Source organism: Solea solea, chromosome 4, assembly GCF_958295425.1.
Source record: "Solea solea chromosome 4, fSolSol10.1, whole genome shotgun sequence".
In the NCBI taxonomy this organism is placed as follows: Eukaryota; Metazoa; Chordata; class Actinopteri; order Pleuronectiformes; family Soleidae; genus Solea; species Solea solea.
The window spans coordinates 23,728,232-23,800,320 of record NC_081137.1 but is presented as its reverse complement, the minus strand read 5'-3'; the positions used below and the strand labels follow the sequence as shown (position 1 = coordinate 23,800,320).

At 42.7% G+C, this 72,089-nt stretch overlaps 1 protein-coding gene across 1 annotated transcript; it reads left to right on the top strand.

Moving 5' to 3' along the window:
* Positions 1-36,718: 36,718 nt before the first annotated feature.
* Positions 36,719-51,495, top strand: fgfr4 (fibroblast growth factor receptor 4). The gene is made up of 21 exons (XM_058627193.1): positions 36,719-37,380; positions 39,269-39,476; positions 41,647-41,834; positions 41,916-42,066; positions 42,193-42,243; positions 42,800-43,069; positions 43,165-43,254; positions 43,341-43,507; positions 43,601-43,724; positions 44,209-44,399; positions 44,500-44,638; positions 44,728-44,921; positions 45,050-45,195; positions 45,625-45,743; positions 45,842-45,952; positions 46,168-46,358; positions 47,307-47,429; positions 48,091-48,161; positions 48,250-48,387; positions 48,532-48,637; positions 48,826-51,495. The coding sequence occupies exons 2-21, from the start codon at positions 39,389-39,391 to the stop codon at positions 49,000-49,002; spliced, it is 2,835 nt and encodes a 944-aa protein (XP_058483176.1). The 5' UTR covers positions 36,719-37,380; positions 39,269-39,388; the 3' UTR covers positions 49,003-51,495.
* The last annotated feature ends 20,594 nt before the right edge of the window (positions 51,496-72,089 follow it).

Below are 72,089 nucleotides of genomic sequence, written 5' to 3'. Positions count from 1 at the left end.
TCACCGTTCAACAACGTAAAAAACCACAAACATGAACTGAATAAAAACAACACAACACTTCATGGACGTGTAAACCAACCCTTGTTTTCTTGTCTTGTCAAATAATCCACACAGTTTCTCCTCTAATTCTAATCGACTCAGGTTTTAAAGTTAAAGTTGTGTCTAGATTGAGCCTCTCTTCCCTGATTGGTGCTAATTGGCCACAGCTCAACAATCAGCTGTGAACAGAAGTCTCTGTCAACACTGTTTTTGTTTGACTGCGCTTTTCCACATAGTAGCGTCTCGCCTCGCCTCGCCTCGCCTCGGCACGGCTCGACTCTTTTCCATTACAATATAGTACCTCCTGGATGTGGGCGGAGTCATGGCAGCACGGCTGCATGAAACTGCTGTGACTTTGTGAAGCAAGTGAATCATTAGAATCAGTGGATTAAAAAGACTTGTTCACAGGATGGTTCAGTACTTCCTGCATGACTGTCTGACACAGTCACTGAACATGGTCGTGATGTGGCTCATTAGACATTTCCTTTGCTAAATGTTGCAGATTAACGCAGATTAACACATGTTTTCAGGATTTTTAAGTCTTTGTAACTTTGACCTACAGTTGTGCATTGTTTGGTTTGATTTGATTTGAAAAGCAGAGGAGAGAATCAACTTCCTGTTCACACTAGTAGGTGTGTATGTTTTCAGGTGTGCTAGTATGGATGCAGGTTACTTCTAAAACAGCTGGAATGCTTTTCTTCATGTCGAGTATGGACATAATCCTAGCTGTTACAAGTAAGTGAGCCATGGAAATGCTTTAAAGTGACACCATCTGGCTCAATGCATGTTATTAGCTCCTATTCGTCAGTGTAAATGCACTCAAGCACTGAAAAGATCAAGAACACATACAGACAAGTTGTCGTTGCCACTCCCAGACACAAAGGATCTGCTGTGTGCGGTCGGTTCATCGACGGCGATCCTCGCAGCGCTTTGTTGTGTTCTATCCGCTCGCGCCGTAAACTTGGGCCATAAAACGCTCTCATGGAACGGCAGCGTTATAAAAAGTCTTTGAACATGTTTTGGATTCTCGGCACTAACACGGAAGATAACCCACAAACACGACCGCGCCCACAAATCACAACCCTCCCAGCTGGAGATGACATCAGCAGGCGACGCTGGAGTGTGTGTGATGAGTGGTGAATATTTCAAGATTGACTTTGTCCAAACGGACTGAACGCCATTTCAAACTGAGCTTAATTGTGTTGTTTTTCTTTGTGTGAAACAGGGTTTATTATCTGGATCGTCTGTGTTTGGAGACACTTTCATGGTCTACAGGAGTCTGTCATGGATATGAAGGTTTGTAAGGATGTTAAAGCAGAGCGGAACAAAATATGTCGCCACAATCTGCCAGAAAATCACTAAAGTGCACTCTGATTCTCACCGAGGCGTCTGGCGTGTGCGTATGTGAACACCTCGGGGCACGCAGATCTGGATCGGTGCTGGTTATTGTAGAAAATAACATTTCCACCAATTCCCAGCAGTTATCAAGATCAACACGAGCTAATGGCCGTTGACAGGGAAACCACATGCACGACTGTGTGGAGATTTGATTTCTAAAGGAATTCCACAAAAAGGAAAAACATTAGACCTTTAATATCAACACCAAACCAAAAAGAAGAAAAGAGAAATAAATAACACACACACAAGCTTATTAAAACATCGGGATATTCATTTTTCTGGGACTGAGAGAGTTTGTGTGTGTATCTGTATTTATACAGAGATCTGGAGAGGATAATCCATGCTTTTATCACCTCGCAGCTGGATTACGGCAGATTACTGCAACTCCCTCTACTTTGGCATCGACAAAGCGCTGATGTCTCTTCTGCAGCTTCTGACGACGTCAGCACATCTCACCGATATTGTCCTCACTCCACTGTCAACAGTTCACTTTAGGATTGATTTTATTTTAGTCCACTCCGGTCAGAGCGCTTCAGTCGACTGACCTGAGCGCTCTGGAACATCACATGAGCTTTTTAAATTGTCTCCACATTTGTGGGGACACAAGTTTAAATGACCTATTCAAGATTCAAGATTCAAGATTCAAAACTCAAGACTCAAGACTCAAGACTCAAGACTCAAGATTCAAGACTCAAGATTCAGTATCATCATTCCAACATGAAGTAGCAACAAAATCAGTCTCTGATCCCGGTTGGCCCAAAAAGTAATACACAATAAAATAAAATAAAATAAAATAAAATAAAATAAAATAAAATAAAATAAAATAAAATAAAATAAAATAAAATTAAATAAAATTAAATAAAATTAAATAAAATTAAATAAAATTAAATTAAATTAAATAAAATCAAACTCTGAAGGTAAGGTGCTGTATGGCTTTGTGTGAAGATAAAAAAACCAACAGAATAAAAATAAGAATTAACAAACTAAATTTAAATAACAACTACATTTAAATAAGAGAATATAAAAAAAGAAAGTCTAACAAAGCAAATAACGTAAGTGGTGACTTAAATAAATGAGTGCAAATGATATGATATAGAGTGCAAAACAGTCAAGGGTTAACCAGGGTTAAGACCTGGTTTTAGGTTAACCAGGGTTGTGATGGTTAAGGTTATGTTAAGGGTCTATGGAATGCATAATGTCTGTGATGTTTCCTCACTAAGATGTTTGTGTGTGTGTGTGTGTGTGTGTGTGTGTTACAGTAGGAAGCATTTAAAACTTCAGAGGTCTAAATTGCCACCTGAACCTCCTGAACCATTAGTCGCCCTCTGAGGAGAAAGTACAGGGCTGAGAGCGAGAGGAAGTTTCACGATAATACACTTTCTACGCGTCCACTGACGCACGTTTGACTTAATGACTCTGAAACAGTCACATCCTCGGGTTTTCATACACAAACCATTAGAGACTTGCCAGCGCCGCAGTGGACGATAATGGTTGACATCAGCTGAGTAAAGACTCTGTCAGAGAACCTGACGCTCTGCACTGTTTCTGTGGAGCAACAAACAGGATTTCTGCTGAAATGAGTGAAGAGAATATTGTTTTTGTCGAGTTTACAGTGGATTATATATATAATAATAACAACACCATTGTGCTGAGTCTCCACTTTGTTAACATTAGTTTTAATCTCACTCTCGTTTTTTATTAAACGCCTGATTTTGTGCTTCATTTTCTTATTCAGTTTGGATTTTAGTGTCACTTTTCTAATGTAATGTAACCAGACACACTCAAACCACATGACGTCATCTTGACTTTGACTATTTTCCCTGTTGTAATTAAAAAAAAGAATCTATTTATGTTATTAATAACAACCAAACCACTGGTATGTGTTTTCAGTACGACAGGAAAAGACAGTGACAGGAACTCAAACCTTCTTAGAAACTTTAACGTGTCATTTTCTTTATGCCGACGACGTTGTCATTGTTTTCTTGGACTGATTTAGGCCTGAAGATCTTTTATAAACACAGTAAGTTTAAGGGAATCAAACCTCTAACCCTGCCATTGTTGCCGTCCTGCTCAGCCTTTTGTGGACGTTGAGGCAGACGAGACAAACATCCGGCTCCTCTTTTAAAGAATCCTCCTCCTCCGCTTGTTACTCTGCTGCGTGCGGTTTCCTCGGTGGAAGTCGTTGTCGTTGTGGGTGCTGCATTTTGATTTATGAGACCTCTTGGTTCCTCTCTTGTCTTTACAGCTGCACTTTCCTCACGAATGTGTCTCAGACACAAACGCTCTTAAATGCCAGCATCCTTTGTGCTTTTGTCTTTGAATGTCAAGGACTTAAACCCAGTGAACCACGAGGAGAAGAAGAAGAAGAGGAAGAAGAAGAAGAGGAGGAAGCCTGAACACTGAGCTCAGCACCTGCTGCTCCTCATACACCAGGTAATAAAATAATAATAATAAGTGTTTTACAGCCTGCCTGGAGTTAAAACTGCAGTGTGTAAACTTTCTAACATAAACAAACAAAAAGCCTCCACATGACTCTTTGTGAGTGAAAAAAAAACAAAGATGCTCAAACAAAAGTTTCACAAAAAAAACAAAACCCATTCATTCAGCAGTCGGATAAATGTTTGTTGCCCCGTCCCTCGCCTGCGATGCTGTTGTATACATCAAATGCTCCCTCAGTCAGGTCTGATAGTATTGATTTACAGATAAAGGACACAACATGTTACATCATTTTATGTTTACAAAGAGGCAGGATAATAACAATCAACAACAACAGAAATGACCAAAGTCATTTTCCTGCTTCTTAAATGTGAATATTTTCAACTTTCTGTCGTTTTTCAGCTTCTTAAACGTGAATATTTCCTTCTTTCTGTAATTTCTCAGCTTCTTAAATGTGAATATTTCCTTCTTTCTGTAATTTCTCAGCTTCTTAAATGTGAATATTTCCTTCTTTCTGTCGTTTTTCAGCTTCTTAAATGTGAATATTTCCTTCTTTCTGTCATTTTTCAGCTTCTTAAACGTGAATATTTCCTTCTTTCTGTCATTTTTCAGCTTCTTAAACGTGAATATTTCCTTCTTTCTGTCATTTTTCAGCTTCTTAAACGTGAATATTTCCTTCTTTGTGTCATTTTTCAGTTTCTTAAACGTGAATATTTCCTTCTTTCTGTCATTTTTCAGCTTCTTAAACGTGAATATTTCCTTCTTTCTGTCATTTTTCAGCTTCTTAAACGTGAATATTTCCTTCTTTCTGTAATTTTTCAGCTTCTTAAACGTGAATATTTCCTTCTTTCTGTCATTTTTCAGCTTCTTAAACGTGAATATTTCCTTCTTTGTGTCATTTTTCAGTTTCTTAAACGTGAATATTTCCTTCTTTCTGTCATTTTTCAGCTTCTTAGATGTGAATATTTCCTTCTTTCTGTAAAAGAATTTACATAAAAGAATTTAGCTTTTATCCAAAGCCATTCCATTTCAGTGTATCGTCACATCTGGCACAACCTTTCTCCATGTGATGACCACAGGGGTAATGATTTTTATGTCATATGGACCAGAGAGGACCAATGTGGACCAATGTGGACCAATGTGGACCTACGCAGACGTGGAATGTATGAGTACATACTCGTGTGAGAACAGAGAAATGTGTTATTTCATTTATTTTATGAACCTCTTTTCCTGGCACTTTCTCCAGGTGAACAAAAACAAGAACAACGTTAGTTCTGGCCCTGTTACATTTCATACTGTCACAAGAAACACGTAAGTGCAGAACTCCTGGACTGGGACGTCCTCACAGTGACATGACGACATTTACGCATTAACCACGCCCACTTCACATTTCTGTGGGAGACCAAACACAAGACTCCCAAACGAGTCATTCCTCTCTCGCAGACCTCAGAGAGAGAGAGAGAGAGAGAAACTAAGTTCTCTGTTCTTGTGGAGTTTATCTTTAAATATTTGACATTAAAGATTTAAAGTTGTCTCCTAGTCTCATCATCTATCAGATAATCAACATAAACAGAGACATAAGTGAAAGATATTGTCAGATCTCTGTGTTACTGTGTAAAGAGCCTTGAGATAATAATGGTGCTAAACAAATAACATGTTTGATTTGATTACATAGACAGAGATAGATAGATAAATACTTTATTGTCCAGCAGCTCTTGAATAAATATTACACCGTTAATTGCAACCTGTCCATTGTTTGGTCACTGATGGCCTGAATCGTCTTTAATATAAATTAATATTCCAAAACCATTCACTTTTAACGCTTTTCACTCATCCAGGATCCAAACTGAGCATCAACACTCTGTCTCACATTTTACACAAACACAGAATACAGTGTTCCCTCACTGTCAAAGCAACAGTGGACACAATCCAGTGGACAAACTAAACATCTTGTGAGTTCGGCTGCAAACTGAAGGCTACTTAGTTTCTTCAACACATTTAAAAGGGGAGCGTGAGGTCAGAGATATTCTAAATGACTAAATATTCTGTTTTAGTAAACTGATTCCAGAGCGAGGACTGAACGCTACTTTTCTCTGTGACAATGTAACGTAAGGATGGAAACATGTCACGTGTCACGTGTCACGTGTCTCTGGCTGTGGATGAAAGTATCGCTGCCGTCCACAGAGGTTACACTAACTTCTCACAGTGAGTGGGGGTCTAATGACATGAGTTATCATCATAAATCTACTGTGACACGGTCACTCTGCCAGGAAACAAGTCGGTCAGTCAGTGAGTCCAGTAAGTCACAGCCGAGCTGACAGCAGAGCAGACACGCTGGCCCACCGCGTGGCCAGACGCCGCTGCTGTCACTCACAAATAAAAACAAGAGTGTGACAGAGCTGTGTGTGTGTGTGTGTGTGTGTGTTTTCCAGCACTTTATTTATAACTGGGAGTTTTTATTTGACTGAGTGTTCTGGCTTCAGTCGTCACTTTTCTCTTGTATCCATAAAGTTCTGCTATTTTGTTACTTATGTGTAGAAATCAAATATTGTGTTGAAGTCACCGAGTCGTGCTGGCAGACACACAACTCACAGAGAAAGTGTCTCACTGCGCAGTCAGGTGATTACAGCAGAATAATAATATGACCACTGTCCTCTCTGTCCTCTCTGTCCTGACCCGTGAGGATATGGAGGGACAGGGACAGGAACGGGGACGGGGACAGGGACAGGGACAGGGACAGGGACAGGGACAGGAACGGGGACGGGGACGGGGACAGGGACAGGGACAGGGCGTCAGGGGAGTGATTCAGATTACAGGGAAGAGGCTGGTTCAGGGGTTGGAGGCTAAAGAGTGGGGATTTATTAGCACCATAAATTAGACCGAGACATCGTCCCTCTCATCCCTCCCACCTCTGCTCTCACATTAGTTTAAATTGCTCCTTCTTGCCACACCCCTCCCCCCTCCTCCCCTCCTCCCCCACTCCAACATCCAGATAAATCAATGCTAGAGTCTTAATTCACTGTTTCCAGCATCAATTTGGGTAAACTTTACAATAAGGTGCACACAAAAAACTTAACTAATGATTACCTAATGATTATTTAATATTAGTTAACGTTATCTAATCCTTATCTCATGATTAATTTACTACCCATTAACCCTTTAACACCTAACCCTCAAACTGTCCTGTAACTAAGTTTTAACATTTAAAATGAAGAAAAACAGATTTTTCGTGTTAAATTTGAAATTGCAAATTTACAATGTCTTTATTTCTCAATGTGATAAAACAGGGAAGACAATGGAAACTTGTTGTCACACCAGCACAAGGACTCGGACCTGATTGCACAACTCGAGAGACGAAGTGAAAAATAAACTATTTCATTTTTCAAAGTGCAACAAAACACCACAGTGACACTTTATCATAAATACACACTAACAAGCAAACAAGGGATCGACAAAGTAGCAAACTGAAGAGACAAAGGCACGACAGTTACTCTGGTTCACAGACCATAATATACACACACGGTAATGGGGAACAGGTGGAAACAATCAGGGCGGGGCAGACAATCAGACTGGCGGGAAAACACAAGAGGAAGCAGCAAGTTACCTGAAACACGAGGAGAGAGGAATTTCAAAATAAAACAGGAACCCACGAGACACAGGTGTTCTCCCGACTCCCTCCTGTCTGCCGACAAAGGCTCTGATTCGCCGGCGGTGAAATTACCGTAATAACCACATCTGGTCTTTGAAGTGCGGAGGTTTGGACAGAATGAATCAATATTTAGTGAATGTTTAAAGTTAAGTCGACCTTTTATGTTCCTTATTTGACCAAATCCACTGTTTCATTGATTTCCAACCTCGTCTCCTTCTTTACCCTTTACTTTACTTTTCTTTTTTTAAACACTGACTTCTTGGAAATGGCTGAAACAAGATTGTCCTCAACAAGATAAAACAAACCAAAAAGAGAGGCCGGCCGCATGGTTCGCTTCTTAAAACTAAGATCAAACCCATACATTTGAAGCAAAGCAAACATTTTTGCTGGTCAGCAGATGGTTTGGCCGGAGAGGACGCTGCAGTCAAGCGTCTGCTTCAGAGCGCTCTGCTCTGCTCTCGTGTTCCGAGGCTATTTTCATCATTAAAGGCCTGAGCCCGGAGCGCTGTGGGTGTGTGTCGCTCCTCCGATTAAAGGGCAACCATTGAAGAGTGTGTGTTTTGTGGTCTGGACCAACAGTAGGCAGGAGACGCAGCAGCAGCAGCAGCAGCAGCGTGTGTGTGTGTGTGTGTGTGTGTGTGTGTGTGTGTGTGCGGTGGACAGAGGCCGAGGGACGAGCGCAGCCGCGTTAAAGCCTCTGACTTTTTCAAATTCAATCAAAAAGTGACTTTTTAAATAGTCATTAGTCTGATATAATAACACGACTGAGAGTTAAATTACTGTTGCATGTGAATGTTCAGCTGAAACCAGAGTTCAGGTCCCAAACTGAAGAAGAATCTGATGCACAGGAGAAGAAAATCCAGACTGACAAGGAGACCAAATGTTTACTCTGTCAGCTTCTACTATTCAACACTTCACCACCAGGTTATGAAGCCTTTATTGCGATGTCTTAAGGCGCTGGTCGAGGTGTGTGTCACATATCGCATATAGACCCTGGTGTACTCGTGAAAGGCGCTTTATAAATGATTATAAAGTTAGAATTATTGTTATTTCTGTGATAAACTGCTGGATCTCTGCAGATTTAAGTAAACTTTAATAAATGGAAACCTGAAACCTTTGCCAACATGGCGGCAGAATAGTCACATGGTCTAAGTACGTTATGTTCTAACAAACATATTTATGGGATGGCACGTTGGTTTTCTGCCTCATAATCAGGTTGTGTTTGTATAACCAGTTATTTGTAACGGATTAGAACATTAAGTTTGTTCCTCTCTGGGTCAGAGTGTTATTAAAAATGATCTGCTGACACTTTCCTCTGTGTTTACATTTGTAGTACAGTGTGTATTCTCTGTCCTCTCCTCCTCCTCCTCCTCCTCCTCCTCTCTCAGTGAGCGCTCCATTGATAAAACCAAGGGCTTCTTTCAGCGTGTCTTCAGGTCTCTGGCTCTCCGGCGAGCGAGCGAGCGCCTGACAGAGGACGTTTTCAAACCGGACCTGACATTGATGAAATGCCTCCGGTTGAGTCCAAGGAGCTGCAGTTAAACACACAGAGGTGAGAGTGTTGACTGAGACCATGAGTCGCTCTGTGTGTCTCTGTGTTCACCACTCAGTCCTTTTCTATAAGTCGCACAACCAACAGAGAGAAATCATTCAGGTTCATGTTTAATTCCTTTAAGGAGTAAAGGTTTTATAGCAACAAATAACAGTTATTTCTAGAGCACATTTAAAAAGGTTGTTCCTGTTTGAAGAGACATGAGCTTTGTTGTTCTCTCAGATCCTTGATCCAAAAATGCTTTTTAACTTAGTTTCTTTACACGGATTTAAAGCTTTACAGATTTAAAGGCACAGCAACATAAACAACAGAACATCAATAAAAAAATGGAAGTAAAAACAGTAAAATAGTGACATAATAAATGAGTGAAATGGTAAAAACTGGTTGATTATATTCTTATCCTGAAGTGAAGGCCAACGAAGAAGAAGTGAGTCTTTAAAAAAGATTAAAAATGTTTTAATGGTGGAGGCAGATTTCATTTCCGTGGGTAACTCGTTCCAAAGTTTAGGGGCAGCTTCAGAAAATACCCGGCAACATCTGAAAGCTGCCTGTTATTAGAGAGAAGAAGAAGCTCAGAGAGGTAAAGAACTTTAAAAACCAACAGAAAAAGGGAAGCAACACAAGTGTGATGTGTTATCAGTTATGTTTATTGTATGTTTAAGATAATCTGAATTATTTATTTACTTGTTAATAATAATAATGATAATAAATAATCTCAGTTTTCATTGACATGAGCTGTCACTCGATAACAGCTGCCTGCTGTGGCTCTAATAAGATCTGTGAGAGTGAATGAAAGCAGCCAAGTTATTATGAGATGTAAATACGGAGATGGGGGTTTGTGAGAGGATGGATGAAGAAAAGGAGGAGGAGGAGGAGGAGGAGGAGGAGGAGGAGGGTTATACTGTAACAGATCTCATTAAGAGCTCAGGAAGAACGCGAGTCACAGGAAGTTATAGGAGTCCTGCGTCCTGCTCTGCCTCGCTGCGTGCCTTTACTACTCTGTTATGATCTGCTCTGTCTCAGTGTGTGTGTGTGCGTGTGTGTGTGTGTGTGCGTGTGTGTGTGTGTGTGGGGGGGGGGGTTATAGGGCTGGGGGAGCAGCAGGAAAAACAGAGACTGGCAGTGATAAAGGTGTGTGTGTACAGAAAATGACAGCGTGTGTTTGCCCGTTAAGTGAGTGGAGAGAATTTGTGTATACACACACACACACACACGCACACACACACGCACACACGCACACACACACACACACACACGGACACACTCGTATACATAATGCTTTCCTGATCCTCGAACCCTAACACCAGGTCTTAAACTTAAAACCAGCAATTTTAAGGTGTGACAGAATGTGAGGACAAAATGTCCTTCACAGAATGTCCTAGCTTGTTCTTATGGTCCTCACAAAGATATATACATATATATGTATGTATGTAAATATGTGTATAAGGGTACACACACACACACACACACACACACACACTTGTACATAATAAGTGCAGAGCAGCAGTTTCCTGGTTGTGGAAGTGAATGTGACTATTACTGAGGTATTAATGTCTCCAGATTGCAGGCCTTTTCCTGCCCCTGCATCCGCCCGCACTCCTCCGTCCACAACTGTGAAATTGGGACCATGTGTTGCTGCTGCTGCTGCTGCTGCTGCTGCTCCACCTCCTCCTCCTCCTCCTCCTCCTCCTCCTCCTTCATTCCCTTCAGTTGACCAAAAGCAGGTTTTTCGCTGTCTCTCGACCTCTGGTATGAAAGTGTTTCTCCTCCTCTGTCTTGTTTCCCTCCTTCGTTAAGGCGTCTGTGTACCTCAGATGAACTAGGACATTCTGTTATAACCATAGACGCTACAGTATATAACAAGTACACCTACAGTCTTTGGACTGCTGACTGTTTTTTTGAGTTCATGGTCGTAAATGTTACTCGTGGGTCTTCTTCAATAACACATAATGTCAGTTTTGTTTCCATATAGAGGAAAATAGATGATAAATGAAGTGATAAATGAGGATGACAGCTGCTTTTGCTGAATAGGAGCTTGATTGCAGGTGATGTCTGTGTATTTTCATGCTGCAAAACCTCAACATGGCACAGTTTTCTGTCAGAAACTGAAGTCAATAATCTAAATCCAGGGATGTGACAGTGAGGGACACGTCTCTGACACTCCAATGACTAAATAAATGCAATAAATCACGTGTCAGTGTCAGCAGAGAGTTTCAGAGACGCAGCGACTGCCTCAGGTCGACAGTCGTGTATGAAAATGAATGATAGAAGCTTTTAATGACAGCAGATGAAACTCAAACTTCCTGAAGCTTTAACATAATTAAGTTTACTGCAACAAGAAGAAAGGTGTGCAGTTATTACACGAACAGAAACTGAGACCTTCATCTGCATGGATTTGCGTGTTCTCCCTGTGTGTGTGTGGGTGTTTCCTCCCACAGTCCAGAATCATGCAGAGGTTAACTGTAGGTGTGAATGTGAGTGAGAATGTTTCCTGATCCTGATCCTGGACGATCCGCTGTCCCCTGCGTGTTTTAGATGTTGCCCTGCCCCAACACAGCTGATGCTAATTCAGCTCGTTATCAAAGCTCTGCAGAAGCCTGATAACGAGCCGCTCATTTGAATCAGGTGTGCAGAGTCAGGTTTAAATCAGGTTTAAATCAGGACTGAAGTGACAGAGAAACAACATGAAGCGCAGGAGAAAGGAGAGTGGAGAGTGGAGAGTGGAAGGAATGAGGAGCATCTGTGTGAGTGTGTGTGTGTTCAGGGGTTGCAGAGGTGGGGAGGTCACATCTTGCCAGAACACGGGGGTCAAGTTTATTTTTCCTGCCAGGGGAGGTGCTGACAGAGCGGGACGAGGAGAAGATGGACGGATGAAGACGGAGAGAGAAGGAAAAGTCCTGAGGTGAGAGTGAAGTTCTCCAAACTGACAGTGTCGAGGCGTCAGGAGTCAGGAGTGAGGACTCAGTGTCCGTCACACAGTTTATATGAGTTTGGTACATTTAAAACCTTTGAGTTTGAACTGAGACAAGATTTAGTCGTTTATTTTGGCCGTGCACCACTTTTTGTTTGTCAAGATACTTGAGCAGCGTGCACGTGCACACACACACACACACACATAAACACACACACACACACACAAACGGAGGTATCTTATTAGTGGCAGGATGCATTCAAGAGCCTCCACAGTCACCCCAGGTTCATCCTCAGAGGTCAATGCATAACATCCTACAGGAAGTAAACACACACACACACACACACACACACACGCAGACACGCAGACACGCACACACACACACACACACACCTTTTCCTCTTTCTTCTCTTGGTCATTTCATACTCAAATTTCACCGCATACCATCCTGTAGGAAGGACTGTCAGTGTGTGTGTGTGACTGTGTTTAATTTATTGGGCACTTATTATTATTATTATTATTTGAAACTTATGGGGGAAAACGTCTCATGTACTTAAATTTAGAGTTGTTTCCTGATTCTTCACCAACGTTAGGTTTTCCTCAGATTATGACGTCAGACAGAGATGGAGGATATTATGAGTGAAATCATTTTAAAATATTTCAAATAAGAGGGGAAATGGGTCAAATGAACAGGAGATACCACAATGACTGTGTACCCACAGAGGTTGAGCAGCATTTTGTGACTTTAAAATCTAAAAATAGAGCATATTTTGAGTTCTTCTCTTCTAAGAACACAATTTCATGGTCTTTATTGACTCCAGGCTCTAAACTCTAGACTTTTAAACTCTTTCCTGTGACGATGTGAAGGCCTGTGGCCAGTAAACATCGTCAATGTTAAAGTTTGCAACTTTTTTAAGACGCAGTTTTCACCTGAAAGGAAAGGAAGGAAGATGAAGGTGCGCTGATAAGAATTAGTACGTTTGTGTGTGTGTGTGTGTGTGTGTGTGTGTGTGTGTGTGTGTGTGTGTGTGTGTGTGTGTGTGTGTGTGTGTGTGTGTGCGTGCGTGTGTGTGTGCGTGTGTGTGTGTGGCTCAGGGGTCTGTAACTCTGCACAAAACAACAGCCCTGAAGCTGTTCCTGTAATCTCACTCAGTTTCCCTCCCTCGATAACACTTTTCTCTTTTTCTTCTCAATCTTCCTTCCCTTAAGGAGCCACATCAAAGAGCTGTTATCAGCTGTGTGTGTGTGTGTGTGTGTGTGTGTGTGTGTGAGATGGACATACCACAGTTTATCTCTGTGGGTAACTGTGACCCCCTCTGGTTTATCTCTCATGCTGCTTGCTGAGTTTTATCAACGGGAACTGAACTCATCTCAGCAAACCTTTGTATTCAAAGCTCCAAAAGCACAAATTCTCCTTCGTCTTAGTTCCCCTGGTGTTAGTGACGACGTGACACAGGTGTGTTTGAGAGGAAACAGCTGCGTCTGAAGCTTCCTAAATGTTTGGCGAGCAGGAACGTGGAGCGATACGATCGGTGGTTGTTCTCTTCTGTGGAGGGATGGAAGCGCTCAGTCTGGAGCTGATGATCAGGTTCAGTGAGAATAATAACGACTGCGTCTGAACCTCCATGTGTTTTTTACTCCGTGCATATTATCCCTCACTATACGACTCAAGTGACTCCACCTCTGCGACACCAACACCAACACATGATCACCTGGTCATGATGTGGTCCCAGTTTGTCCTTAGACTCTTGATTTAAGTAAAAAAACCAAACCCTTAACCCTTTAACACCGAGCGTATCGCAGACGACGCGTTTACGTAACTTCACTGTAATTCTGCGACGGTTTGTGCTCGGAAACAATTCCAGCAAGTTTGTGAAAGCTGAGAAGTTGCAAGTCAAAGCCATCGTGTGGTTATTTCACTCGCGCTGAGTCTTTGTCACCAGAGAGGAGGGAGTTGGAAAAACATCTGTGCATAGTGTTTTTGGACATTTAAACAAAGACTCAAACAAATGTTATTTTAAATAGGTTTTAAACTGTTCACATTTCAAATTTAACACACACAATCTGATGTTCGAGTACAACTACAGTATTTTTTTTTCCCAACTAAAACTGTTAATACAGCACTTTAACATGTAGTAAACTGTAATTAACTGCCAGATATTGAACGTTATTCTGGAAAAATGGTTACAGGACATTTTCTGACCCTTTTAGGGTTAAAATAAGCAAAAAAGGTGTTAATTTGGAAAACAGGGTTTTTTGTTCCCCCCAAAAAAAACAAAATCGTACTGAGAAACAAACACATTTGCCTGTCTGAGGTGTGTGTGTGTGTGTGTGTGTGTGTGTATAGTAGATTATAGTGAGTCATGTATGATTGGTGGAAAACAGCTGAACTGATTCTCTTTCTCGTCGCGTTCTCCGCCTCCATCCTGTGATAAAGCTGCTAAAGGCCTCATGGCTGGAGGCTGGAGGAGGCTGGGGGCTGGTGGGCTGGGCTAGGGGGAGGGTGGGGGGTGGGTGATGAGTCTCGGTCTGTGATAGAGCTGAAGGGCCACATCACAGGAACACATGCCCTCTTTGATAAGTGCGTCTGTTCCTGCAGCTGCAGACGATCAGTGAGCGCGGGCCGGGCCTGATAACAGTCTGCTCAACAAGCGTTCTTTAAATAACAGCAGGACACGGAGGGCAACACAAGGCCTGCAGTCACATGACCATGTCACATGTCACTCACATTTTTGGGGGGCTGTGTGGACACAGAAATGAAGGAAAAAGTCTTGCACACTTGTTTTTTATAAAACAAAGGGTTAGAGAGTGGTGACATTTTGTCCTCTGTCTCTTCTTCTGGAGCAGAAACACTGTGACACTTGCACTCATTTATAACGTAGGCCACACCCACTCGACACAGGTGCTGGCAATCACAGCAATTAACCTCCACCTGCTGGGAGGAGTCAATCCAGGCTCACACACACAGAAAGAGTTGTTATGAATGAATCAGTGAAACACACTTTAGTCAACGTTCAGTCCATGTGGTGACAGAGTTATTAAGCAGTGAATATAAAAGTGAAAATTAAAAACCTCTTGACTGAAGGATAAATCTTGTATTTTTAATTTAAATTTAATTTGGAGAGGAGAGCATTCCCTAAAACTAAAATGTCACCATTATTTTTTAACAGTCAAGACTCTTCCTTGAATATGAGTGTTCTTTTGTGGCTGTTGTTTGCAGCTGCCTTCAGATGCAGGGCACATCATGTCCACATAACCGATGAGGCTGAAACAACAACAACAACACAAAGACTACAACAGTTAGTCAAAGGCAGATGTCAAGGAGATCTTAATTGCTTAGTTATTTCTTATTTCTTTGTCTTCTGGAGGAAAGTGACAGACCCTCGATGTTTCAACAAAAACATCTGTTTATATTCAAGTAATAAAGCAGTCAGCGGGAGACAATGATGATATGATAATAACCAAATGACCCAGTTGTATTGTTTTTATTGTTTCCTTGAATGTGATCGTCACGCGGTGACAACTGTACAGAGGAAAGATTGAAAATGCACTTGCTCGTACTCTCTGCAGAAATGACACCATCTCTGCTGTGAAGTGGCTGCAGGAGCTTCAGCGTTGTCATAACACAGAAGTGTTGTAGATGCTTCCCAGGTTTAGACTGAGCGCTCACACAGTTCTTGTTTGAGTGGAGTGATTAACAAATTCAAAGAGGGAACCAGTTTCATTCAGAGCTGGAGACGATGCCTCGCTTTACAGCTTTATTACAGTTTATTACAGTTTATTACAGGCGTGTAGAAGGTGTGACCGTGAACCTTAAATGTGTAAATACAAGATTATGTCGATATGATCGTGTGCTGCCTCGTGGTTTGGAGCATTAAACCTTTATGTGGCTTATAAACGTTTGGCTCATACAGGTGGGCTCAGGTCAGATCAGATAGTGAGGAGGAAACAGTCGTGTGATTTCTAAATCCTCCACAACCACAGAGAGACGGACAGGAAACACAGGGACACATTTGAGACAGAGGAAGGAGACGCAGACAGGAGTCGGTGGAGCGCGTCAAATACCTTCATCCTGTCGGGGAGAGAGTGAGAGGCAGAGGAACGTCTGAGAGAAAAGAGATAAACAAAAAGCACAGTGATCGGACGTGTCAGTCAGTGGAGGTGAATGAAGGATGGAGGGGGAGGATGGGGGACGATAGGGGGAGGAGGGGGACCCCTGCCATCTGGGCAGCAAGGAGGGAAGCAACAATCAAACCCTGTCAAGGTCAGTTTGCTGTGAATAGGCGTCTCCACCTGGCTGCTCTTTCACTCAGAGGCCTCACTGCAGTGCAGTGCATGCTGGGAGGAAACGCACGTTTGAGACAAAAGTCTCATCTGGTGATGACAGATTTTCTTTATGTTGACATATTTATAGCGTTGTGAAGTTTGACTGTGTGCTTGTTGTTTTCCTGTTTCCTGCACATAAGACATAAGATTGAAAGGATCTTCCTGGATTATTTTCTAACAGTTTTCATCCTTAAAACTCACAAAACCACGAGACAAAATCCACAGCTACAAAAACAACAACTCTGCATTTTGTCCAGTAAACGTTCTGAAATGAAATGTTATATTAATCCCACAGTATATTTATTCAAGAGTCTGGTCTTTCTGGACCTTCACAGACAGCTCACCCTTTTATTTTTAGGCCACAGTTTCTTCGTTTCATGTCCACATTTCGTACACTTGTGTATAATTTTCCTCTGCTGCTGCTCAAAGTATTTGTAATCTCTCAGATTATTCCTCACACGTTCCTGTGCTCAGATCTTTGCTTTGCTTGGACTTCGGGTTTAACTCTGACCAGTGAAAATAACAACATGTGACTTAACACCATCTCTATGTTTCTTACGGGCAGTTATTGTTTAACCAAACTCACAAAAAACAAACACAAAAAACCCACAACTCAGTCCATCACTGGAGAGCGTGGGTTGTGTTTGATTCTTTGACTTCGTCTGTAACCAAGTACACAGAGTTTTACCTCAGCTGCAGCCACTGTCTCTACATGTGTGTTCAGACTGTCGGACACTTTGTATAAACCAGTAAACACGTGCGGTCATCGTGTGTGTGTGTGTGTGTGTGTGTGTGTGTGTGTGAATGACTCAATTACAGTGTCTGTGTTTTGGACACCAGTTGCTGCTGTCGGCTTCATCTGCTCCTCCTTTCCCTGGGTTTTTCTTTTGTTCTTCCTTTTCATGTGTGCTTTGTTTATCATCTCTCTCTGTGTGTGTGTGTGTGTGTGTGTGTGTGTGTGTGTGTCTTCTCTCCCCTGCTGATCCACCTGCACAGCTGCAAGTCGTCACTCCGCCCCCCTGGAGTTCATCTCAGGTCCTGTCACCTGTTGGGTTCACTCCTCTTCACGTTGATGCTTCAGAACCCGAGACCCAGTCTCTGATGAACCAAACTCACCACTTGACTCTTCAGCAGGTTTTTCTCTGTGTGTGTGTGTGTGTGTGTGTGTTTGTTGAAACTTTTCTAAACATTCAGAAAGAGAACCTCAAAGGTTTCTGATGTCACATTTCTTTAATCCGTACAGCTGTGCACACAGCTGCACTTCAGCTCAGCTTTGACTCAGCCTATCATCCCATAATTGCATATTTTCATGCATTTCACTCACATCAATGAAGTGAATATTGAACTGAGATCATTTTTGAATCGCTGATGTTGTTCATGAATGACACTGTGTCCAGTCTGAAACAGCTGATGACATGACAGACTGGTCTCTGGACCTTGAACCTTGATCTATTTGTTTTTTTTACGTATCATTTGGTCCAAGTATTAACCGGCAGTGATGTGAACCATGAGAATCTGACGCTTGAGGTTTTTGCGACAGGAAGTTCTCAGACTTCATTACATTACATGTCATTTAGCAGACGCTTTTATCCAAAGTGACTTACAATAAGTGCATTTAAACATTTGGGTACAAACAAGAGCTAGAAGTAAGTAAGAGTTTCATATAAGTCAAACTATAAAGTGCTCGTCATAAGTGCGACGTATAAGCAAGTGTTTTTTTTTGTCGTTGTCGTCTTAGTTGAGGTAGAGTCGGAAGAAATGTGTTTTTAGTCGGCGGCGGAAGATGTGGAGGCTTTCTGCTGTCCGGATGTCGATGGGGAGCTCGTTCCACCATTTGGGAGCGAGGACAGTAAACAGTCCTGAGTTCTGTAAATGCCTCTGCGATCCTCTCAGTGAGGGGGCAGCAAGCCGGTTTGCCAGTGCAGAGCGGAGTGGGCGGGCTGGGGTGTAGGTTTTGATCATGTCCTGGATGTAGGCTGGACCGGATCCGTTTGTAGCATGGAACGCAAGCACTAGAGTCTTGAAGCGGATGCGAGCAGCTACAGGAAGCCAGTGAAGGGAGTGGAGGAGCGCTGTAGTGTGGGAGAACTTTGGTAAGTTGAAGACCAGTCGAGCTGCTGCATTCTGGATGAGTTGCAGAGGTCGTATGGCACACGCAGGGAGACCAGTCAGGAGGGAGTTGCAGTAATCCAAGCGTGAGATGACAAGAGCCTGGACCAGAACCTGTGCCGCATTCTGGGTTAGAAGAGGCCGTATCCTTCTGATGTTGTGCAACATGTATCTGCAAGATCGAGCTGTTGCAGCAATGTTGGCAGTGAGGGAGAGATGGTCATCAAGTGTCACACCCAGGTTCCTTGCGGTATGAGAAGGAGTTACCACAGAGTTGTCGAGGGTGATGGTTAGGTCTGTGGTGGGGGAAAAAGAAACTCAGTCTTGTCGAGATTGAGTTTCAGGTGATGGTCAGACATCCACTGAGAGATGTCGGTCAGACAAGCGGAGATCCGTCCTGCTACATGTGTGTCGGAGCTGGGAAAAGAGAGAATGAGTTGGGTGTCATCGGCGTAGCTGTGATAGGAAAAACCATGAGAGAGAATAACAGAACCAAGAGAGTTGGTGTATAGAGAGAAGAGGAGAGGGCCCAAGACAGAACCCTGAGGGACCCCAGTAGCTAGAGGACAGGGTTCCGACACAGATCCTCTCCAGGTTACTCTGTATGTTGCCTGAGACACCTAGTTCTTGAGTAAGTAAGGATCTGGTGGTTAACTGTGTCAAACGCTGCAGAAAGGTCCAAGAAGATGAGCACAGAGGAGAGAGAGGCAGCCCTGACTCAGTGACAGCAAGAAGTGCAGTTTCGGTCCAGTGACCTGCTTTAAAACCAGACTGAAGGGGATCGAGGATCACTTGGAAACTGGCACTTAATAGATGATACAAGGTGTCAATAACCCTGGTGTCCACTCACGTGTGCCACATTCTGTTATATATATATATATAATGTAATATATACATTAGTTTACAACACTAGCATCATGATCTATTGAGGAAAACCTGAAACTAGTGATTTAGACATGAACTCCTCAGGAAATAGATTAAATTCAGAAGGATTTCCTTGGTGGCTGCATCTACTGTTCATATAGTCTATGGTCTGTGGTTTCCTGTGTTGGCGTCTTATTTTGTAGTTCTTCTTCCTGTGTATTTTGTTGACAACATTTCCTGTTTTATTTTCTTGTTTCGTACTTCACTGTGATGACTGTCACTCATGTTGTATCAGTTCCAGCTGTTCATCGCTCTCTGTCACTCACTTCTGTCAGATTGTGTAGTTTGTCCCTCGTGTTGTCCACACACTGTTGTTCGTTACAAGCTTACGTTTTCTTTACCTTTTGCTGCACTCTGCTGTGAGTGTGTGTTGGATCAAATGTTATAACGTTACATGAGTAAGATGCTGGACTGTGTTGTGTGTTTTTCATCATTTTGGATGTTGGATGATTCCTAAGTCAAAGAAAATGATCATTTCAGCTTGAAATTTAAAAATATGGAGAAACATGAGCAAAAGCACGCAGTAAATTCACATGACGTGTAAAAGACGTTAAAATCATACACATAAATAAAATAACATCAGCATATAAACACCTACAAACATGGATCCCCTGATCAGACCTTTTTAAAACAGTCTTTTGTGAGTGTTGAATGAGCTGAAAGGCAGAACATGTGTGTGTGAGTGGACCTGAGCATTTGTTCCTGTGGCTCAGAGCCAGCCTGCAGTCGCCGCCGCTGTCTGAAAGCCATTTCACAGCTAATTAATGGACATAATAATGGCAATTTGGGGGGATGAAAGGAGCGCACGTATGAACGTTGTGATCCACACTCATGAACCTGGGATAAAGATTTTATTATTCCTCCACTAAATAGTCGTATCGCTCCAATCTGACCGTTTTACAGCTCTTAAAATCCAAATAAATCAAGGAAAGTTCACCATTTAACACCCGCGCACAAACAAATGACCCCCACACTCACAATCTGACTATGAATAGAGTGCTGTCACTTAAATGTCTCTTGTCTGAATGGGTGTTTCTTTGGCTGCACGTGCGTCACAGCACTTCCACACATGCCTGGAATCATTTATGTCACCACACGTCCATAAACCGACGCAGGAGAGACGTATGGCTCCATTAAACTACACGCTTCACGAGTCACACCGAGAGCTCAGAGACCAGAGAATGCTCTGCTCGCTGCTCCCTCCAAACGTCTGATTAAGCTGCTCGTGGGTTTAGAGTTACCTGTGTTTCATGTGCCGCGTAAAGAAGACTTTAGCTTTAAACGCCACGGTTTGGTGACTTTGACATCAGTCTGGCTCCTTTTGACTCTGTCAAATCAAGTCAAGACATTATGTCTGTCATGACAGACGTGTCTCATACGTCCACATACGTCCACCTTCCACTGCTGAGGAGCTGAAGGACAAAGTGAAATGAAGTAGTTGAAGTTGTATTTCCTAAATCACGTCTGTGGGTGAAAGGATGAACATTCTGTCAGAGAATAATCATCAATCCTCCTCTGATGCCTACGACCATCCTGGCTCCTAGACTAGAAACGGTGTCATGAGAGACGGTTTTCTGAGCCAAGACTGAGACATAAATCCTGTTGCTGTGTGTCTGTGTGTGTGTGTGTGTGTGTGTGTGTGTGTGTGTGTGTGTGTGACACAGAACAAACAGAAGAAAGCTCCTCAGTTTGTTCTTGCAGACGACCAATCAGCTGCACCGCAGCTGTGTGTCTGTACACACTGATGACAGCATATCACTTCTACACACACACACACACACACACACACACAACACTACCAACACAACATAGAAACCACAATAAGCTCAAATATGCAGAATCATACACACGTGTGAACACTGTGACCTCAGGGACGTGTGGGAGAGTTCAGCTGGACTCATGAGACGTTTTTACTCTGTTACACATCTATGACAGCTGTTTACACACACACACACACACACACACACACACACACACAGTCACAGGGACACACAGACACAGGGACACACAGACACATGGACACACAGACAGACAGACACACACAGACACACACAGACACAGGGACACACACACACACACAGACACAGTCACAGGGACACACAGACACATGGACACAGGGACACACACACACACACAGGAGCCTGAGAATGAGCCGTTCATCTGAATCAGGTGTGTTGGAGCAGGGCAGCGCTCCCAGGGTTGGAAACTGCACTAAATACTTGACACGTTAACCCGTTATTTTAAAACAGCGTACATGTTTCCCACATGTTCTGGATCAAATACACTGAGACACGAGTGGTCTCAGGGATCAGTTAGACCTAGTTTCACCAGAGGATGAAACTCTGGTGCTCGAACCCCAGTCTTCCAGTTGTAAGATGATCCTCGGTGTGTGTTGGCAGGTAGACGCTGAAATGCAAACATAAACATACATAATGTGACAAAGAAAAGACAGGAAAGAAGACACGATGTCTCAGACACAGGGACACAGGGACACAGGGACACAGTGTCAGGAGCTCAGACTCCACTTTTTAAACCTTTGGTTTCAAAACACACAAGTAACAACATGTCAGATGCATCAGTGGCACTTTGTGGTTCTTTATTAGTCATTTATAAACATATTCACCATTAATTAGCTGCTTATTTGTATGCAAATGAGTAACATATTGGCTCTTACTGAGTCATTATTAAGTACTTATTAATGCCATATTCTGCATGGTCTTTTTATACAACCAGTAAACCATTAACTAAGAGTTTTCCCTCAATAACCTCAGAATTATTGCTTATTAGCAGTAAGCAAGGAACTTGTTGTATTAAGTCATTAATGAAGGAATATGTTACTCATGCTAATATAATGAAAAATTATTTGCTTGATTTAAATTTTTTTAATGTTTTAAATTCTTTATATTTCTCAAATTGATTTTTTCAAAATTTATTTTGTTTTAATTTCCAATGTATTTACTTGCTTCTGTAAAGCACTATGAATGGCACTTTACAAATAAACTTTAATTAATTAATTAATTAATTAATTAATTAATTAATTAATTAATTAATTAATTAATTAATGGTGAACATGTGTTCCCTAATCTAAAGTATTCCCATAAAGTCTAACGTTTTTGTTGATTTGTTCTTAAGGTGAAATAAGGTCTTAGATCGAGTTCTCCAGAGTCCAGAGTGTCGCAGTGAAAAACTAAACCACAAAAATACCAACAGGTGTTAACGTGAAAGAAGAGTGATGTGGAGGTGTGAGAGGGACCAGAGTCACCTGAGGGAGTTCAGATCAGGTGAACAGAGCGGTGGAAGGTCACGTCGGGGCGAGGTCAGGTCAGAGAGGTAAAAGGTCAGGGAAGAAGATTTTTGCCTCTGGAGTTTCAACATACCAACACATGACGGAAGAAACTTAAAGAAACGACTGTGACGACATGAGATGGAACCAGGTGTGAAGAGGAGACAGTTAAACCTACAACACACAGACTGTGACTGTGAAATGGTGTAAAAACATTCTGACATTTAAACCCTGGATGACTCCAGACGCTTCTTTTGTTGGACGTTTATTCGATGTTTTCATGTGTGGATCTTGTTCAGTTTCTCTTCCAGTGTCCACGTCTGTTTCCCTTCCTCTGTGATTGTCGAGATTCACCTGTGTTCACTTATCCGCGCTGTATTTAGTCTCTGTTCTGTTGCCATGGTTTCTGCTGCTTTTGTTTTAGCTCCTGGGTTTTTATTTTCTCTGCCTTTTTTTTATTATTTGTTTTTATTATTATCCCTCAGTGCTGCGTCTGTGACAGGATATCCGTGACTTGGCTCGGTGTCACAGACACGTGTCACACTGTGAGCGCCCGGACAAAGAAAAGGGTTGAAGACATTCCTCCATTGTTGCCACCGGAGAGAAAGTGAAGTGAAGAAGGCTGTGAGTCAGAGGCGGTCAGCTGAAGTCAGCGCAGGAAACAGTCTCCATTACACACACAGACCATTACACGTGTAATTACACCATGGCGACGCAGCGACACCTGCGATTTAAGGCCACTCCTGTCACTGACCCCACGCTCTGTGTCACGAGGGGAATAGTTGGTTAAAATAACTCTGATTTAATAAAGTAACAAAAGAAAGATGAGTGAGATTAACAGAAGCAGAACAGTTGAAGACATTTGTTAATCGTCCGCTAGAGATGGGATTTGTGGCTCCCATCGTTCATGTTAAAGAGCCGTTCAATAGATTCGGTTCGTTCGTGAATGTCACAGCTCCTCACCTGAGGCGGCGCCGCATCAAGAATCACTGAAGCAGAAGACGAGACAAACAATGAACGAGAAAACTGTCTCATGTATGGTTGAGGATTCTTCGTGACGTACTGAGGGATCATGAAGTTGTTTTATGGCCTTACCAGGTCATCTGGGCCCTAACCCTAACCTCACTTCTTCTCCATGCCAAACCCTAAACCCTGTGCTGCATCTTTCCCTTGTGCGTGAACTACTTATACTTACTGTATATACTTAAGCTTATACTTAGAAGCCGTCTCTTCTTCCTCTTTTCTGAGATTTCTCTCAAAATCCTCTATTGAAGTGAAAACTTGGGGACTTGTAGTTTGGGGAATCGTTTATTGGCAGCCATGTTGACAAGTCTTATCACGCGACCGTGGTTCCCAGGGTGCACTGACACCAGGCCCTGGGTGCGACGCTGTGGCACGTTCTGCTGAGGGTTATTTAGTGTGTTTCTACCTTTATCAACTCTCAGAGCAAACAGCACATTTTCTGTCTCTTTGTCGGCTGAAAAGAAAGCAACAGTCTGGATTTTGTGTTATTTCTGGCTCAAAGCCCACGGGTTGTTTGTCCAACTTCAGATTCATGTGTTTACACGTCTCTTAAAAGTCGAGTAGTTTTTTAATTCTTTAATTCTTTAATTCTTTTTTTTAACTAAAGCCCTACAATCATTCCACTCAGCCTCATGTGTCTCCGCTGCCTGCTGCAGATTTGAGCGTCTAACTAGCCTCTCGCCATAAACCAGCGACAAAATCGCAGCTCCTAATTGTTGAGTTTAACGCCTGGTGATTACAGGGCCTCATAAAACTCCCCTCTGACAGAGGGACCCACCTCCCCACCTCCCTTTTTCTCCTTCAAGGCCACACAGGGCGCCAGTGCCAATCAGCAAGTCTCTCTTTCTAGCACCATTTATTCATTTTACAGCCCAGAGAGGGAGGAGAAGTCTACACTCATTACGCTAACGGAGACCAATAAACACTGAGAGATTCTGATTAATTGACCATTTACAAGCAGGGGTGGAGGCAGCCTGGGTACACTTGGCTTCACTGTGGCTCAGCTTGACTTTGAGCTTGTCTGTTGTTTACGTCCAAAAAAAGAAAAATGTACAGGTGAAAAAAACTGTCGTCGATGAAAAGAAGCTGAGCAATAAAAACTGGAGAGGTCGACTCTTCAGTTTATATCTCCAGAGTGTGTTTGTATATCTGCAGGATTGTAGGAACATCTCCTGTGTAATTTTATTCTACATTTACACAAAAGGCTGCTGAGACTCTCGGGGAGGCGGCCGTAACAACAGGCTGCACAGATGGGAAAGTTTTTTGGTAATTTGACTTAAGGAAAACAGAGAATCACAAGCTGCCATTTAAACCAAACGATGGATGCAGCAGATTGTAGAGCCAGGTTTCCCCTCTAATTTTGGCGGGGGGTGATGTTTTCATTTTCTCTTTTTTGGTTCCACGTCCACCCATGCCTTTACTTTCCAGTTTACACTGGTGTGCAGGTCAGAGCACAAAGAATCACAGACTCATTCTCACAGTTTCAGGATTGTTTTTTTTGGTTTTGTTGTGCAGGGGTGGCAGAGGGTTTCAGGTCCTAATGGATCTGGAGGAAAATACTTGTGTAGAGCTTGTATAGCGTCTTTGTCAGTGGGGTCCTCCAGCCCGGCCTGAAGATGCCTTCTCATTAAGTCGGGGTTTCTGGGCCTTATTGTTGTGCTAATCAGGCACAGATGTGGACACCCCGACTCCGGAAAATCATCCAAGCAGTTTTGACAGCAGACGCCTCTCAGGAGGGAGAGGGGGGCTGAAATCCTGAGGGGACTCTTTTAATTGTTTCTGACAGGGATCCAATACAAATATGTACATGCGTGAAAATGAATCAAGCTTGAACTGTCAACCTCACAACTGAGATATTTATGGGAAGACTTTTTCTTTCTTTTGTTTGGGATGGGAAAGAGAAATGGGACAAGTTTGGAGGAGGGAGGGGCTGTTTTGGACAGCTCTGTCCTAACACTGATGTGCTCTAATGAACTTTATGTCTGTTATTTACACTCTTTTAAAGTGTGTTTGCTGCTAAATGCTGAGCACAACTTTACTCTCTGGAGCAGCAGCGAGAGCCAAGCAACGGCGTAAATCTGCTGTTGTGATGAAATCGAACGTCTTTGAAGAGCCGAGGACAATAATGTGGTGACTACAGTGTTACAGAAATAACTTCATATGAAGACCATTTTCCCTCCAGAGGAACATTTGTGTTTTTGAAGTGTGACGTCAGAGGATGTCTTGTGTGGTCCTAATGTCCTAATGATTGTACAATCATTGTCCCTCGTGTGCCAGTTTCTTTTCATTAGGACAAACTTGAGTTGTGTTTTTGTTTGTGAAGGCAGGATAGTTTGTTTCAAACAATAATCAAGTATTGGATCAACGGCTGCAGTTGTGCTTTTGTTGGTATCTTACTGATCTTACTGGTTACTGTTCCTCAACTGCATGAAATATACACAAGGATTCACTGCAGTGACAGTAAAACCTTTCATTCTATTCATTTATCTACCACTGCAAGTGTGTCTACTAATGTGCACACTTTCAAATAATATTAGATATACTATATAATAAATTCACATTAGGGGAACATTCTGGGAACCAAAAGAGAATGTTTTCTAAAGGTTGTATGAAGGTTGTATAAAAGTAACGAAAAACATTGACAACCACAGGAGAACCGAGGGAGAACCATTCAGGGAACGTTCCCACAAACCTCTGTACTGGTGGCTTGTCCGTCCGTCCGTCCTTGAATCACTTTGTCTTGGTCTCATCGTCTCTGTCTGTCTTCTCAGTCCTGGGCTGCATGAGAGCGACTATAAGCAACCGTCCCCTTTAAGAGTCTGTGTCTAAAAAACTTCTAAAAGTGTCACAACAGCCAAGACATGCAATAAGGAAACCACTGGAAACATGCGTTTGATTAAAAACATGGAAAGAGAAATAAAAACATGAAAATAAAATGGAAAAATGTGCAATATCACTCTAAAACCCTAAATCCATCAATGCCCAGCAACAAAATAAACAGAAAGTGCCCTCTCACATTCCTGTGTGACAAGCTTTAATTAACATTTGCTGAATCTGGAGATGGTGCAGCAGCAGCAGAAGCAGCAGCAGCAGCAGCAGCTTTGGTTCATGTCAGGGACATAAAGCAAAGATGCCACAGAGACTGTGGGATTAAGGACATGAAGGGGAGGCAATCACTCCACTGAGATTAACACCTCCGTTTGCTTTTCCCACATGGCCTCTCAATCCCTCTGGAATGCTGCACTGTCCCTTCAAACTAACGTCTTTCTTTACAATCAGGGCTCATTAGAATATGAGGCTGGACGTGGAAGAAAGGCCCGAGGATTGCCCGTCTCCACATTAAACAAAAACCCAGTGATGCAGTGGCGAGGAAACAAAACAAGTGCATTAACAGTGGATCTGCACACGCAGCTCCGCAGGTGGTCGATCAATGTCGGGTTTCTGAGGTTTGAAAGTTCACCCGAATACACCACAAATACACACTTTCTGTTCTTGCTGATGCCAAAACAAGCTGCAGCTTGGTTTTTGATTTGTGTTTCACAGCGAGGAGACCTCTGCTATCCCTGTTTTACATGATGGAAGCACAGAAGTTAGTTGATGAGAAGGAGCTTGAGGTGGATGGACATGTGAAGAAAACCCAGGACTTCAGGAGACTGCTGTAGATTCCTATTGCTGTCATGGGTCAAACCATTAGATTTGACTTCTTTTGTGCATTAAGATTCCACAAACTTAACTCTGCATTTGTTACTGTAACAACAAACATCACACACGTCTTCATGTCACAGTGAAGGCTCATGCACTTCTGTGGTCGTAGATGTTGTCATCATTGACACAAAAACAAAGAAAGAAGGTCATACTTCTTGGAAATAATGTGTATGAAATATTGTTCGCTGTTTTTCAACAGTTTTTTTTAATTATTAGTAAAACAAAACATTTGGGCCCAACACTAAACCTTGTGGTACTCCATATTTGATTTGTCTGACAAATCAAAGCTTTGATATTTGGTTAAATCACTTTATGTTTATGGTTTGATATGAAAACAGTGAAAAGCTCATCAGTCAGTTTATATCTAAATGCCCTGACGTGATCATGTCACCGTTATTGAGACGTTGGCTTCAGAATAAGCCGCTCACTTACCATCTAAAGATGGACCGGGACAGCTCCAAGTCATGGACAAATGGACGGCCACTGGCCCTAAAAGTATGGGCTTAAGATTTAAATCCCTCATCGTCTAACATCCCATTGTCTCCCAAATCTAGCCTCCCTTCAAAAGAGGCCTTTCCTGAAGCCTGCAACAATGTGGCCTGTAAGACCCCCCAGACAAAAAGAAAGAAAGAAAGATCTTCTCTTTCTTAACCCAACTCCCTCTCCTTCACTTTGAGTAAAGACCTGATCCTCCAGTGTGAGAAGCTCTTAATAAGGGGCCAAACAATGAGGCCCCAGATCCCTGCCTTTTGACAGAGGGCCTGATCTAATAAGCAAAGGAGGGCTCAGAGGAGGGGGGGGCGGTGGCTTGATCCATGGGATTACTGCGAGAGATCTACCATGGAGAGGAGAGGGGGGCTTAGCATGGAGAAGGTTTAGACCGAGAGCAGAGGATGATGGTGGAAGAAGGATGAGTAAAATGGATTTAGGACCAAGGATGCATAGAAGAACTGGTTTGATGAGGTCCTGACATTTCTACCTCATTCCTATTGCTCAAAAACACACTTTCTGCTCTGAGATGCATCATTTCCACCACTTTATCATGAATGTTTGCAGTGATCCTTACTTTTAAACACGAGGGACTGTGCAGGATCTGAACCCTACTTTAACAGCTTCTGGGTCATTGTGTCCCCACTGCCCTGCCCTAATGTCTGTGAGCAGAAAACCAGCCTTACAAGATGAGGACCGCCAACCCGGAGTCCTCAGGATTAGGAGGTCTCGTGATAAAAAGAAGCAGGGAAAACCGTTGTTGAGGAAAACATTTACTAAGCTGGAAAAAGTTCCACTTTAATGTCAGTTATTTAATCAACTGGATCCTTGAAACAATGGATTTAAAGAGAGACTGAAGTAAAAGATGCAAAAAGAGTGTTCTTCTAACATTATCACTGAGAGATTCACTGGTGCTGGTGTTCCTTCTTTTGTTAACCGCACATATGTGACGTACAGCCAGATGTCGTCTATTCCATCCTAAAAATGTAACTTCTTATGCCTTTATGAAAAGTCACAGCCTCTAGTGAGGCTAGTGTTTTCCCTGGTAAACTAAATGTATAAGTTAGTAATTACGTGTTCAGGTTATGTAACTTCTCGCTGGTGTCAAGCAGAAGATAAGAGTGAAATGTGACGACGATGAAGAAAAAAGACGCCGTGCAGGAAAAGGAGGCAGAAGATTCACAGTGACGTGAGGTGAGGAGGAAGAGAAGGAGCACAGACCTGTTTCCATCCTCTCTCTCGTCTCTCTGTGTTTACTGAAGTGTAATCATGAATAATACACTTCCATATGTAACACGTTAGCAGGTTTCCTGCAGTAAGCTGCAGCTGGGCGTCTGCGTTCACTCAAACCTCAGTGTTCAGGTTAACCAAACATGTCTCTGCTCACACACACACACACACACACACACTGTTACATCCAACGATATCTGTAACAACACACGTGTGATTGAAGCACACACACACACACACATGCAGCACTGATGCTGTACACACTGTAGATGATTTGTACTCACACATGCATGTATGCAGTGAGATCATTGTGTGTCCTGTGTGTAAACAAATGTGTGAGAATCAGCTCAGACCTGAGGTGATGTGATGTGAGCGCTTTTCTTAGATTACATTCACTGAAACAAACATGCAGATAAAACCAGAGCACACTGAGGATAATATTTACATTTTTGTGTCTGATCCTGAGATCAATATCACAGCACAGAGTATCCACCAATACTTTCATCTGCTTTCTTTCAGATTCTTTCTTAAAATGAGTCCACATTCACTTCCTGATCCCTGCTGTTAGATTAGAACACAAACATCTACAAGTATCAGGGACCTTTGTCAGGGGAGAGGCGTTTGGAGATGCTGTGTGCTTTGTGGCTCCGCCCATTTCTGCTTGTCCCACAGGTGCCTCCAGTTCAGCAATCAAGGTGTGGACTTAATAAGCTGTGGAAGAGCTGAGCTGTGCTCGGTCTTCAGAGCCATGCTGTTAGGCTGTGAGACGCAGAGACACAGAGACACAGAGACGCAGAGACACTGAGACACTGAGACACTGAGACACAGAGACACGGAGCACCGTTTTCTCTGTGTTCAAACTTCTTTCTTACCTCGTTAGTAACTGTGTGTGTGTGTGTGTGTGTGATACTTTGTCCAGTGGAGTTAAGTTTGGTTTGGTGTCTTTCCCTTTTCTCTTGTTGGCCGATCGGCTACTTTTGGAGCAGCTGGCTTTAAGTTTATGATATGCTAATTCATTATAAATAAACTTTATATGCGGTTACATTCCAGCTTGTCTCTGCCTTTCTTCTTTTAAAACATCCCGAGGTTTTGTTTGTACATTGTTACATAACAGCTGTCACATGAAGTTAAAACACTCATCAGATTAAAAAAGAGAAAAAGACTAAATATGTAAAAAAAGAGTTGATTTAGGAGCCAAGACTCTACAGATGGTTTCTAAAACATCACACATATTAAATAAAATGTACCTAATGATCCATTTATTGTGTTCTGTGTTGAGGAGACAAATGATTTCAGTCTCACTTTCAGCCTCTAATCTAATCTAATCTCTCAGTGAAAGTTTGGAGACTTTTCCTCAAACCAGAATCACTGAGGCTGAGATTCCTCTCTGCACAAGATAAATACAAGAAAAAGAAAAAGTGAAATTACAAAGGGAATCCCGTCATTCTCAACCCCACCTACACCCAGCCCCCCGCCCCCCCCCCCCCCCCCGCCCGGGCGTGCTCGAGGTTATCAGTGCCGGGCCAGTGGAGTTGTTTCAGCCGTGGCATACGTCCCAAATACTTCAAAGACACACACACACACACACACACACACACACACACACACACACAGCCAAACAAATAATTAACAAAGTCAGTGAGATTAATTAAAGCAGCAGGGTTCAGACAGGGTTCAGCCTTCTGTGTGTGTGTGAGGGGGAATGGCTCTCCCCTGCTGGAGGGAAAACACTGCCTTTCATTGATATCCATCTTCATGTAAACAGCTGTGTGTGTGAGTGAGTGAGTGAGTGAATGAGTGAGTGAGTGAGTGAGTGAATGAGTGAGTGTTGCCGCCTTCACACAGTCAGTTAAAGGTGGGAAAATGTGCTCTTTTTTTTTAGAATCAAGGAAAATGTGTGTGTAAAAGTCGCTGTAATGTCTCTGCTCAAATATTCCAGATTACGTCTGTAAGATGATTTATTATGCAGCCACCTGTGTCCTCACCTGGATGTTGTGATGAGAGAGTGAGACAATCTGTCCCTGCGTTTGACATCATGTGACCCTGAAACTCACATCATTTTTTAACAATTCTTACTTCATTAATTAAGATTAAGATATTTAAATCTTAATAAACTGTAACTGTTTTTTAATCTTGACATTATTTTATTATGCAAACAAATGCAGAGTTGTTTTAATAACCTGAGACGGATCACGTTATGTTTTCATTAGCCTTTGACACCATTTAAGTTGTTAATGTTATTTCCATTTAATTTAGTTTTTAGTTTGATTTATTTTATTGTGATTTTTATTTTAATTCTAATGTACAGAACCTTCAGTTCACTGTGGTTGTTTTAAAGTTCTTTACAAATAAAGTTGGACTGGATTGAATCAGTAAAGCTTTATCTTATACAATTGCAAGCACTTCCTGTGACTTGGTTTGAGTTTTTTTTTACTTTCTTATTTTCAAACTCTTTGTTTGTTTGCTGCTTTGTTGACTGCTTTGGTCGTTGTGTGATCACAATATATATATTATATTATATAATATAATATTATTATTATATTATTATTATTGTGATGAAACCGTTTAAATGTGTCTGCATGTGCATAAAAAGCAGCAGAAGGTTGAGTTTCATGTGTCTGGCAGCTTGTTCCAGCTCTTCATTCAAACTGCAGACGCAGATTTTTGTCTTTATAATAAAGTTTAGAGGATGAGATGAAATGTTGGCTGCACAGCATGTCGTGCTTGTCGTGACGAGGCCACTGGTGCAGCATCAGGTGATGTTTTAATAGCAGCTCTCTTGCTGGTGGGGGTGCCTCTCCTCCCCTGTCCTCCCTGTCCCTCTGTCTCTCCCTTGTCCCTTGTCCTCCCCCCTCCTCTCTTTCAGCTCTGTGTTTTGGCAGCAGTGTTGCCCTGCATCACAAAGCCTGTACTCTCAGCTTGTCCCATTGTGTTGCGAACATCGAAGGTAATGATTAACACAAACACACGACAATGGCAGCAGCAGACATTCACATCACTGACCTGCACTGTGTGTGATTTGAGGTTCTCAGTTAAATGACACGAGGAAAATAAAACTTTTATTTCACGAGGTCTGAGTGTGTCAGAGTGTGTTCCTGCTTTATACAATAATCAAGCTCATGCTGTCTTTGTGTGTTGTGACGATGGATATCCAACTATTTTAGAATGTCAGCTGCACAACTGAGCCTTTAAGCTGCTTCCTGACCTGCAATGAATCAGAATCAGAATCAGAATGAACTTTATTGGAGGAATCTGACTCAGTTCTGCTTTGCTCTGTGGTTTCTGCAGACTCTGTTTCCTCACCGTGGACCCGCACAGGAAGTTCAGCACCGATGATGATCTTCTCCATCAAGAATCAAGTCTTTAAATGATCTCTTAGCATACTTAATCCTAATGTTAGATTGTTAGATTACCATCTGGTCTGACACTCACTATACATCCTTTCACTCAAACAGAGCTGATAAATGTGTGGATTATAGTTTATTTATTAATCTGAGAGACACAAGTACAGGACGTAAAGAGCTTCTCTTTGAATGAAGACGCTCTCTTGTCTCATTGACATGGGCTGAACAGTCTGGATTTAAATGTGAGCAGGACCTGATGTTTCTGTAATGTGTCCCTGCTGTGAAGTCGACTAATGAGCGACCCGCCACGCCTCACACATTCCTGCTGACCTTTAATCTACCTCACTTTCCCTCCACACACACACACACACACACACACACTTTAGTTCACCTCAGCCCTACGATTATCATTTACCCCAAAATCAAGCCTCTCTCCTCCTCCAGTCCTTTATCAGCTGTCAGGCACCAACCAGCCTCGGTATTCTCCATTAGCATTAACATCAGTATGCAACAGGCTATCAGTGCTATCTGGACCTGAGGGCATCCACCATATCACTGATGTCATCAGATAAAGAGGTGGGACTCAGGGTCTGGACCTGGTCAACAGAAGGACGGGTCGGGGGTCTCGAGTTCAGGTCTTTTGATTTCATCAGCAAAGAATTTAAGATTTAGAAAAAGAAAACGAAGGAACTTAACTTTAGTGCAAAACTATAAACTTTAACTAACTATACAAGTGCAGCTGCTGATGGTGAATGTTTGAATATGAATGACAGTTGATGCACTTTCACACGATATGAGACAGTTTTCATGACATTAATATGAATTATTTCAAACTAAGACTTTTAAAATACAGAATACAGAAGAAATGGTTTTGTGCTGCAGTTTAATAAAAATGAATATTTTAAAGAAGTTCATGAACACAGGAAGACTCAGAATATCACAGTCTTGTATAAAATAACCTGAAAGTGATTCTTGAGTAAAACTAAAAGTATGCTACCAGACAATGACTTCAGTAGAAGTGAAGTCACTTTATTTATAATGTTACTTAAGTAAAAGTCATCAGTCATTATCATCACTTAAGTCATTTTCTGATATAAAAATGGACTTAAGTTTCAGAAGTAAAAGTACAGAGCCACGGTGGCTCAGTGGTAGGGCCGGGTGTCTTTCAACTGGAAGGTTGTGGCTTGTAAGTGGAAAGGGAACTTGGCTTGGTTGCTGGTTCAAGTCCCCACCAAAGTCAAAGGGCAAGTCAGTGAACGAGGACGAGTTCAATACAGAGAAAGAATTTCCCTAAGGGATTAATAAAGTAGAATACAATAAATAAATAAAGACTTTGGCAGATAATGTTTACACTAAATAAAAGGTTGTGTTGTTGGGTGTGTGTGTGTGTGTGTGTGTGTGTGTAGACAGATTCTAATGTCAGATACTTGTGTTTAGGGAGGGGACAGCGGTGTTAATGTTATTGCACCTTGTTGTTGTGCTAATGAGAGCCAGGTGAGACTGTATTGACTTCACTTGCGTCTGTCTCTCTGTCTCTCTGTCTGTCTGTCTGTCTCACACACACACACACACACGCGCATGCATGCACGCACACACACGATGATTTTCTGACACAATTCAGTGAAACATGAAATTAATGATTCGTGGATCATGTGCTCATCAGCGCTGCTGCAGTCAAACAGGAGTCACTCTCTCACACACACACACACAGGTATGACACAAACACAGTGGCAGCAGCAGCAGCAGCAGCAGCAGCAGCAGCGGCTGACGTTAACACAGCTCTTATCTACTTTATGACTTCCACTCTGCCCACTTTATTTGTGTACTTTGACTTTCCCTGTAAAGCTCGTGTCTGACCCCAAGTAGTGCCGCGTGGTGTCAAAGGTCAAATCTGGAAGTTATTTCCACACATAAATTTTCGGCAGAGAACTGCAGCCACGTGAGGAGTCTGCTCTGACCCGCAGATAAAAGTCAGCCGAGTGTGCAAACTCCGTCTTCTGCCTCGGTTTGTGATTGAGTTTGAACGTTGGCGCGTGCGGAGCTTTTTAGTCAAACATTTCTCAGAGCATCCTGGAGGTTTGATTCCCTCTTGTAAAGCAGGTATCATGTAACCGTGTTTGAAAGCCATCGCGTACCTTTGTATCCTGTTATTGCCCCCGACACTTCCTGTCGCTGCTCATAATAAAAAAATGATCCGGGCAGAAGCAAAACAACAGATTCTTCCAGGGCTTGAAATGAGATTTATTGTAAATTGAATTGTGAACTTATTGTGAAAAGGTAAAAAAGACAAATGCTGTACTTCAGCCAACCATGTTTCCAAACAACACCTTTGTTTATTCTTTATCCAAAAAGACGAAGTGCCGACGATTTCAGCTGAAATTAGCTATGATTTCAAAATGGAAAAGTGTTTGTGGATTTTGGTCATTTCACAGTTCAGAATGAGACTTGAATCCTGAGCGGTGCACGTTATCAGAGACTGATGTGACGTGATAATCATCTCAGCCTTGTTTGTGCCGTCAGAGGTCGCTCGGCACAGGTCGCTCGGCACAGGTCGCTCCGTTTCGTCCAAACCAAAGTGGGAAAACATTTCTTTATGAATATCAACTTTGTGGCACAAGGCACCGTGATCTTGAAACAGTGACCTGTTGTGTGAAATACCAGTGTGTGTGTGTGTGTGTGTGTGTGTGTACTACTGGTGTGCATTCACTTTTTCCTGCACTGGGAGCGATGGCCTCTATACAGTGTATTTTTCTATGTACAGAAATAACTTGGCTGCAGAGACACAATTATCCACAGTCAGAGGACAATTGTCCATTCAGGAGCCTCGACAGAGATTACCTGTGTAATGCTGCTGCTGCTGCTGCTGCTGCTGCTGCTGCTGAATCACTCAATGCTTCACTGTTCTGCCTCTGGAGGAGAATAATTAATTTTTCCCTTTATATGTTTATTGCCTCCGGATTGTATTGGATTGAGTAACTGTGCCTTAACAAAGTCCAGGTATTACAGGAAAAATCCAGGGTTTTTGGAGTGGTTCTTCTCCATCGTCAGTGACTTACGTACGACTACGATTACACAGGCTTAATAAAACATGGCTGCCAGGCGGGGATTACATAATAAAAGCCTGTAGCCACACACACATAAACATCTATGTCAGCTTAATCTTAATCTTGCTATCTGAAACACTTTTTCCACTGCACCAAAGTACATGGAGAAAATCTGCAATGTTACATCATGGTACACAGGAGTGTGTTGATCCGTTAGAAAGTGAAAATGTGTTGTTTTAATTTGAATTTGATGTTTAAAATTGTGTTCACTTATACTGGTGTAGACTTTAGTAGTCAGAACACTTTGTAATGTGGCTAAAAACACTTATCAAAGTGAGAACAGTCTTGTATAAAGTACCTTAAAGTGATATTTGAGTAAAAGTTCAAGTATGTTACCAGAAAATGACTTTGGTAGAAGTTGAAGTCACTTTTTTATAATAATTACTTCAGTAAAAGTTAAAGTATATGACATTTACTCCAAGATAATTAGACAAAATGTAGTGGAGTAAAAGTAAAAGTTGCTCGAAATATACCAATCAGAGTAAAGTACAGATATATGAATTAGACTGAGATGCAGTGGTGATGGTGTTAAGTGTGACCTGGATTTACTGTGAGTGTCATTCCATCTTCTTTTCCCAGTGGTTTGTTTCTGTGAAGTCGTTTCACATGAAGGGCAACATCATGAAGCTCAAGGTGTTAAGCTGATAAAACGGAGCTGATCTTGATTCTGTGCCGCAGCTAATGGGATTACGAGCTTCTGTTCTTTTTTTTTACTGATGCAATTAAAACATGGAGCCAATTCACACGCATTCACTCACTAAAAGCAACTTAATTGAATGCGTCTTCTTAAAGAGAACACAATGCCCCTGTTTGCGGAGAGGACAATTACCCCCCCATCCCCACCCCCCGCAATAAATGATAAGTCGTCATAAACATGTGTTATAATAACGTGATCGATGGTTGATTAGGCACACGTCTCTCTCTGTGGGGGGAGACCATTAAAAAAGTGATGTTTTCTTACTACAGACACAGAAATGGACTGACTGTAGGAACAAGTTGAGCGCGGCGCTGTGCACTGTGGAGTGGAGGAAGAGGCAGGGGGTCTTGGGTTTTATGTGCCACAGAGGTGGGGGTGTTTTGTGTGGGGGTAACAGAAGCGCAGCCCTCCCTTTCTCTCCCTCTCCCTCTCTCTCTCTCTCTCTCCCTATCCTCCCTCCTCCTCCTCCTCCTCCTTCTCCCCTGGCCGCTCACAGACCATTGTTGTGACTGCCGTGCGCAGAGCCGCGCAGTGCTGTGCAGAGCTGGTGTGTGAAGGACGCAGTTCTCTCTCTGCTGTGGACAGACAACGGACGCAGGAGGCTGAGCTGCACACACACGAGCAGCGGAGCTCAGATCTCAGCGGGATAAACTCACAGAAGCGCTGCGTAAAACACGCGTAAAGACTCTTATTATCCAAGACGGTACAACTGTGGAACGCTGAACTATTGCCACGTTTAATCACCCTATCAGGCTCTTTCATTCATTCTCTCGCCATCGGATCTTTTTTTTTTTCTCCAAAGGCGAGAAAGGGCAGTTTGTTGTTTTTTACACGCGTAAAATCCAACCTTCTCTCGCTCTTTTTGTGGCTTTCTTTCCCTCCATGGATTTAGCTCTCTGAGAAAGCAGGCTGCACTGGACTTTGCCCCGGAGATCCCAGCTCCTTCCGCCGGTCAGCAGGAGAGCCAGCTGTCGTTCACGTCTCACGGGGCTGCTGTTTTTGATGGATTTATAAACCGGATTCAAGACCGGGTTTTTGGAAAAAAAAGGAATAGTACTGGAGCTCCAAATGAGGATTTCAGTGTTCGCGCGTATCGACCGGGACATGGAGTGACTTCCCCTGGTGCCAGGCATCACGGCCAAGACAGACGGGGAAGAAAAGGTGGGTGAAAACAGACTGGGACAGCTGAGGATTCTTGGAGAGTTGTTTCATTCATTTGCAGCGGGGCATGGCGCAGCGTGCACGGGTTAGACTGCAACTAGAACAACTTCATATATTTGCTGTTAGGGTGAAGTTTCTCTATCTTTTAATGTATTTAATATAAAAGAAGAAACATTTATTAAAGTAGGACATGAGGAGATCATCCACTGTGTGCAGGAAAACTGTAAATAAATCCACAGATAAATCAAAGTTAAGTCAGTTCACATGTGCGACGCGAAGTTGTTGTGTTTTGTAACTCGGAGCCAAACACGTCAGTCCCTCATTAGACATTGAACCTTCCACAACGCGGAGTTTGAACTTTGTCAAAGCGCATTTAAAGTGATACATTTAAATGTGTTATCTGCGCATCACATGCAGCTGATAAAACATGCGCAATGACAGACAGGTTCATGACAGACAGGTTCATGGAATAATGTGCAGCATTAAGGGCTGAGTCTCTCCTCTCGCGCAGTGGCACGTGCTCTTTACTGATCGATTTGATTGACAGACGGTGGGCACACGTGTGAACTCAGTGCAAGTGAATTCACTGTAACTTTATGACACATGAATAGTGACAGGTCTAACTTTAGCAGCCTGCTGGGAGAGGCTGTTTGAGGTGAATGGAGCATATTATTGGCTGTTTTATGTGACAGAAATATGACGCAGAATGCATTTAAAATCAAAACTCCACGCGCAGCCGCTTGTTTTATTCGGTACAACACAGAAGAATGAGTGTTTTTGGCTCCAGCTGAACACAGGAGAGTGAAGAGTGCCGTGCAGGCAGCGTGCCAGCGGAATTAGCAGCAGTAGGAGAAAAAAAGTTTTTCCAGCCCTTAATTGAGAGAGAATACGTTTCATTGAGCAAGATTATGCTTGAAACGGCGTGTGTGTGTGTGTGTGTGTGTGGGCGCGGCCCGCATCCATGGAGCGCACGCACCAGGGTCTGGCGCCTGTGCGCATTTGGCCCCGACTCAGTGCAGCACAAAAATGTAACTGTATTATTTCTGCAGTGTTGTTGCAGTTTGACTGCAGGCGTCTGTGCAGACAGCACTTAACTGTGACTGTAAAAACACAAGTCGTAAATCTATTTTAATAAAAGAGCAGATTAATATTGAAGCATTCAGAGGCGGATTCTGGACACTTTTACTCACTCTGATGAGAAGAGATAATCACACACTTTCATCACTTCACAATATCTGAGAGTAAATAATGATTATGTTGATTAACCATTATGTTTTTAAAGAATCAAGTTCATGCAGGAGCTTTTCATTTGTCAATGGATTGACCTGCATTTTTAAGGACAATTCTACTGTTATTAATGTTATTGATGTTAATAAATCAGCAACTTAACTCATGGATCTCATGAATTGTGTCACTTTTGCTCTCTAAAGGTAAATTGAAGTGACAGGATGGCACACTGTGTGCATTATGGTCTTGGTTTTTGCTCCAGTCAACATTCCCCTCTCACTTTATTGTTGTATTTCCACCTCCTGCCCCAAACGCCCCCTGAAGTCCCCATCAGCTGCCAGTCGAATCTCTGCCGCTCCTTCAGATTCTGTAGCTTCCTGGCAAGTTTCAAGTGTTTTCCTAGCGAGGGCCCATTATCCCGGGGCAGACTGAGCGCCATCCATTGACAAACAACAGGCGGTAACAGCCTTGCTCCTTATTCATGACGCAGGAGGGCCTGGACAATGTAAGGTCGACGGGACAGTTAGCAGGACATCTGGTTAAGAATACAGCTGCTCACGGCCTTTAACCATCACGTCTGTGTTTGTACCTTCAGCTGAGTCTGAGGTCCTTGAAGAATGAAGTTTTTTGAGGCATCATGTTTTGTTTTTCCCCTCCACAGGATCAGGATTGAGAGAGTTTGTGGGTTTCTGAGATTGCCAATGCAAGGGTCGGGAGTGTGAGGCCAAATCAGGCTTCCAGCGTGTGTTTCTACCTTTTCTACACGTGTCACATCCGGGCAATGGCGAGGGTCTGCACGTTCTGCGTTCTCCTGCTCTGCTTGATGGACACGGTGTCGGCGAGGGCCATCGATGAAAGAAGAACTAAAGGTAAGGAGTGAAGTGTCTGAGTCTCTGTGTCCACTTTCACTGTTTACATTAGTTTTATTTTCATGGCCTTGACCCCAGAGGAAGTCCAGGGGACAGGGGGACAGAAGACAGAGAGGCTGTTGCCATGTCTTGGAAGGAAAGGAGTGAAGGAGGAGAAAAAAAGGGCCCTCAGTGTTTTTTAATGCTGTAAACTGTGCTACCTGATCCAACCGAGGCCCTGAGGCTCGGAAGTGTAAATCTGCTTTGCTGCGTGCCAGCTGTGGAGGATGAAGGAGGGGGGAGGGGGGGGGGGGCAGGAGCTCACTGATGCTTTACCAAAAGAATCCACTTTCCCTTCAAAGTACTTGATTACATCGCAGGTCAAAACATTCTAAAAATAATTACAATTTTCAGGAGCCATAAATCACCGTGAATCAAATGAACAGTTAAAGCATTTTTGTTGCGACGTGTGGAGACCGACGTGAGGCCCAGAGGCGCCGAGCACAGAAGCTGCCTCTCTTCATCCTCGGTGGCCCGGCTTTGTAGCGCGGGACCAGCTGGGACTTGCTGTTCAGACGACAACATGCACAAAACTCTTCTGAGGTTATTTTACACACGAGTGAAGATGATCTGCTGCTCATATCATCTCAGGTGTCGTTCTTCAAAGTTAAAGCGATGGCATCCTTCTTACATCATCGTTCTCACGTCATGTTTATGATTTATTTCTACATTTAATCCCCTTTTATGTTTTATGTCCCATCTGATGATGAACCACCAAATATAACGCTGCTGCTAAATATAGGCTTTTTCAATTTGAGAAACATGTCGTTTGTTGAGATTATAAAACTCAGATTATAGCTTTTTTTTACTTCTGCTGCTCCAGCGTCCACACAAATGTGCTTCTTAGTTAATGAATCAACAAAGAGGAGCCAGCTTTGAACATGAAGAAGAAGAAGAAGAGGAAGAATGTCATTGTTTGCTTTACTCTGTGCACAGATCATCTGGCTCGGTGTTTTTCAGGAATGCTTTTGCTGATGAGGCAGAAAGTTCAGCTTCGGCTTCATGAACGTTGTAAAAATGACTTTCAGCATTCGATAAGTGAATGAAATCATCTCTGGTACAGTTGGTGTATTTTTATACACCTTTATCAGAACTTTACAGGTTTAACATATTATATTGAAGCATAGTGTAGCATTACAGTGTGTTATAAATCAGTTATTAATTGGATTTCTACATGATTAATTCTGGATTTTTAATGTGGAGGGAATGTAAATAATGATACGTGAGGATGGTAAAAACAGACTGACAAACAGATGACATGTTAGTGATCCGTGCTGCTGTAAGAACCTGGCTCAGAGCTCCCATGCCTCTCTGGACGCGGTGAAACTGCACCCGTTGAGCATGTTTGTGTTGTGTTGTGTTTCACACTCTGCCACAAGTTCAACTCTGGGGCAGCGTCCACGTCCACGTCAACGTCATTAGCATGGCCTGAAAAATGTAAATTGTGATTTATGACGGATGATTTACCGCGTACAAATGTACAGCTGTGTGGATTCTGAATGTGAAGCCAGATTTTTGTCGCTTTAAACAATAACCGTTTTTGATTTTCCATGAATGAGGCTGAAGATTAGTATTTGTTTTCTGGAACCACCACCTCCACGTGGACGCGGGGTGAGTGCGGGGTGGGGGGGTAGCTCTTCATTTGAACAAGGGAACAGATTGCCTTTTCACTCTGCACTCGCAGGAGGCAATCAGACAGAAAATTGCCCTGGAAAATTGCTCGTTCTGAGTGACTGAGCAGTCAGGTCCCCGGCCAGGGCGCACATATGCTCCAACAAGTGAGTGGGCAAGCACATTAATGGAGGGGGGGGGGGGGGCACTGGGGCCACTGAATGGACGGCACTGTGGCTGACGGTGATGCAATAGTAGCTGTGTTATCTGGGCTTTCTATCACCGCGGCCTGCTCGTGTTAAATGACACCGGTTGTTGAGGAACACGGTGTTCTGTTGCCGAACCTTTCAGAGGTAAACGGAGACCAGAGCATATGTTTTGACAGTTTTCTTTCTTGTTCAGCTGTGAAGTCAATAACTGTTATTATCAAGAAAGGGCAACAGGAACAGTTGGTTAGCAAAAGTTGACAACAGGAATCCTGAAATTAAAATCACTTCATCGTCTTCTTCTCCATCTCCAGATTTCCGCGTCTCCAGGCCTCTGATGGTACCAGGTTACCCAGAAAACACCACGGTGGTGGTGGGCGGGCAGGCAAAGCTGCTGTGTAAAGTCCACAAGCCGGCGTCCACTAAGGTGCAGTGGCTGAAGAGAGAGGCCAGCACCCCAGGACAGAGCCAGGGGGAACCTCCTCTTCTCAGGCCTCTCACGGTGAGAAGATGCTCCACAGTAATTGTGTTGTTGTTAGTAATTTATTATGAAATGAAAACAATGCTGATGTCCTCCGTGCAGGTCCTGCAGAGCAACGCCTCCAAGGTTTACACCCTGCATCTGTCCAACATCACTGTAGAGGATGAAGGAGAGTACATCTGCATGGCTGAGAGCGTCCACGCAGGACAGACAGTGCAGGCCATGCAGTCAGCGTGGTTGGACGTCCTGTCTGGTGAGACACACTCATATCTCTCTAGTCTAGTCTCTGAACTTTCATGATCCAAACTGGAGGTCTGTTTGACTTTTGCCAACAATGAAACCATTTGTCTTTTCTAAACTCGGCATGTCTCTTCCACAGGTGCCATCATTTCCCAAACTGTGGACCTCACTGCTGCTGACGTCCCCCCAGGTGAGTGTCTTAAAATAATGTTTCAGTTGAGAAAAGGCTCTCGCAACAATACACTTGTCCTCCAATCATGAAGTGAGAACATACTGCAGAACTCCGTTAGATTTAACTCAAACATTTTGGTAAAAACTCAATGTCTCCGTCTCCAATGAACTCCTTTGCTCACTTAGATCTCCAGTGAACCTTCACCGCCCCTCACATTTACTCTCCGTCCACTGTCAAGTTGCGACGTGTTCATTAGCTTTAGTTTCTCTTCCATCGTGTTTCTTTTCTTCTTCTTTTTTATAGTCAGTTTGTGGCGTTAGCTTGATCACTCACAATAATCCACCCAGGGACAAAAAGATGTAGAGGAGGGGGTTTGTGTGGAGGAGGGTTGGGTCAGTCAGGCCTCCACGTCTCCATGGTAACTTCATTGTGTGTGTGTGTGTGGGGATGGGAGATAATGGGGTTGTGGAGTTGAAGGTCATAGTTGAGACTTGGCTTTTGTCTGCATGGTGATTTATGCAAACATGGGTCAACAAAAGGGTTTTAAAAGTGTGTTGATGATATCATCTCACAGATGTTCTTGAGGAGCTGAGCGAGGACACGACCGAGCACCTTCTCCTCGAGCCGGGCAACATGCTGAAGCTGCGCTGCGACATGAGCGCGCGGCCAGGCATGGCAGTCAACTGGTACAAGGAGGGAGTGCGTGTTCTGCCCACGCCCCGGATCCAGATCCGCGGCATCATCATGGAGATCACGGACGTCACATATGAGGATTCAGGCGTTTATGTTTGTGTTCTCCGCGGGAGCAAAGAACCCGTGAGGAACTTCACCATCACTGTGACGGGTAAACACACCAAGGACATTCATTTCATCAAGAAAATCATGTCAGTGTTGGCTTTATTCACTGATGATTTAAAACTTTATTTCTCATGTGTCCAGACTCGTTAGGGTCAGGAGACGACGACGAGGACAACGGTTTGGAGGACTCGTCGGCTGAGATCGAGAATGACCAGGTCTACTTCTCCAGAGGTGTGTTGCTTGTTCTGCTCGTTCGTTGTAATCCTCCACGTTGTCGTGCAGGTTTCATGTGACCATTCTGATGTTCGTCCTCTCAGGTCCCTATTGGACTCACACCCAGCGCATGGAGAAGAAGCTCTACGCTGTCCCCGCAGGCAACACGGTGAAGTTCCGCTGTCCGGCCATGGGCAGCCCCATGCCAAACATTCGCTGGCTGAAAAATGGACGTGAATTCAGAGGAGAGCATCGCATTGGCGGAATAAAGGTAGGAGAAGTAGCAGAGTGGAATGATGAGTGTTTTGTTCTTCATCACATTATCCTGATAATAATAACACACTCCTTTGTTGTTGTCGGGCAGCTAAGGCACCAGCACTGGAGCCTGGTGATGGAGAGCGTGGTTCCTTCAGACAGAGGAAACTACACCTGCATGGTGGAGAACAAATATGGATCCATCTCTCACAGCTACGTCCTCGATGTTCTCGGTAAGACATGATGAATATAAGCTGCACAGATGCAGGATGTGGACTTACCTGACCTGACACAAGGGTTCAAAGAGGACAGCGGCTTATTTGTTCATTTGTTCACCGTCTGTCCACCACGGGGTCATTGCTGTCCTCATTGTTGGGGGGAGGGGTGGAGGGAGAGGACTAACGAGGCAACTAACAAGATCAGAGAGCAAGAGTCACTGCGGATCAAAGTGGTTTTGGCAAACCAGCTGACAAAGAGCCACACTAATGGAACCAATTTCCATCCCAAAATGACATTGCAGCCTTTTTGCCACAGTGACAGCTGCTGGATCATTTTTAGACATGTGCTGTTAAATGGACAAATATCTGACTTCTTCAGCTGCAGAGGAGCACGATTCAAGTGGAGCCCATAAAGTCTTGTGCTTACACAGACTCCTGGTGTGAGACTATCTAAGTCTAAGACTATCATTTATCATTATTTCCTGTTTTCTTGTTTCAGAGCGCTCCCCTCACAGGCCCATCCTACAGGCTGGTCTACCGGCCAACACTACAGCCGTGGTGGGCAGTGACGTCCAGTTCCACTGTAAGGTCTACAGCGACGCCCAGCCTCACATTCAGTGGCTCAAACACATCGAGAGAAACGGCAGCCGCTACGGTCCAGACGGGACGCCTTACGTTCAGGTCCTCAAGGTGGGTGACGTCTAACAGACGGTTGGTTTACGACTCGGTTTCTGATTTCCTGACATGTATACTCATGTTTTATGTCACTTTCCACATTGTTGCTGCACAGACTGGCAGTCTGAACATGTCAGAAGTGGAGGTGCTCTACCTGTCCAAAGTTACCATGGAGGACACCGGAGAATACACCTGTCTGGCTGGAAATTCCATTGGTTTTGCTCACCAGTCTGCCTGGCTCACCGTCCTCTCAGGTAAAATACACCGACCACTGACGGATACATGCTTACAGTGCTGGAAAGATGTGTCTCTAATGTTTTTAAAAAAAAAATACGACCTACAGAGGAGGAAGCAGCAGACGCTTTGGACACGATGGAGACCAAGTACACCGACATCATCATCTATGCATGTGGCTTCCTGGCTCTGATCATGGCCATCGTCATTGTGGTGTTGTGTCGAATGCAGGTCCAACCCAGGAGGGAGCCGTTTGATGCTCTTCCTGTCCAGAAGCTCTCCAAGTTCCCTCTCCGCAGACAGGTACAAACAACACTGTGAAACGAAATCATTCTTTTTTCATGGACGCTTTGGCTCAGCAAAAGTATTTATATCTGTTCCAAATATTTCAATTAAACGACATTCTCCCTCTCTGCCTCTCCTCTCTTCAGTATTCAGTGGAGTCAAACTCATCAGGGAAATCCAGTGCGTCTCTGATGAGAGTCGCCCGCCTGTCGTCCAGCTGCTCTCCCATGTTGGCTGGAGTCATGGAGATCGAGTTGCCCTATGACCCAGACTGGGAATTCCCAAGAGACAAGTAAGTTCATCTAAAAAGTAGAATATTCCTGAAATCACGTCGACTGGACTAACTTTAGTTCAGTTGAAGATATTTCTTAATTCGATGTCTAAACAACGTAACGATGCTGAAAACTACTCTTACATTTGAATTCATCATGAAGGCGATGAGGTTTTGAACTGTTGCATTTACAAAAAGCTTTTGCCTCCTAAGAAGAGACAGAGGGAAAACAGTCTCCAAGTTTAGTTTAGTTTGGCTGCCAGAATCCTGACTTATTTAAACATGTGAGCTCCCGCATCATGTGGGGACATAAAAAGAAACAAGTCCACAGCCTATTTTTGGCTCTTCCCAACCCATGTTTTAAGAACCCATAGCCTAAAATTATGGATTTGTTCAGTTTTCATTTGGACATACTTATTTTCACTCACTCTCAATCTTTCTCTCCCCTAGTTTGACTTTGGGCAAACCTCTAGGAGAAGGCTGCTTCGGCCAGGTGGTCAGAGCTGAGGCCTACGGCATCAAGGACTGTCTAGACCAGGCCACCACTGTGGCGGTGAAGATGCTCAAAGGTACGACATGAAAGCGTTGATATGTGAGGTCGTTGCTGGTGTCGGTGACAAAGACACGCTCGTCTAAATAAGCATGTTTTGGTTTTTTTGTCCCTCAGACGACGCCACAGACAAAGATCTGGCCGATCTCATCTCAGAGATGGAGCTGATGAAGGTGATGGACAAACACAAGAATATCATCAACCTGCTGGGCGTCTGCACACAAGATGGTGAGCTTTGAAATGAGCAGCGTTCTTGTTTCTCTGTGTTCTCTTCTCTGCCGGCATGTGATCCGTCTGCTTTTGTTCGAACATCCTTTCTCTTGTTATTACAAAATCCACCAAATTAGCCTTTTAGTCTGTTTCAACTGTGGTGGTCCTGAGTCACGAGACTCCCCCAACAATAGAAACAACCCCGTGCTTCATGTTGCTTGTTTCCCCCTCAGGCCCTTTATATGTGCTGGTGGAGTTTGCCTCCAAAGGCAGTCTGAGGGAATACCTGCGGGCCCGGCGACCCCCAGGCATGGACTACACCTTTGATGTGACCAAGGTACCTGAGGAGCAGCTCACCTTCAAAGACCTCCTGTCCTGTGCCTACCAGGTGGCCAGAGGGATGGAGTACCTGGCTTCTAAAAGGGTAAGTTCCCTCCTCCTATACTGTAGTTTGCTTTAACCCTGTGGGAATATTTATGTATTGGCTCTCATAAAATTTAAAGTAGCCGTGTCCCTGGGACAGGAAATGAAACTGTTTTGGTTTTGACTTGAAAAGTAAAGACGAATCCCAGCGTTGGACGGTAGCTCTAGTTCTTCTTCCTCGCCGTCCTCTGTCCCTTTCGTTCTTTTCTTCCCGTTCCCACCCCCCCGTGTTTCAGTCCCTTTCATTTTCCCAGCATGCACTGTGTTTGTGTGCTTGGTCTTTGTCTGCCAGCCGCTGTCTCAGACAAGCATTCCCAAACAGAGCGCGGCTGCAGCTCCAGCGCTGTTTACTCTCCTCCATCCATCTGTCCGTCCCTCCATTGCCAGGCTTTGTCCTTTTTAGCACGGCCATAAATCTGTTAGCAAACAGGCAGCCGAGTCGTCGTTTGGGTGTAGGCATCAGGTTTCTGGCTCGACGGCCTCCTAAGAATGCAGGAGCTTGAAACTAACCCTCCATTATGGGGAGACCCGCAAACCAAGGCTGGTTCATTTGACACCACCCCGCAAGTCCCACATCTATTTCGAATGAAAACCAAAATAAACTTAATGACATCCATTCAATGTGGGCAAACAGTGTCTTTCTCCCCCCCCCCCACCCTCCCCCCTCCCTCCCCCCTCCCACGGTTGTTTTTTCTTCAAATCCTGGGGTTTCTATATATAAAGACATTTAAATGATGTTGCCGTCACTAAACTTAAACAGTGTGCTGTGTGTCAAACTTCTCTTTTAAAGTATTTTATGCAGATAATTTCTACCTTTGCTGCATAAATGTTTGTACAGTATTTAGCTGTTTTTTGAAGGCAGGACCATTTAAACGTGATGCTAATCTTCTATTCCGCAGACGCAGTCGTTATCATTCTTACAATCTCTCACTTCTCTCTCTCTCTGCAGTGCATACACAGAGACTTGGCGGCCAGAAATGTCCTTGTGACCGAGGACAATGTGATGAAGATTGCCGACTTTGGCCTGGCCAGAGGAGTCCACCAGATCGACTACTACAAGAAAACCACCAACGTAAATAACCTTTTCAAGAGCCATACTCTCAAGAATGACTTTCCAGTGGAGACTTGTGTTTTCCAGGAGTTAATGAATGGGGTAGAGTGCAGCCAAATTGCCGCTCTCCCCTTACTTTTCCACAGCGCTGTCGTCCTGTAGCAAGTTTCAGAGGGAAAATATTTTCCTGATTGACTTGATCCAGTCGCTTTCTTAAAATACATCTGCCCTCAAAAAAGGGGATTAGAAGAATAACTCCATTCAGGTGCAGCTAGTAGAAGATCGGATGTTGCTTCTGACGTCTGACGTTGTTAAACGGCCCCTCAGGGATGAAAAAAATCATCAAGAACACAATATTTGGATTGCGAAAAGGTTAAATTATATGCTGGATTAGAAAAACCACTCGTAAACATGTCTGCTTCCCAGTCAGGTTCCTCCTCCATAGCTTTAATACTCCTCAGCACAGATGTCTGATGTTTCCCTCTGATTGGCAGCAGGCTTAATGGGATTTAATTAGTAAAAGGGAAGACAATAATGGAGGGGGGAGGAGGAGGAGGAGGGGGGGAGGGTTGTGAGGAAGAAACAAAAGGGCAGGAGGAGACACGGGTTAAGAATGTGGTTATAGACACGTTTACAGTGAGATATGAAAAAGAAAAGTAACATTTCCATGTGCGCTCTGCAGGGACGTCTGCCGGTGAAGTGGATGGCACCAGAAGCCTTGTTTGACAGAGTCTACACACACCAGAGCGACGTGTAAGTTCAAACTCTCTGCACAATGACACCTTTGAAACAAACGCCATTTCTGTCTGCCGGGGCTAAAATCCCTTCCGTCCGTCCTCAGGTGGTCATTTGGCGTCTTGATGTGGGAGATCTTCACGTTGGGCGGCTCACCGTACCCCGGCATCCCCGTCGAAGAACTCTTCAAGCTGCTGAAGGAAGGACATCGAATGGACAAACCCTCCAACTGCACACATGAACTGTAAGCAGGCACCAATGAAGTCAGAGCTTATGTCAAACTGTTCATTTGTGTGGCAAACGGGCATTTTGTCTATTAAATAACGAGCATTTGTGTCATTATTGATAATGCGGTGTAGAAATAACACTTGTGTGTTTTCCTCTGCAGCTACATGATGATGCGTGAGTGCTGGCACGCTGTTCCCACCCAGAGACCGACCTTCAAGCAGCTGGTCGAGGAGCTGGACAAAGTGCTGTTGTCCATCTCTGATGAGGTGAGCGCTCACAGATATGTACACACACACACACACACACACACACACACTTCTGTTGTCCAGATGTCTTCACTGAACACGAGCACATTTACAAATGTTCACCAGCTCTCAGACTTGTGTCTCCGACACAAAGGCATGGACACTTTATCTAACTCGTGAATCTCCTCTCTTGACTCCGCCCCTCTCAGTACTTGGACCTGTCGACGCCCTTCGAGCAGTACTCGCCGTCCTGCGAGGATACGTCCAGCTCCTGCTCCTCCGACAACGACTCCGTGTTCACCCACGACGCTCTGTCGACGGACCCGTGTCTCCTGGGCTACCAGGACGTCCTCTCCCGGACAGACGTGAAGACGGCGCTCCGATAGACGTGCAGCTCCTGCCGTGTGCACCCAGGAACACACTGGTGGCCACACTGGACGTCCACAGCAGCATTTTCTCATTTTAAGTTAAGGCTTTTCTCCTTTTACTTTGGACCTCCATTTTGGCACCAGACAAAAGCCCTTAGATAAAGGTGGGCATCTGTTACACACACACACACACACACACACACACACGTGCACGTGGAGCACTGAAGCCTGTGAAGCTTCATGACTTGTTCTGGAGTTCTGTAGGAAAACTGTTTAGAAGAATGAGCAGAAGAAAAAGACGACAAACACAACGTGGTACTTTGGACTATCAGCTCTGGCACTGTTCCCGAGAACAGCTGTAAAGTTGGAAAAAAAAACTGTGGCACTAAAAACCCAACGGAAGAGGCCGTGGTACTCACAACAGCTTCATATGCTTTCTATGGTCAGTTCTCCTTCAGCGAGGAACTCTTCACACAAACTCAGCCCAAAAACCAGGGCACCAAAAACCCTGCGTGAAAAAGAGACATTAAAAAAAAAAAAAAAAAAAAAAAAGATTTATTTTGCTATGATAAAAAAAGAACTGATTGTTAAATATAAATCTCTCTATATAAGATTATTTTACTTTTGTGTTGCTTATTTAAAAAAGAAAAGCGGTCTTAAATCTCAGGATCTCTCGTGCTAAGAAGTTGCTGCAGCATCGGCAACAAAGTGCCTGAAGTTATAATTTCCTGTGAATATATTTGAATATTAAAACTATTGTATGTACATATCAGCAACAGATAGATGATTTGCCTTTTTATAAATTATTGTGAATGACACAAAAATGAAGGTTACTGGAGGCAAAAAGACGAGGAGAGGAGTTTTTTTTTTACGTGCCAAACGTCTCATTCCAAAAACACTGCCACGGTCCATTCAGCTGATGTGAAGCATTTTCTCATCACTGTCTATAAACAGCGGGTATCGTGATTGTTTGCTTATTTTTCCACTGACAACTTAAGCCTCAGATATTTGTGGGGAAAAAGAAAGAAAGAAAATATGGATCAACTTCAGCTTTTTTTTTGGAATGAAACAGTCGTAATTTGTGGGCAAAAAATCCCAGAGGGGGCGCGGCTCAGTTATTGTTGTTGTTGTTGTCTGAAGAAAATCACAAATTTACATTTAAATTGGGGGGGGGTTGCACAGCTTCTCAAAAAGTTGCTGACATGTTTGAAATGCGGTTTCACTCGGTCTCCAAACCCCCCCCCCCCCCGAGGTCCTCAGACGTTCTCATCTCTGACACAGCATCTTGTGGTTTTCCTCCCAACAACAACAACAACAACAACAACAATAACAACAACAACAATAACAGCCGCCGCCGCTGTACTCGGCCTCTGCCTTCATCATCGCTGCATTGTCACAGACAGTGTGTCCACAGTGGGACACGCCCTAATGGTGAGGACTGACGATTCAGCGTGAGGACTCTGTGGGGAACTTGGCCAGGCCCACTGTCACTGTTGACAAGGAGGGGGGAGGAGGGTGGGAGGTGGACACTGAATGTGAAAGCCAGTGTGATTGATTTCAAATAGAGTAGAAGGGGGAGGGAGCCTCCTTTGTCTGCCTCTAACCCCTCACCCATCCCAATCTGTTGGTGAGGGGTCCTCAGGTCTGCAGCCTGGCTGGACAATGAAGGCTTTGCAGGCTTAATGGGTGCGACTATGGACCAGGGGGAGTTTTTGGGGGGTGCTGGTGGTGGTGGTGGTGGTGGTGAGGGGATAGCTTGGGCTTGTGTGCAAATGAAGAGGCTCTTATTATGCTAATGTGTCCTCTTCTCCACTAAAAACGCCCCTATCTTTATCCAGGGCCACCGTCTTTTAAATTACAATTCTTAATTCTTGTGTGCAGAGGCTGGTTTTCCCCCGTTCACCTCCTGAAAAACACAGAGTTATCATTCAGAGATGTGACTGTGATGTCACTGTGATGTCACTGTGATGTCACTGTGATCAGATTCTGTGAAATCTGTCTTCCTGGAAAAGACAACACTTAGCAAACGGTCAAATGTGAAAGCACGGTTTAAACACACGTGGAGTTGTGATGATTGTTAAAAAAGAACATGTCATTATCACATGCTGTATCACTCCATCAGTCGCTTTAGCTTCTTTTTTTTGTCTGTCAGATGGTTCAAAGGTTAAAGTCCAAACATGAAGAAGGGTTTCATTCCATTCACCCAGTCTTCGACTCAAAGAAGGATTCTTGTATCTACGCTGCTCATTCGTTTGCATCACGTGGTGACAGCTGCTGTCGCTGATGGAGATGTGTTTGGTTTTATTTTGGAATGAAGCTCTTCACATTTTACATGAAGTGTTTTTTTTTTGCATTCTTACATTCCAGCTTTTTTTTCCCCCAGAAACAACAAAAATGTATACAATCACAATGTTCTTAAACATTTCCTCAAGAGAAATTATTTTAGAAATATCTAATTTATTTGTTTATTGTTTTGTTTTTATATGAAATAAAGTATAATTTAAAACAGAACTGCCTCTGTCTTTGATGTTGAGATGGTTTGTTCACGTGCAGAGAAAACCACAGAGAAGGTCTGTGGATGTTGTGAAGGAGGACATGAAGAAATAGTGAAAGCCAAGAACAGTTTTAATTCATAAGGAAAACTACATAAAAAAAGTGTTTTATTTGCATTTGGAAACGATGAGAGAAAAGATGGAGGTTCATGTGACATCTTTGAACGTCAACATCTTACTTAAATACTTCAGTTCTTAGTGTAATCGAGTCTAGAAACATGTTCACATCACATTCTCCCTCTCATTAGTGATCTGGTTCCATGGCGGCTGATAAGAGAACGAGCAGCGTCAGCTTTCTTATGACTGAGCTAATAATGACAAGGTGGTAGAGGATGAAAATTCCCCTTCTGTATATGGTTCTAATAATGTTAGATACAACCATGTCTATTGTCACAGGAGTGTTTGGCTCTAGGGTTGCCAGGTTTGGCTGTATTTGTTACCCTGGCAGGCGTCTGAAAGTTATATTATGCACAAATGTTTATTATGACTTAAAAAAAGACCTTTTTATGAACAAATCTGCTCTTAAATGTCAGCAAATGAATGTCTTTGTGAAGCCGCAATGGAAAATGTGTTCATGCCTGAAAATAGAGTTGATTTGTTTTAATAAACCATCATCAAAGACAGAAAAGAAAAAAGACAGTGAAATAAAATGAAACAGACAGAGAAACAAATGTGAGACAGATTAAAGACAGAGCCGGGCACAGAGAGACGGCGAGACGGAAGAATGAAGAGACGGAGGTCAGAGGTTAAGAGGAGGGAGGAGAGGGCAGCAATGATCCAGAGCAGCCTCACTCTTTGAAGTGTGTGTTCATGTGTGTGTGTGTCTACATGTAGATGGTGTGTGGTCTGTGTGTGTGTGCGTGTGTGTCTGTGTGCGTGTCTGTGTGCGTGTGTGTGTGTGTGTGCACATTTGTCTTATCTCCCATGTTCAATAAATCATGATCACTCAGCAGGTTTCTGTGAGTTCCCTTCTAGCTTGGACTGATAAAGGTCTCAGTCTGGGGTCTCTCTCTCTGTCTGTCTCTCTGTCTGTCTCTCTCTCTCTCTCTCTCTGTCTGTCTCTCTGTCTGTCTCTCTCTCTCTCTCTCTCTGTCTGTCTCTCTGTCTGTCTCTCAGTCTCCCTCTGTCTCTCTCTCTCTCTCTCAAATTTTTTCACTACCTTTTAAATCTCATCTGTTACTAGTAAAAAAATGAATGAAAATTCATGCACAGGAGAATTTTGGCGGTGAACGATGAGGACAGGTGAATGATGAGGACAGGTGAACGACGAGGACAGGTAAATGATGAGGACAGGTGAACAATGAGGACAGGTAAATGATGAGGACAGGTGAACAATGAGGACAGGTGAATGATGAAGACAGGTGAATGAATGATGAGGACAGGTGAATGATGAAGACAGGTGAATGAATGATTAGGACAGGTGAGTGATGAGGACAGGTGAACGATGAGGACAGGTGAATGATGAGGACAGGTTGCTGTGATATTTGTTATTATACAGATTTTTAGGTGTTGAAGGAAGATAAACATTCAGTCCAGTGTCTCTTTAAAACTGAGTCTCTTCTCTGTGCAGCTCCAGTTTAGCTGTTTTTCTTCCTCTTACGACCACTGACCACGTGTTAAACCACAGGGATGATTTTGGTGTCCACAGTGTGACTGTGATGTGGTTCGTCGTAAATCTGCTGACCTGTTTCCTCCTTCCCTCCTCACTCCTGATTAGTCAGCGAGCATCCGGCCGGTGTTTTGGAGTGACTAATCCATCTCCTATTTAGTCAAATGAAATGTGAGTGCTGCTGCTGCCAGGAAAACTCCCACAGTTCCGTTTGTCTAACTTTCACTATGTTTTTACTTCCTGCTGAGTAAACGGAATGAACTTTAACAAAACTGTACAGTCATTGTATGAATTGTGTAAATGTAACTCCAGCTGTGGAAGGCTCAGTCTTGTATAAGTAAGTACCTTAAAGTGATATTTGAGTAAAAGTACAAGTATCTTAGCAGAAAATGACTTGTGTAGAAGTTGAAGTTACTTTTTAAAATAGTATTTAATTACCCTTTTCTTACATGTTAACATTTTACACACACTTTTCCACTACATGGTCCCAGCGCGACTCGACTCGACGCGGTTATTTTGCTTTTCCATTAGTGATAGTACCTGGTACTTTTTGGAGTATCTGCTCTGGCGAAGTTCCAAGCGAGCTGAGACAAGTGACGTCGTCAGACTGTCGCCCACTGATTGGTCAGTGACTGTCGTCACAGGAAGAGTCATGAGCACGACGTCCGACACAAGAATCAAAGCTAACGTGGTGCTGAAACTGTAGATCAGTTCAAAACGACTTTAAAGTCCTGAAAACTTGTGCTAATCTCCAACATTTAGCAAAGGAAATGTCTAAAATATGAATATTTAACAGAGGAGTCTGTTGTATTTAGCGACAGGAGTCTTTGCTTCAGTCATGCAGGAAGTTCTTCTGTGATTCTGTGGACAAATCTTTTTTTAATCCACTGAGTCTAATGATTCAGTTACAGCAAAAACAACTGTTTTACAAGTCACTGGTTTGTGTGTTTGTGTCACGGCAGTTTCATGCAGCCGTGCTGCAATAACTCCGCCCATTAATGGAAAAGCAACCCAAGCTGTGAAGAGTCGAGCCGTGTCGAGGCGAGATGAGGCGGTACTATGTGGTGGAAAAGCGCTGTGTATACATATATATTATGAAAAACCAAACCAAGCAGAAAGCAGGACGAGACAAAAGGACAAATCCTGTGTTTATCACTGTTTAAAGTTGAACTGCTTTGCTACAACACACTGAACCCTGGACCACACACACACACACACACACACACACACACACACGAGTGTGTACGAGTGTTTGTTGGTCTTTATCTATTGACGTCCGGAAGTATTTGTGATTTTGTCTGTACACAGTGAGTGTGATAAGGCCAGGAAGAGAGTGTGGACACAGGATGTTGAGTTAAACACTGCGACAACACGAGCTGAGCTTATCACACAGAGCGGCAGCCATAACACACACACACACACACACACACACGCACACACACGGATCCATAACGGCAGCCTGCAGAGAGAGAGAGAGAGAACACTATTAACACCGAAGAGCCCATTTTCTATTTCTGTCCTGGACGGTTTCTCCTTCACAAAGGTTGTGAATGAGGTTTAGAAGCTTGTTTTTTTGTTATTTTCTTTATTTATCTCAAAACAAAACTAAGAACTGCTTTTCTCCATTACTATATTAAAACATATATACAGAGGCTGTAAGAATGTCTTATATTTCCTTTGACTGGAAAAGTCTGTAAAAAGTACTGACATTTATAAAAATCAGATTGAATTTGTGATATTTGGAAATACGTTGCAAAAGTTCTCTTAGCTCGTTTTTAACTAAAAAACTGGTCTATGTTGTGACTTCTGCACAAGTATCTCTACTCTAATATCAAATGAATTATAAGTTTTACTCAACAACACAGAAGACAAAAAGAACAACACATATATGTTGTCCATATAAGGACAAGCACACAGGGTTAAAGGCACAAGGAAAATGAAATGCATACCCTAAAGAAATGTACTCGCTGTTGAACCTCAGCAGTGTAAGGTTAGGGTTAGTTAGGGATGTTATTTATGTGTGTGTGTGTGTGTGTGTGACACTGAGAAATGATTTGACTGGAAAAGTCTGCGACAGAGCAGATCAGGTAACAACCGAGCAGAATCCAAGGTCACGGACGACACAGCACCCACAGAGGGGAGACCCACACCCACACCCACACCCACACCCACACCCACCCACCCCACCCTCCGTGGTTCCCCGCTGAGTTTCACTGCACACAGACACACGGAGCTCATGGTAAACATGAACACATTAAATAATATACTGAAGGAAACTTTATTGCCTTCACTGCACACAGACAGGAATTTATTTTTTTAATGAGACATCATTTCATCAAATCTTTCCACAAATGAAAAGAAATTGTGAGTCTGTTCACAGTAGATTTAGTCGTCCTGTCAACATGCAGTCAGGCACATAAAACGCTCTTATTGTGATATTGTTAGAGGTTTTCTGAGGCCCCAGCATCCTGAGCTCCACATGCAGACAGGAGGGGCCCCCGCTTTCCCTCCGCCCGTCTCCACTGCTGCTGCTGCTGCTGCTGCTGCTGACGACTGGCCCTTGTTATTTATTGCTCTGTAATTTCTGCAGACTAATTGATTTGGCTCAGCTTTCAGGCAGCGGGGAGACAGGAAGTCAGGCAACCGAGAGGCTGTGTGTGTGTGTGTGTGTGTGTGTGTCTGCGTGTGTGTGTCTGCGTGTGTGTGAGAGAGAGAGACAGTGAACAATTGTGGAGGAGAGAATGAAAGTGTGTGAGACTGGTGAACACATGTGCTCTGTGTGTGTGTGTGTGTTTGACTAAATGAAAGCAAAGTAAAAACACAACTTTCCTGTCAATGTAAAGTTGAAATGGTGAAGATTTTATTAAAGTCGTGTAAATCACGGTCTTTAGAATAAGTCGCGGCTGTTGTTGATGCTTCTCCGTCATTTTAGTGGAGATTTAACGGGTTTGTGACTCCGCCTCTCGCCCTCGTGCAGGATAAAGTGGTAAATAATTTAATTGCCTTCACTGTCATGACCATGAAAGCTGGTGGTGTTTAGTTTCCTGTTTTATTTTGAAATTTCAGGTAACTTGCTGCTTCCCCTTGTGTTTTCCCGCCAATCTGATTGTCTGCCCCGCCCTGATTGTTTCCACCTGTTCCCCATTACCGTGTGTGTATTATGGTCTGTGTCTGTTGCCAGTTTTATCTTCTCTAGTGGACCAGCGAACCAGCAGACCACAGGACCAGTGGACCAGTGGACCAGTGGACCAGAGGACCAGAGGACCAGCGGACCACGTGCTACGGTCTCGTCAGGTTTTTGCACTTTTGTCAAACCCTTGTTGTTTCTAGTGTGATTTTGTTTGTTAGCTTTAGCCGTGTTTTTTGTTTCACTTTGAAAATGTTTGTTTGTTTTTCACTTTGTCTCCCGAGTGGTGCAGTTGGGTCCAAGTCCTTGTCCCGGTGTGACACTAGCAGTGGCTATGAGTTCATACGAGTGACGTCCCCAGATCCAGAACTTCAGATCAGTATTTCACACTTTGCAAATCAAAGCTGCTAAACTATCAACAACCAGAAGATTAAACATCAGAAAATCCTGCTGTGTACTGAACAATGCAACTGAAATGATGATATTTATTCCTCTTGACGGGAAACTGTGACGTCCAAGAGCGAAGAATGGCTTTAGGGTGAGTTAAACCCCTTCAAAAAGTTAATTCATTCATTGTCTACCACTTTATCCAATCCCAATCACCAGTCCATCACAGACACGAGCAACCATTCACTTTTTCACACCTTCATTTAGAGCGTCCATTTAACCTCTGCATGTTTTTTTGAAGGAGTATTAAATGTGTATATAGTACATAGAAATAAATTAAAATGTGTATATAGTACATAGAAATAAATTAAAATGTGTATATAGTACATAGAAATAAATTAAAATGTGTATATAGTACATGGAAATAAATTAAAATGTGTATATAGTACATGGAAATAAATTAAAATGTGTATATAGTACATAGAAATGTATATTTGAGTACACACACACACGGGGAGAACATGTAAGTCCACACAGAAAGGCCCTCAGTCGAACCAGGATTTGAACCTCTGACCTTCTTGCTGTAAGAACATAAATATGCATGATGAGCGGTGAGTCTGTGTGGATTTAATCGTAACCACATCAAATAAACAACTCTGTGGTTTACAGGAAAACAACCATGAAGCAAATGAAACATTAAATGTTAGTAATGACTCGTAAAGACCGTCACACACGTATGATCCTGAGAACCAAACAATGTTTCAGCATCAGATTTCTACAATTTATAGCTGCACACTAAGTGGTTTCAGGTCACAAAACCAGGGTTCAATTAAACGATCCCCCCAAAGACACTTAGTGTTAGTAAAGGTCAGCGGCTCGGTGAGATCAGCCTGCTAAATGTAAAAAGCATCTTTAATGACGGGATATTCTCTGTGAGCTGAGATTAGTGGAGAGGTTTTTCGGGGAACTCTCGGAGTCTCTGCCGTCCAAACTGTCCCTGGTGTCTCGTTATGAGCAGACGCTCCATGGACAGCAGGAGGACAATTAAACTCAGCCTCTGCCAGAGCATGTTTTCACTCATCTGCGCTCAGTGCAGCCAACGTTAACTCATAATTAAAAGCTCTTTTACATCAATTCTGCACGTTGAGCTTCAAACGCGTCTCTGTGCTGCTGCTGCTGACAGAGGTGACGCTCGCCCTGCAGCGCGTACGTGACCTCCGGTCTCTCTGCATCTGTTCTGACTTCAGATCACAAACACAGTCAGTACGGACCTGGAATTCTTAAAATTAAAAATTAAATTAAAATGCAATTTATATGTGGAATCCACACACGTTGGAGACGTTAAACATCTTTAAGCTCTGAGTAGCTCATGTCGTCACATAATAAAAACTCTGAACTGAAGATTAATTTAAAAATATAGAGCGTATCACATTGAAATTGCAATATTTGTCAGAATGAGATCATTTCACAACGTCCTGAAATATTTGTGCTAATGTTTGTTGTCAGGAACTCGTGTTTGTCTCTGAGAGAGAAACAAACTATGTGAATAATCACATCCACCTGGAAAAATAACAAAAACAAAACAGATTTCATAACCTAAGTGAAAAGTTCTGCCTGTCTGAATGTTTTATTTTGAGCCTTTAAACAAATAAGTCCATTTATTTTGCTTTTAAAGATGAAGACGACGACTTTATGCCTTCAGGGTGACATCTGTGCCATTTCCTGTTTTATTTTGAAGTCTAACACTCATCTCTCGTTGCAGATACTTCCTGTCAGGTTTCCACACCCACTGGTTTGATGACAAGCCCCGCCCTCATGGCGAATCACCTGTGTTCAGTTCAGCACACCTGCAGTAACAGTTCCAGCAGGTTTCCCTGGTCAGACTCTTGTTTTCTTTAACTCTTTCCTCCACCTTTGTGTTTGAGTGTCCTCCACTTCCTGCTCCAGTTGTTACAGTAAGTGTGTCTGAAAGTGATTTTTGAGTAAAGGTCCAAGTGTGTCACCAGAAAAGGACTTTGTTTCAGATAACACGGGAGACAAAAAGTCCAAAAACAAACAATTGACATGGACTGCAACATGTTTTTTATATATCTTAAAGAAATGCTCAGTAATTTCTGGTGATAAAACAAAATATTGTGGCATTTCACTGGTTGCACATCAAATCTAACATGTGGTTATTACGGTAATTTGACGCGTGCTGTTACAGGAAGTCGGAGAATCAGCGTATTTGTCACCAGAAACGAGAGAGTTGGGAAAACACGGCTGTACTTAATGTCCAAAAACAGGCCAAAACAATAGAAACTGAGACAAAAACTCTAACAAATGTTACTTTAAATAGGTTTCATACTGTTCTTATTTCAAATTTAACACGCAGAATCTGGTGTTCCTGTACAACTACAGTGTTAAATGTTTATACACTATTTTAACATGCAGTAAATTGTAAATAACTGCCAGATATTGAAAGTTATTCTGGAATAAACGGCAAAAACAGGACATTTTCTGGTCCTTTTATGGCCAACGTGTGGTTATTACAGTAATTGGACTCACGCTGTTACAGGAAGCAAACCAATCAGCATCTTTGTCACCAGAGAGGAGAGAGTTGGAAAAACGTCTTTTTTTTTTTTAAAAAAAAAAAGGTCCAGTTTTAGTCGTGTAAACACACTGTGTGTCTGAGTACAACACACACACACACACACACAGAGAGAGCCAGCTGGATCCGTGCGACTGCTGCAAAAGCATGTTTTAACCATGACTCTGAAAGTATGTGAGGGAGCGTCTGCTTGTGCTCAGCACACAGAGTTTCTGTCGCTCTTATTTTTTTATTTCCTGTGTGAATTTTCTACTCTCACTGTCAAATAAAGTTCAAACTTAATCAAATGTAAATAAATTATAATGTCATTTATTGTTATGTGAAAACCCTTTAACCCCAAAGTCGGTCAGCGCTGCCTGGGGCTCCGGCGTAAATCAGATGATGGGATCAGCTTCTGTGGTTTTGGAGACGCTTCCACCACCTCTTTGGCTTAAAACAACTCTGTAACGCTGGATGACCTTAAAAGAATGTTCGTGTGGTTTCAGCGAACGACCGTAAACGTAGAATGATGCGGTCGAGGAGTCAGAGACAGAGAGCGGCAGTGAGGACGATTCTCAGAGGTGAGAAGGAGAAATAACGGCAGATGTCGTCCAGGCAGGGGGTCGGACTCATCCCTCCCCGTCCACATGACTTATTACCTCTCACTCTGTCTCTGTCTCTGTGAGACAATGTTTCAGATAACACGCGAGACACATGTCCAAAAACAAACTAAACTCTGCTACATGTTTTTATATCTTAAACAAATGCTCAGACAAAATTAAAAAAGAAAGTACTAAAACCAAAATGAAGCGATGGTCAGTTACCTTGAATAGAAATACCTGTTTCTACGGGTTTAAAAGTTCACTACTCAACAAAATCTGTTTTAACTTTGAAATGTCACATATTCAATCTTAATCTGGTGGAGCGTGAACTGCAGATCAAGTTTAATAATCCTCATGATTGCTTCATAAATGTCCTGTAACTAAGACTTTCAATATCTGCCAGTTATTTACATTTTACTGCATGTTAAAGTCGTGTATTAACACTTCAAAATGAAGATAAACACTGTGTGTGTGTGTGTGTATGTACACAAAACACTAGGTTTTGCATGTTAAATTTGAAATATAAACAGTATAAAACATATTTAAAATAATATTTGTTTGCAGTTTTTGTCTTAATGTCCAAAAACAGGGCCAAAAAATTGACTGAACCCTTGTCTCTGGTGACGAAACCGCTGATTCGTCTGCTTCCTGTAAGAGTGAGTGAAATTACCGTAATAACCACACGTTGGCCATAAAAGGACCAGAAAATGTCCTGTTTTTGCCCATTTTTCCAGAATAACTTTCCATATCTGCCAGTTATTTACAATTCACTGCATGTTAAAATAGTGTATTAACATTATTAACACACATGAACACCAGATTTTGCATGTTAAATTTGAAATATGAACAGTATGAAAAGTAACATTTGAATCTTTGTCCTGTTTTTGGAAACGTATGTACAGGTGTTTCTCCAACTCTCTCCTCTCTGACAAAGACGCTGATTGGCCGACTTCCTGTAACAGCGTGAGTTAAATTACCGTAATAACCACATGTCGACTTCGCTGGGATTTTTCCCGATAGCACAAACTTTCACGTAATTACGGGGATGTGAAATGTGATCTGCGATACGCTCGGTGTTAAATAAGAATACAAAACGTTATTGTGTTATTGTCTTCTATAAGAACATAATCCCACATACAAGTATTGTAATATACAAACTAAAGTGAAGATTTGTGACTCAACAGCACTGAGTTAAAAAGTTAAAATACAATATGTCAAGTTTCTTTAATAATTTTTTATTTCGCCCACAAATATGTGACATGACATAAAACTCTTGCTTTTAACTGTTCACATACATTTAATTGGGTCTCTTTAATTTCACTTTAACTGGAGTTTACAAACGAATGAAAACGACTTTCTGCTCCTTTAACGGTTAAGATATAAAGAACAGTTTTTCAGTGTTTCAGAGTTGCACAGATGCAAAGAGGCTAAAAGCTCCAGGTTTGTCCACACGTGTCTCTGAACCACCGCGACGCCGTCTCTCTGCGGTTTAAAGATCTCGACTTCATGTCTGTTAGTGCTTCAGCGACCACATCACACGTCCATCCACACACGGCCATGTGTGAGCAGCAGTCATGTGTGGTGGCTGGTAATTGCCCAGGCGTCACTGAGTGGGTGTGTTTGTATGTATATATAATGTGTGTGTGTGTGTGTGTGCACTGTGTCTCCGCACTGTGTCTCCACACTGTGTCTCCACACTGTGTCTCCACACTGTCTCCACGCAGTCTCCGCTCTCTTGAAGCTGCAGACAGTTTCCCATTAGACACTCCATTACTGTCAGAGCATCAGAGGCAGAACCCTGCAGCGTGAGCGTGTTTCATCCGTCAGAGGTGAACATTAAAGTTATTAATAATGTGTTCATAATAAAGCCATAAAGACATCGTTTTAAGCAGGTTTATGCAGGGATGATACTGTAGCCGTCATTTGTCTTCATACTGTTGCATCTCGAGTGATTTCTCTCTAAACCCGACGCACTGTACGTTTTAATGTATCGACTAATGCGACCACATCCCACCACACGAGGCTCCGTCTCCGTGGAGATCACAGTGGGTCAGCAGCAGTTTGTGGTGTGCAGATATTTCAGCGTGCAGGAAATCCAGAAACCACTCCAGGAATGTTGAGTGATCACGCTCGGCTCCGCTCGTCAGCCAAATCAAGGCCAGTGTTGAGGAACTTGGATTTCTTCGATTTCCTTTACAATGTCAGTTTAGTCTGAAACATGAAGAGCTCTAACTGTGACAGGACAAACATGTTCTCTGGGTTTCACGGCAGGATTTACAAAGATAAACGAGGTCCTAGTGTGGAAGTGACGGAGCTGTGAGGCTTCTCTTCTGCACAATCGTCTCATTTAAAAGACTAAATACACGCAGATAAAGCTACGACTGCATGTTTGTTGGACTCTCGCTGGCCTCGGTGTTCTGTGCCACAGTAACTGTCTCTGGATCAAACCCAGAAATAACAGAAGAGAAAATGAGACAGAAATTCAGACTGGTACAATTTTCTGGACCAACGAGGAGACAGATTTTAGGCTTAAGTATATTTAAACAGACAAACACACATTTGTGCTTCACATCGCTGTAATTACACGACATGTTTGTGCTACTGGAAAATAATTCCGGTTTCTGAAAAGCTGCAAAGTCACATGTCAAAGCTTTACCGTGTGGTTATTACGGTAATTTCACTCACACTGTTTCAGGAAGCCGGAGAATCTGTGTCTTTGTCACCAGAGAGGAGAGAGTGGGTAATAATGTCCAAAAATATGTTTTATACGTCATACTTTATGTTTCAAATTTAACACGCAAATTGTAAATAATTTGCAGCACATTTTCTGGACCTTTTTTATGGTTAAAATAAGCAAAAAGGAGTTAAAGGATTAAACGTGAAAGTATGTGACATAATCTGAGCTGATTTAAACCTGATTTGAAGCCTGTTATCATGAAATAAAGTCATCAGGGTTTCAGCGTGTGTATCCATGATGCGGCGTTGCTGATAGTTTTGACACTGACACGTGACCATGTGACCAGATGGTGGATAAAGTGGAGAATAATTTGTGGTGAGGACTCTCAGGAATGTCAGGAAGAAGAAAAGAGAGAAAACCTCGATGCTGTTACATGTTTTCCTGTTTGCTGACAAACACTGCAGTGGTTTCAGGGAGAGAACGGTGCTTTACTGCCCTCTAAAGTAAAATCACAGAGAAAATCAATAACAGTCAAACACAGGCTGCTCAGAGGTGGTGTCGGGGGGGGGCGGTGCAAATACACGCCCGCTTGAGGGCCTCATAAAGGCTTGTGCCGTCCCTGGTGCCCCCCACTTTTCAAACAGGGTTGATTTTTATTAAAAAAGAAAATATCCAAATGTCAGCGAGTGACTGGACGTCCGTCCTTCTCTCTGTTTTCCAGGTAAATCTCTGCGTTATCAGACTAATTATCTAATCTGTTCTTCCTCTCTGCCTCACTTCTCCTGCAGCAAAACAGGAAGGCAGGATTAGAGCGACGCGCTGCGCCGAGATCCGGAGAGACCGGACGAGTTGCTGGGTGGAATGCACACACACACACACACACACACACACACTCACACACTCATGAGAGTGAGAGTCAATTTGAAAACACAGTCCACACAAACACACTTTCACTTAATATTCACCAAGATAAACAAGCGCCATTAAATCCATTAAGTGATCATTAGCAAACAAACACCACAAATAGCTCAGGGAGAGAGGAACTCAGTTTGTGGATCTAATAAAAACAAAATGAGAAGCAAAGAGCCAAGAAAACAATGAGGGCCTGAAAGTGCAGCCAGGAAACACCGCGGCGACGTTTATGAGCGGCATTAAAGGTTCAGAGCCCAGTCATTATGCGGAAGAGGTGCTTATTATGGGCCCCTGTTTTATATGGGAGGAAACAAACGCTCCCCTGTGACTCACATGTGAGCTGAAACTCAAAGATGCAAAACAACAAGTTAAAAAAAACACACAAAAAGAATTTTAGCTGCAGTTTTTTTTTTTAGCCAAGAAAACACACAGAGTTATCTTGGACAGATATCTGTGACCTTGAGAGGCGGTAATTGAGCGGAAAGGGGATGTAAAACATCCGCTGGTGGGTTTAGGGTTTTGTGTGTGTGTGTCTGTGTGTGTCTGTGTGTGCACACAGACACACACAGACACACACACACAGCAGCAGCAGTGTTAGTCTCATGCTGGCCTCTCTCTGGCATTATCTCATAGCCTGAGCACTCCCGCTCCCTCTGAGCTCGGCCAGCTCCACGCACAGAAGCATTACGCGCATCTGCCTTGCATTAATCGGCGAATTATGGTAAAACTGCGCGTCAAAAGACATTAGTGAGGCGGCGTGGTGCTGGTGGAGTGAGTGCTGGGGTTTACATGCACAATAGAACCACAAGTCTTTCCCTTTTTACTCATTTAAATAAACCGAGGTTAGAAGAGTGTTGGAGTTTTTATCAGTTTTCGGTTTTATTTACTTTTTATTTACTTTTTTATTTGTCGTAAATGCTTCGTCTTAGTTGTAATATGGAGAATTTGCCAGGTGCATCGTAAAGATGCCATAGAACAAAATGTGCATAATACAGTTAGTGTTTCAGATAAAAATCATAAATAAATAACCCTCAGGAGACACATCTACCGACAACATGACACGTGTTATAGTCGTATATCCCACATTGTAAACAAAAACTCATTTAAATCATTTTATTATGACTGAAAATAAAACCGTTCAAAGTAAAGAAATCAAGTTTTCTTAAGAACTCATTTGTTACAGTTTAATATTCCAACATTCACACACTCGTTCACTGTTGCTCACATTAATTGTGTGTGTATATATATATATATATATATATATATGCTGATAATTAGTTGTGGTATAAATAGGTTTAAAAACGGGGGGCCCCCCACTTCCAGCGTCTTTGCTGGGGGGGGGCCACCGTGACGCCTGTTGCCGTGGAGACGGTTACACCAGCAAATGTGCAGGCAGTGGAATGAGCAGTTCACATGACCTCATCTCAGTGCAGGTGGTTTTCTTTACAAAGACGAGAGAATGAAAGCTGCAGACGAGAGACGAGAGCCACTGACTCTCTGTTCATCAACACATCAAATATGTTCTACAGGTGTTTTATTAACACTTTACATATTGGAGAAAATTTGTTATTTTCATGTAGAAAGTATCATATATGGTTCCTTCCCCCTGAAAAGAGTATATATGAGAATAAAGAAGAAAAACACTAATACTAATAAACACTAACTAATAGGAGAAGACAGAGTCACATGACCATTTGGAACAGCTTCAGAACTGTTTGGATGTCCGGTTCTTTGCCCGGTAAAGGGTTAAGTTTGGACTGTTGAGGAAATACCGAGAGTCTCTATATTTGACTGAAGTCACCTCAGGACTGTGCTTTTATTCCTGCAACTGTTGACTTCAAACTTCAAAACATGAACTTTGATGCTTTTGTTGTATCGAATATCAAAAAAGGAATCGTCTCAAACCCGTAATCTTCACCTCATCCTGAAGAGAGATGGAGCTCATTCCTGTATCACACACATTTCTGCCAGGGTCTGTGATTCAGAGGCTGGTGCTTGTTGAATGAATGAATGAATGAATGAATGAATGAATGTACACTGAAGATCTAAAATGACCCAAAAGAATCACAGAAGTGTCTGTGATTCTTTTGGGTCATTTTAGATCGTCGCTTCATGTTAGTCAACAGACTAAAGACATGCAGATAATGTCGTGTAAAGTTTAGTTTTTTGTGAAAACAATATGATGAAACTTGATCTGGTGCATGTTATGTAACATATTAGCCTCTGCAGGGGCCAGAGTTAAGTTAGTTATAGTTCAGGGTTAGGTTGGCTGGTTGTTACCATGTCATTTATGAACAGTGGAAGTAAATATTGTCACTTTGTAGCCATTCTGATTATTATTATTATTATTTTCATCTTTAGATAAAAGCTACCATGGACACTTTGTTATCTTTGACAGATGAAGGGATTGGGAGATATGTAGCAGTTTGGTGGACGAGTCCGTTTAGAAGCTGTTTTTTGACGTGACATTAGGTTGCGTTGTCTTACTGTTGGAATCTATAGATCCATTTTGAATGGAGGTCAGGGACTGGTGCGAGGGTCAGGGACTGGTGCGAGGGTCAGGGACTGGGGACTGGTGCAAGGGTCAGGGACTGGGGACTGGTGCGAGGGTCAGGCACTGGGGACTGGTGCGAGGGTCAGGGACTGGGGACTGGTGCAAGGGTCAGGGACTGGTGTGAGGGTCAGGGACTGGTGCGAGGGTCAGGAACTGGTGCGAGGGTCAGGGACTGGTGCGAGGGTCAGGGACTGGTGCGAGGGTCAGGGACTGGTGTGAGGGTCAGGGACTGGGGACTGGTGCGAGGGTCAGGGACTGGTGCGAGGGTCAGGGACTGGTGTGAGGGTCAGGGACTGGTGCGAGGCTCAGGGACTGGTGCGAGGGTCAGGAACTGGTGTGAGGGTCAGGAACTGGTGCGAGGGCCCTGTCATGACTGCGTTCAGTCCTAGTTTAATGGGTTTTTTTTTGTTCGATTTGATCCGAGGATGTTTCTGTTGACTCAGATCAGGAGCAGTTTCAGCCTCAGTGTCTTTTTCTTTCTCTCTTCTGCAGCAACTGAAGAGCAGAAAGTGTGTTGTGTGTCGTGTGTTGTGTGTTGTGTGTTGTGTGTTGTGTGTCGTGTGTTGTGTGTTGTGTGTTGTGTGTCGTGTGTCGTGTGTCGTGTGTTGTGTGTCTGCACCAGCACATGCTTGTGTTTGAAATGAGAGTTTATTCATGTTTCTCACTCATCAGGACAAACACACAGTGTCTCTGTGTAACCGCTGAATGTTCCTCGTGGTCTGGTCTAACTCCTCCCTCCTCATTTCTCAGATATTTCTGTGATGAACAAACTTTCTCTTCTTTCTAAAGGTTTGTGTTTGTCAGCACTTGTGGTTCAGAGAGCAGCGGAGGCTCCTTCTCTCTCTCACTCTCATCCTTTGTTCATCTGTAATTACAGCGGGAAGGAGAAATTAAAAAGTGCAGAAAACACAAACATTCAAGTCACTTATTGTTGTGTTATATTATATTATATTATATTATAACCCTGTCTCCAAAAATGCTTTGTTTTCATGTGGCACCATCAATTTTCTTTTTGGAGACAATGCTGCGATGCCCTGAGGCAAAGATTTTTATTATTTTAGCCCCAACATGATGTTTTTTATTTGTTTACTGGGCACTGACTGTAACTCATGCTGGCATTTTACACGTCTTTTATTTTCATGTAGAAAGTCGAGATCCATGAAAGAACCAGAGTTTGTTCCTGTGGTAAAGAAATTAAAGAAAATACAAGAAAAACACAAAGTGAAAGGAAGATTATTTTACAATATGGTAGACATTTTATTCCCAGTCCTCTGTGATCCTGGTCCTCTGTGATCCCTGGTCCTCTGTGATCCCGGTCCTCTGTGATCCTGGTCCTCTGTGGTCCTGTGATGACCATAGATGCGGCAGAAGATTGAGCACTAACGTTTCGATTGGTCAAATTTCAGGATGAAGCTTTTCTCATTTCTAAGATCTCGTGGGATCACACGGTAACACGGTTTCAGAAGTCTGCGGACGTTACTTAATAGTTATTTGCCACTAAAGAGTGAAACCTAACCACATTCATATCGTGTCCTTCTTGTTTTTTACTCTCCTTTAACGTTTATATTCTGCTGTGAGTTTTATATCTGAAATGTTTGTCTCTGTAACTAGTTGTATTAGTTTTTGCTGCTTTTTTCGTAGTAGAAGTGATTTCCAGTGGATAAATCATTCCATCCATGGTTAAAGCAGGACGTGATGTACACAGGAGACAGAAGTCTCTCTCTCTCTCTCTCTTCAGTTTAGTTTTAGTTTAGTTTTATTTGAACGTTTCAACACTCTCTGCTTATTTCCTGCTCAACCAAAAACACAATTTAATTTGCCTCATTAAGGCTGAACGTGGAATGTACTGTATGCGATGAGTGTGTTTTGAGTTTTTGCTTTGTTTTGAGTGGCAGAACCACCCTGAACATGAATAACACACACACACACACACACACAGAGAGAGGAAGTGACAGGAGACGACGGACACAGGCAGACGCGTGGTGAGGTGCACAGATGTGAAGATGTAGAGGAAGCAGCAGAATTTACGAGCAGAGATCTGAGATCTAAGTCCAGAGTCCACACACTCTTTCACTTTCATGATGGTTTCCCTGCTGACAGACGCATTCCTGATTTGTCAGGTTGTGTCATGTGACTTCCTCTTCCTCAAAGCAGCTTTAAAAACATTGAGTTATTTATCATTATTTGTTTTGTCACAGCTGAATGTGAGTCGTCCCTTTATCACTGATTTATGTGAATATGATGATGAAGTCACGTCAGATATTAAACACCAGTGATGATGTTATTGTAGTTTCATACGTTCATAAGAACTAAAGTATGTGGCAATAAGTGAATGGACCTGGTTTTCTATCCTGAGAATAGTCATGATTTCACGAGAATAAAGTCGCTTTATTATGAGAATAAAGTCGTAATATTGCGCGATTCTTTTTCATCATTATCTAACGTTTTATTAAATAGCAGCACACACACACACACACACACAGGTAACCGATCAATCGTCTGTGTTTGTGATTCTTTCTTCCAAACAAACTCTGTTTCTTTCACAATCTTTCACAAAATGTCCTGATAACCCTAAAGATAATCTTGTGCTGATGTGATAAAAATATGAAGTATTTCTTTATTTGTGAATCAAAATGTTTGCAAGTTTTCAGCTGATCATCTGAGGTTTTGTTTGAATAATAATTACGACTTTATAATATTACGATTCTTCACTTTGGCCCTAATACTTTTCCACACTTTTCCCTCCTTTGCTTTACTGTCTGTCTCTCAGTAAGAAAACATTCACTAACTCCTGAAGCCTCAAATTAAATTAATTAACTTTTTCCAGCATTTGTGTCCAATATTTTCCTTCAAGACACAGAAAAAAGAAAAAAAAAACTCATGTAATGACACATTTGTACTTTTACCTACACATTTTAGTACTCTTTGCTTTACTAACCCTAGTAACCCGTTTTTGTTAGTTTTTTGAACACAAACACTTGAGTGTGTCGACTGGAGCCTCCATCTTAAGTAGACGACCTAGACGAAGTCTGAATTCATGTCAAAAAAATCGTACTTATTTTTAGTGCTGTCAGTTTAACGCGTCAACATTTAGAATAGATAAAAATCACGATTAATTGCGGGTTAACTATAACATTAATGTGATTAATCGCGATTAAATATTTGAATGGTTTGACAGCAGTGCTTATTTTATGTCCCGCACGCTCACACAGAACCATCGTTCATGAGAGAATCAAGAATCATGCCGGGGTGTAAACTGATTCCCTCTCAGATACAGACGGCCTTTCAGCCGCGCTCGTGTGTGTGTGTGTGTCTGTGTGTGTGTCTGTGTGTGTGTGTGTGCGTGTCTGTGTGTGTCGTCGTGTGTGTCGTCGTGTGAGGTTTAATGCTGCAGACGAGGGGTTAAAGGGGAATAAAAATAACTCTTAAAACACACAGACACACACGCTTTGCATTACTGTAGGACTGCGTGTGTGTGTGTGTGTGTGTTTTATGATTAAAAAAGGCCACACACAGACGGGGATTTGGTTTTAAAAACTAGTTTATGCAGAAACAGTCGTGTTTAAACTGTATACATTAAGGTAAAGTAAAGGTGTCCGTGTTTAATGAGGACTTTGTTGCACACGTTCATTCTTTAGAACGTATCTCTACGTCGTGAATTGGGCTGAAAATGAAAAATCCGCTTGACTCAACTTGTCCCTGGAAGGTTTGAATTGTGCTTTGACTGCTTTATTACCTCCTGAGCTCCAGGTACTTGGCTCTCCTTAATTCTCTCAAGTGCCGTGTTGACAGTGAAAACAAGCCCGGGGAACAAATGCCGCGAGGGATCCAAGGATCTGATTGCACAGCCTCAAACCCCGTCCCCTTCTCCCCCTCCCCACACACACACACTTGGCTGTGGCCACAATGGAGAGCTGCAGGGAAAGATGGACTCTGGTTGAATGAGTTTTTTTGTGAATGTGAAAGTGCGCCAGACATTTGTTTCTTCAGATATTCCTGCTGCTGGAATTCCTCTGCACTTTCAAGTGTGGCAGCTTTTCTTTTCTTCCAGATGAGAGTTCAAAGGAGGAATGAAACTTAAAGTAATATCTTTGATTCTGAAATGCTTTACAATGACATATTTAAAAACTTTTAAAGACACCGTTCTACACGCTGTCGTGTCCGTGGACGAGACACTTGACCTCACGAAGACTCTGTGAGTGCTCATTAAACTTACACTTTGTAGTATTTCTGAGGCTCTAACTGAGCAAAAATCAAATTTAATATCCACAAAAAGACACCTGTTTTGTTTAATTATCGCCATATAATAATTAGTGTATTATATTTGTAGCCTAAGAAAAAGGCATTCGTAAATATGACCTGTACAATAACAATATAGTCAAACTTCAGCATTTTGACCAGCGAGAGCCACCGTAGTTCTCAGGTGAGGGAGGGGAGGGGCGAGCAGGGGAGGGCTTGTCCTGTAGATGTCACTAGAAATGACAAATTTAACCTTTAAGACAAAAAGAGAAAAATAAATCACTTAGTGCTGGATTCAAATTCGATATCGAATTTTCATACAGTTCTTTGACTTGCTTGAGTAGAGTTGAGCCTTGAAGTTGAATTTTTCGTTGTCTGTAGATACTGTAATTTTTATTATAATAATAATAATAATAATAACAATTATAATAACTATGTAAATCATAATCCAGTCACATTTGCTTATGGAATGATGAGATTTAAGGGGAATTTGACTAAAATATTGAAATCACTCAAAAAAATCACTCAAATCACTCAAAAAATACAGTTATTAGTTGCACAACTATGAAAATGAAAAACATTCTCAATATATTTATTTTATATTATCAGATATGTTTAAATATATCATATTTTTAGAAGATTTAAACCAGCAGTCAGAAAAACTGTGATTCTGGACTTCCACCTGTGGAGGGCAGCGTTTCACCTCTTCATGTGCATCCTGCCACAATTTATTAGGAGAAGAAGAATCAGAATTGTGTTGAATTGTGTTGAGTTGTGTTGAGTTGTGTGGACTTTGACCACTGAGGCACAGCTATTGTCAAAAAAAACAACCAAGGTGCTTCACAGAGTTAGAACAGCGACATTAAAGGTTTAAAACATGAAGTAAAACATTAAAATAGCGACCTAATAAAACTGTAAAAAGGTAAAATCCACATAGGACATACAGAGAATTACAATAAGATGTTATAAAAGCACGGACTAGTGATGATGAGCCTTTAACGACCGTTGTCATGGATGCAGGTGAAGCTGTGCTTCAAACTGTCTGAGCGTGTCTAGGCTGTATATGTGTAATTTAACGGTTTTAATTGTAAATGATATTTTTAGTGAGATCAGTTGTGATATCCAGCCCTGACATTACTTTTGATTCTTAGAACAAACTGTAAAACAATAAAGAAAAATTAATGAATCATAAAAAGTTTCAAACACATTTTTAAATAACAATGACGCGTCGTCTCATCCTCGCACAGTTGTCCAAAAGCATGAATGAACAACTTTGTGCGTGGCTTTCTTTTTTACGAACCACAACACTGACCACCAGTGTGGAGTTAATCCACTTTCCCACAGCTGTAAACACAGCAGCAAACTATCATTCCACCAGCGACTTTAACGCTTTACTGGGATGTTTTTAATAAACAAAAGTGATCTTTTATGGGCATTTGTGGATAAACATGTGACACAACTGTAACAGTGCAGCGTAATGAATGACTCGCATGCAACTGATGGATGAAATCACACGTTTTACCACGAGACGAGGATTTTTTATCCCTTTTCATTTACAACAACAATAAGAAGTGATTTGAGTTTGAGGAATAAACAGCCTGGAGCGTCTCGTTTGATGAGGCCATGTCACTGCAGGTCAACACCAGGCCACATAGTTTTCACTTGAACCGGGTTTTCTCCAAAGCACCGTAAAACACGAGCCAGATGGACGACGGCTAATGCCAAGATCTGCGGGGAATTCTGACGACCGCTGAGTGAAGACGTTTAATTTTGACGTTTGAGGTGAAGACGAGGAGGAGAGGAGACGAGGAGGAGAGGAGACGAGGAGGTAGAGGATGAGGTGGACAGGGTGCATGTAGGTAGGTGTGAGAGGCATT

What these genes read in the sequence shown, in the direction of transcription:
- fgfr4 (XM_058627193.1), top strand. Translation starts at nt 39,389, where the DNA reads ATGGCGAGGGTCTGCACGTTCTGCGTTCTCCTGCTCTGCTTGATGGAC. An exon ending in GGGCGTCTGCACACAAGATG is followed by an intron (nt 45,953 to 46,167) that starts GTGAGCTTTGAA and finishes TTTCCCCCTCAG; the next exon opens with GCCCTTTATATGTGCTGGTG. An exon ending in TACACACACCAGAGCGACGT is followed by an intron (nt 48,162 to 48,249) that starts GTAAGTTCAAAC and finishes GTCCGTCCTCAG; the next exon opens with GTGGTCATTTGGCGTCTTGA.